The sequence below is a fragment of the Papaver somniferum genome, chromosome 6 (assembly GCF_003573695.1).
Source record: "Papaver somniferum cultivar HN1 chromosome 6, ASM357369v1, whole genome shotgun sequence".
Classification (NCBI taxonomy): Eukaryota; Viridiplantae; Streptophyta; class Magnoliopsida; order Ranunculales; family Papaveraceae; genus Papaver; species Papaver somniferum.
In genome coordinates, this window is record NC_039363.1 from 105,499,098 (window position 1) to 105,571,186 (window position 72,089).

The 72,089-nt window shown below is 39.0% G+C and overlaps 2 protein-coding genes across 2 annotated transcripts; one reads left to right on the plus strand and one right to left on the minus strand.

Annotated features, from left to right (window-relative positions):
• Positions 1-14,166: 14,166 nt before the first annotated feature.
• Positions 14,167-16,713, minus strand: LOC113291248. The gene is made up of 4 exons (XM_026540804.1): positions 16,231-16,713; positions 15,814-16,047; positions 15,323-15,398; positions 14,167-15,236 (listed from the first exon to the last, which is right to left on the minus strand). The coding sequence occupies exons 1-4, from the start codon at positions 16,711-16,713 to the stop codon at positions 14,167-14,169; spliced, it is 1,863 nt and encodes a 620-aa protein (XP_026396589.1).
• Positions 16,714-23,790: 7,077 nt separating this feature from the next.
• LOC113288720 (beta-galactosidase 3-like) lies at positions 23,791-29,313 on the plus strand. The gene is made up of 19 exons (XM_026537841.1): positions 23,791-24,281; positions 24,377-24,472; positions 24,574-24,686; positions 24,801-24,867; positions 24,964-25,056; positions 25,255-25,398; positions 25,599-25,684; positions 25,773-25,878; positions 25,997-26,084; positions 26,179-26,297; positions 26,386-26,547; positions 26,657-26,838; positions 27,073-27,182; positions 27,319-27,428; positions 27,534-27,644; positions 27,742-27,855; positions 27,950-28,152; positions 28,301-28,637; positions 28,788-29,313. The coding sequence occupies exons 1-19, from the start codon at positions 24,099-24,101 to the stop codon at positions 28,917-28,919; spliced, it is 2,556 nt and encodes an 851-aa protein (XP_026393626.1). The 5' UTR covers positions 23,791-24,098; the 3' UTR covers positions 28,920-29,313.
• The last annotated feature ends 42,776 nt before the right edge of the window (positions 29,314-72,089 follow it).

Genomic DNA, 72,089 nt, shown 5'->3' on the forward strand with positions numbered 1-72,089 from the left:
AAAGGAGATCCTTAGCATAAAAACTACAAAAAAAAAAAAACCCAGAGAGACGGGTTCGTACGAGATCTTAAAGAAAATCGTAAATCCGCGGATTAGAACAATAAATCTTATCGAAGATAAAAGGTGGGTTTTTGAATACAATACAGTTAACAAATGATATATACGGTCCGAGCTGATAAATCAGAGCAATCATATGCCAATTTAAAATGAAATCACAGGACAAGATAAATCTTTTACCGGGACGAAGTCCCTGTTTCTAGCGCCAAATTGTGAACACACAAACTACGAAGGGATCCGAATGCTCACAATCTATCATCATCATCTAAAGAGATTTGTGATGATGATATCCTAGTGTTGATTCCTTGGCTCAAAACCTTCGGGTTTATCATAGCCTCATCTAACAACTCCATGCGAGGCGTTTGCGCACGGGATATAAGTACAAACAAAGAGCAAAACGTATAAATAAAGATCCATGGGGTTAAATAAATATAAAGTGCTGAAATGTAAACAAGACCAAGGTTTACGTGGTTCAGCACTAAGGCCTACGTCCACGGGGTTTGTTGTTTTACTATATTCTTCACGGTTACACGAATAGTCGAATGACTTTTGGATTTACATGTTTCTCTCTTCTAAATGATTAACTTACACTTGCAATCTCTCTCTCTCTCCTTCCCTTCCTGATTTTCCCCCCCCCCCCCCCCCTTGTTTCTTGGTGGAGACGGGGTATTTATAAGGTTAGAATGTGGGGCCCATCTCTGATGCCCGTTGGGACCTTATCTTCTTGTGTCCTTGCGTCTATCACGCAGAGTTCTGCGTTTGCCCCTTGATCTCGCAGAGGCATCCTCGCTCGTTCCACGGGTTGATCGACACGTACACTGCTCAGAGTGTTTAATGCGGGTAGTTGAGGGGTCTGCTCGTGTCAGACAAGTGTCTTCTTCCCCTGTCACGTCCGTGTCAGCTAACTTTCTCTCCACCGTTGATCCTAGCTTCTCTTTTGGGGATGTGATAAAGTAACTCCTCGGGATTTATTTGGTGTTTCGTAGCGCATCATGTTTTGATGTTTTGGCCTGCATGCTTTCCATGTATCTTTTTATATACACGTGTCTGATAGTGAGATATATATGTACACAAACGGATTAATAATCCATGATCATAAGGTCCAGTTCTCTATCTTAATTTAGGCGCCACCTTAATAAAAAGGTCTAACGGTGCTCAAACACTCGTGCAGAATGTCGCGGATGGCTTCCTTAAGTTAAGATTTGGTCGTCGCATATCCCAAGCACGAAGTAGCTTAAAATGCACATCTTGTGCTACTCCTCCCCAGCACAGGGTAGCTTAAAATGCACTTCTTGTGCTAAAATTCATTAACGGTTATTAGAGATCAGATATCGGAGTTATGTGTTGGATTAGATTGGAATATGGTTCTTCCTCTGCTTTCACTTACGTTTATTTTCCAATAAAGCTGCGCCTTTTAGACAACGATTTTCGTAGTAACTTGCAACAAATAAAATCATTCGTCACTTCAACTGAAAGAGTGTCGCAGGGCATTAATTGACTTTCTTAGGTAGAAATGGAATGACTCACTGATGTAGTATAATATATAGGGAGAATCAAGTCGAATTAATCATGTAAAACCTTAAATTTTGGTGCCCATTGTGAGGTTTGACTAATGTCAGAGTTTCCGGAGGTCACGCTAAATGAGGAATAAACAAATGAAAAGGAACAGCAGCTTGAAACTGGCTACTCGTCCGCTCTTCCCGCCGTTGATTCTTGTGACCCTACGGCCATTAAATTCATATCCCATTCCTACTGATTAATGATGATGTAATTGCTCGACTCACCATCACATTCATAACCAACTGTCGTCCCATTATTCTACAGTACATAAAACACTTTCCATGTTGGCGGGTCGTTTGCTCCGCTTGATAATTTCGTTACAGCATGGACGCACGGCACAAAAGCAGTTGTTTCGTCATCACTATGGAGAAAGATTATTCATGGAGCAATTTCACGTAGTCATCCAAATATTTTTCACAAAATTGGTTAAAAAGATCAAAATCAACAATTTCTGAGTGAAAAAGATGTGTAAAATTTGATACTGTTTAAATGGACGAGAATGTAAAAATAGCCAGGATGTAAACAGTTTCCATTTTCAAATACTTTTTCATATTTTTAATTTATGTCAGGATGCATCCAGTTTCATCCTCGCTCTTTTTTAACTTTAAGCCATGATGAATCCAGTTTCATTCTTGCTATTTTTCTGGTGTCTATTTCACCCACATTAATTTTTACTTGTCCATTAGAACCATGTTTTAAAAATATTTGGGCAAATGACCCATTTTCCGAATATTTTTCTTCCCAATCCACGAGGAATTGGGTGAGTTGAATTTTGTGGATAGGAGTCATGAGAATAAAGAAGCATGTTCTGATGAACACTAAACTAAAAGTGGTAAGTGGTGATTGTGTTTTATTCTTAAAGAATCCTATCGGGGCTGCCAAGCTTTGGTTAAACATTTTATTCTTAAAAGTGCTAGGCTTTGTCGATATTATTGTAGTACAGTGATAAAGTTATTGGATGATGATACCAGTGACCTGAGTTTGAAACTCGCTAACACCAAATTCTCTACTGAACTGATCAAAAAATATGCAAAACTTTGGGTTTAGCGATTCAAATATCCAAAATGTGGATAGGGGCCTAACATATACCAGAAAATAAGAATACCCTTTCATTGTAATTCATCTCCGTCTTCTTTTCTTTCTTCCTCTTTTCTTCTTCTTCTCCATCACCCCTCTCCCTCTTCCTTTTTTTTCTTTAACTGAATCAAGTGAATTCCATATGCCTCTTTTAAAAAAAAAAACTGTCTATGGGATGTGCTCACATATTGTACTTAGTGGATCAAGAAATCTTTTCGCACATTAGGGTGGGCTCGGAGTTGTCTTCTTCAACCCTTCGTGCGGAAGCAAAAGCTCTTTTAAAGACGGTAAAATGGTTAGAAAATAATTTATTGTCAAGCATTTTTATTGTAACAGATTGTAAAACTTTAGCAGATTCTACATGCCAATCGACATGCCAAACTCGCCAAACGTGCATGCCAGACGCACATGCCAATCGACATGCCGAACATGCCAAGCAGCATGCCCAACTCGCCAAACGCGCATGCCAGACGCACATGCCAATCGGCATTCCTAACTTTCCAGACGCACATGCCAATCAGCATGCCATACATGCTAATTAGGATTTCAGCATGCTAAACCCGAATTTAGACAAAATTGTCAGGCGCTGGCGGAAGGTGGTCATATGATTAAAGAGAATATGATTGAAGAAACCATTGTTACTTTAGCAGAACTTTCTCAAGCTCAGGTTAGATATATAAGCAGATAACACAGTGCAACGGCGGACTCGATAGTAAAAGAAGCGAGGACCAAGAAAATTCAACACAGATCTACGCACATTCACCAAAGAGTTCAAAAAACAAGCATTATCTCTAATATTTTTTTTGACAAAAATTATATTGTAAACTTAATGTATTATATGGATTAATTAATATATTCTAACCTTTTCATCGAAAAAAAATCAAGTGGATTCAACTAATTAATTTTCAAATGTCGAAACTGAAAATTAAGACATTGGTGAACACATGAGTTGAAATAGATGACTGCTATAAGGTAGGAATCAAAAACCCATTATTTATTTCTGCTTTTGATTGACTAAGAGGTGAGATTCAATAAAGTTAGGTTTTTGAAACTGTTTACAGCTGAGAGCTTTTATTTATCCGTAAATCAGCTGTCATGGCTAAGAAAATATTTATGAAAAAAAGAACAAAGTTTGGTTTATGTCTAGGTATTCTCCAACCGTAATAGATAAAATTCATAACTGTAACACTTATATCCTATATTTATGACTAAGAATTCAAAATTTCTGGTCGTAAACTGGTTTACAGTTAGGTCTTATTCAATATCCCGACCGTAAGTTCTTGCTTATGGTTAGGAGTTCTTCATTTCGGAGTCGTAGACGGTTAATTACTGCTGGAATTTCACGATTTTCCAACCGTATATTGGTGTTATTTCGCTGTAATATATTGCAAAATACAAAAAAAATATTACGTTATTTAAGCGATTAGACACAACAAAATTGTAATGAGAGTTAAGTTAGAGGTATGTATGACTATTTTGAGCATATGTTTCTTCATATTCTTCTAAGGTTGCCGGAAAAAAAATACCCCCTCTTCTTCTACTTCTCCTTAAAAAATGATTTTCAAAAGTTGAATCAAATCATTTAGCTAATCCAAAACTAATACTTAATTAGTTTAGTTAATTAATTTCACTAATACAATTAATCAAGGAAATTTTAGCCGTTGAAAAAATTACCAGGTTAAGGGGTTTTTACGATTGCTATTTCATGACCTCCTTTTGTCCTTATTCAGGCCCAAATTATCTCCCTATGCATCTCCAATAATTGGATTCTTCTTGAAGGATATGGATTGTGAGCATACTTTATGCTCACGCTAGCTTTATATTTATTTGAAGTTAACATGGTTAGCTCGACAAAATGTGGCCACGACTTATGGTAGTTGGGATTTAAGTTTTTGCTGAAACTTATAAGAAGAGGCTGTCACCGTTAGGATTTAAGTTTTCGCTGAAACTTATAAGAAGAGGCTGTCACCGTACCTTATATCTTGCGCCAAAGAGGAATCTGTAATATCGTGATTTGACAAGTAGAGTTCGCCGAATAGGTACAAGTAATGGTTTGACTTTTACTAACACCAGACTCGACAGTTATACTTGGATAAGTTGTGAGAAAAAACGTCTAAGTTAAGCGTGCTCTGAAAAAGCGGGAGTACAACAACCACACCCAATATTTCATTCAGCAATTAGTATGGATATAATTCCAAGAGAATCAACTAAAAAGTCGGACTCGATTAAGGAAAATATATCCAAGAGTTATATCTCAATTTCTCAACACAATCTGCAATCGAACAAATAGAGATTTGTGAGCCTGATTGATATGAGAAATAACTTGAAGGGTACCAGTATCAATCAACAACCAAAGGCCGGATTTATCAATTGATTGAATTACGCACAGCCTGTGTTATTTCAATTATATAAATAAATATAATACGGAAAAGAAATAACACAGACACCAGAAGTTTTGTTAACGAGGAAACCGCAAATGCAGAAAAACCCCGGGACCTATTCCAGATTTGAACACCACACTGTATTAAGCCGCTATAGACACTAGCCTGCTAAAAGTTAACTTCGGACTGGATGTAATTGAGCCTTAACCAAGTATCACACCGATTAAGGTATAGTCGCGTTCATTACGCCTCTGAATCCCAGCAGGACTCTACGCACTTGATTCCCTTAGATGATCTCACCCACAACTAAGAGTTGCTACGACCCAAAGTCGAAGACTTTATAAACAAATCTGTCTCCCACAAAAAAGTATATTCTGATAGATAAATTTGTCTCTCACAAAAATACCTACGAATTTTTTGTTCAGTCTTTTGATAAATCAAGGTGAACAAGAACCAATTGATAATCCGGTCTTATATTCCCGAAGAACAACCTAGAAATATCAATCACCTTACAATAAATTAACTATATAGTAGTAGAACAAATTATTGTGGAATCACAAAGAATGAGACGGAGAGCTTTGTGGTTGATTTTTATATCTTACCCATCGGAGATAAATCTCGAGCCAATCTTAGAGAAGATAGTACTCAATATGATATAACAAGTAAGATCAGAACATGCAACTACATAGAAAATAGTTGGTTTTAGATTCAGAATCCATGAAGTCTTAAAGTCGTTAACCTATAATTATTTTAGGAAAAACCTAGGTTAAAGGAGAAACGACTCTAGTACGCAACTAGTATCATATAGAAGGTGCGGGATTAGGTTTTCCAGTTAATAGAGTTCTCCCTTATATAGTCTTTCCAATCAGGTTTCGCATTTTAAGTTAGCTTACTAACAAAGCAATCAAAATTCACCGTTAGATGAAAACCTGATTTAAGGTTCAAGCTAAGTTTGCCTAAAATCAAAGCAATATCTCTCCGCCGTTAGGTGGTCTTAGCTTGTTACACACAAAATAAATATACCTTCATTTGGATATGGGTAACCATACTAAACGTGTATATTGAGTTGGTTAACAATAGTTAACCGAAGTTAACCATATGAACACTTTTGTAGTAACCACATTCATCTAACACTTCTAGATCAAATGATAATCAAATGAATCTAATTGTGTTACTCATAGATTTGTTCAATTGTTTATATTCTCATAGAAGTATACAAGACACAATTGAAGCAAAATCAGATTTGATTCAAGAGAATCAATTCATGAACATTTAGCCACGGTTTGAAAAGATTACATTCCTTAATATATAAATATATCTGTTCATGAGTATGAAATCATACTTAACCTATTTTATAAATTAACCACCTAAGTTTGCAAACGGGTTAAGTTCCGGACTTTGGTTATGTTCGACAGTTCGCGAACGGGTACGCATACTATCGTCCTGGACCTAACTTGGGTGACACCGTTCGCAAACGGGTATGCAAACTTGGTTCCCCGACTTTGACAGTTAAAACCGTTCGAATACTGGTATGCAAATTTGGTTCCCGGACATGAATCATACCACAACAGTTTGCATACTGGTATGCATACTGTGCTATATCCAGACGATGGTAAATTGTTCTAAACTCCCATTTCAATCATTGAAACATCTTTAGAAGACGATAATAGCTGTCCACACAAACTATTAGCTTATAAGTAATTTTCAAGTCATTGAATGATTAATATGAAACATTCTGAGTCGACATCAAATGACTATCTCACACAAGTCATGTAAGATGTTTCAAGGCAATTTTCACATGATCATCTTTTGACTCATTATTTAGTTTCCAACAAATAAATTGTTTCCAACTAAACTCGTCAAGAATAATGATGAACGTATCTAAAGCAAAAAGATTTCCAACACATATTTTGAGAAAGACATAAGCGAGTTAAACTCAGCCCGAAATATCAAATGTGTATAATATAAAAATTTATATGGCTATACGACTTAGTCTCATTAGGAGATAGAATAGAATAGACTTCTGAGTGATAGATAAGTTTGAAGTTTCTCCAAGCTCTCTTCGGTAGATCTTCAGCTTCGTTCGATGAACGACGTGAAGTCTAAAGCTTGAGATAGTTTTGATCAAGACTAGAAATCAAGACTTATAATTTTGATCACCTAAAATTAACAAACAAGCTTGAGATAACAACACTAGTGAGTTCGACCGAGCAGTGCTCTAACACGCTCGGCCGAGACTAGTCATGAAACAAGTAACATCTCGGGAAGCTGTTGCCGGATAACCGCACTAGTTCCTATAAAAATCCATTGTTGCTGGATAACCGCAATAGGCAAGCGAGAACATTATTGGTGATGGTTGGGACCATTACAACAAGGGATAGATTGTTTGCACTAAGGGGGAACATATGCTAGGTCGTTGTGCTAGATGTTCGTCTTACAAGAGGCATAAAACGTTTATATTAAACATAGGTCTATTTAGCACAATTGGTTCCAGAGTTACAAAATGCTCTTTTTAGTCGTGCTCGGGCGAAAGTAATCTAGGGATGGGTAACCTCTTCGGAATCTACTGCTGGATAACCATAGTGATGCCCGTTAAAACCCCATACTGTCAGATACCCGCAGTGGATAAGTGAGGAAAATAACAATGGATGATCGGGTCATTACAAATGGTATCAGAGCCGATGATATGTTACTTGCTGAGGGTGAGAAGACATGTTTGACGGGTTATCTAGGTGCTTATCTGGAGAGGGGAAAGGAACATCAGAGATCTGAGTTATATATTTTGGAGCTGAGGATGGATCCAGTTTAAGGTGGTGGTATTGTAATGGGTTATAGAGAATAAGGTATCTTTGAAGGATGAACTGTGTATGCTAGAAAATCTCATTTATATGTATAATAATCTGGAGGAAATCAACACACTTAATAATGAGGATTTTGTTGTTAGGGAGGTACTAAGACAAATTAAAAATAAAAATATCTTTAAATCTTGCAACGATATGGTTTTCAAGATCGAATGGTTTAGTGGTCGGAAGATGGTGAAAGAAATTCATTTTTTTTACAAGAATGCATTCTATAATCAAAGGGTTAACTCTATAAATATCCTAATGACCAATAAATTAATTTTTCATGACAATGAGTTGATAAATGAAGAAGCAAAGACTTTTTATGTGAACCTTTTTCAAAGAAAAAAACTCATGTCCGATCTACATTTGATGACCTTAAATTTCATAACTTAAGAGTTCAACAGGGCATAATATCAGAGAGGAAAATAACTGAAGATGAAGTGAAGTCTATAATTAGGAGTTTTGGAAAGAACAAATCTCTTAGACTTGATGGGTACACCATGGAGTTTTTCAAGGCTGTGTGGGACATCATCAAACCTGAAATTATGGCAGTTATGAAAGAGTTTGAACAAAAACAAATATTGGCTGGAGATTAAATTGTACTGATATTATACTTATACCCCAAGTGTAATGGTACTTCAATTATGCACAATTTCATACCTATTATTGTCTGCTCGGTCGAACTCGCAAGCGTTGATATCTCAAGCTTGTTAGTCAATGTTAGTGATCAAAACTATAAGTCTTGATTTCTAATCTACTTATAGTGATGTCTCGCACTAGGATAGGTTGTGTAGTTGAGCATTAGACTTCACGGAGTTCATCAAATGAAGACGAAGAACTACTAAGGCGAGCTTGTGGAACTTCATCAACAAAAATTATGTGAGACTAAACCTCATTTATCACTTGGAAAGTCTATCTCTTCTCTATCTCCTATATTGAGACAAAATTCGTATTACGATAGTTTTCGATTATACACATTTGAGATTTCGAGCTGAGATTAACTCGCTTATATATTTCTCGAAATATGTGTTGGTAAGCTTTCGCTTCAACCAAGTTCATCTTATATTCTTGACGAAAGTCAAAAGATGATCATGTGAAATCGTTGAGTAACATCTTACATGGTTTGTGTGATACAATCATTTGGTGTGGACTTGGAATGTTTCGTTATGATTATTTCAATATCTAGAAAATTACTTTGATGCTAATAGTGTGTGAAAACGGCCGTTGTCATCCTCTAAGAAAGTTTCAATGATTTAAATAGAGTTTAGAATACTTAACCATCAGTGGATTATAAACATAGTGTGCATTCTTGCATGTATGTGATCCATGACCGGAACTTAAGTATGCATACCCGTATGCGTACTTGAAGTTGTGAAATTACGTCTACCAAGTAGACATACCGGTACGCATACTTGCGTAAGGTATAGGTCCGGGAATTTCTGCTGGGTTTTGGAAGTGTACTAAGTGTGCATACCTGTTTGCATACTGGCGAACCCAAACTCAGATCGGCTACTTAAGTATGCGTACCCGTTTGCATACTTGAGTGGTTAAAGTTCTAAATTTGGTTTGTTCATGAACTAATACATTTATATATTAAGGAATGCATTCTTTGCAAACCGTGGCTATAATGTTCATGAATTGATTCGAGTGAATCAAACCGATTTTGCTTCGATTATGTTCTTGTGTACCTTTATGAGAATATAGCAATTTAACAACTCATTAACTAGTTTCATTTGAGTCATTTAAACTAGTTATGGTTAAGATGAATAAGGTTGATATGAGAGTGTTCATATAGCTAACTTCGGTTGACTATGGTTGAGCTAACATGGTGTACACGTTTAGGTATGGTTACATAAACCTAAATGAGGGTACATTTCATTTATGCATAACAAGCTAAGTTCGATCTAACGGTTGAAAGATATTAGCTTGAATCTAATCAGGTTTTCATCCAACGGTAAATATATTGAATGCTTTGTTACTAAGGTAACTTATATTGCAAGCCCTGATTTGAAAATTATATAAAGGAGAACTCTAGCAACTGGGAAACCTAATCCCCACACCTCCTGTGTGATACTAGTTGTATAAGCTAGAGTTGATTCTCCTTTAACCTTAGGTTTTTCACGAAACCCTGTAGGTTAACGACTGAAAGACTTCATTGGGATTGTGAAGCCAGACCCAACTATTTTCTCTGTAGTTGTGTGATCTGATCTTGCTGTTTCTATCGTATTTGAGTACTATCTTCTCTAAGATTGTCTCGAGATTTATTCTCCGATAGGCAAGATAAAAAGTAGTCACAAACATCTTCGTTTCATCGTTTGTGATTCCACAATATCTTTTTTCGCTAACATACAATTAAGATTATTGTGAGGTGATTGATAATACTAGGTTTTTCTTCGGTAATATAAGTCCGGTTTATCAATTGGTTCATGTTCACCTTGATTTATCAAAAGATACAACAAAACTCGTAGGTATTTCTGTGGGAGACAGATTTATCTATTCCAATATACTTTTTTGTGTGAGACAGATTTGTTTATCAAGTCTTCGACCTTGGGTCGTAGAAACTCTTGGTTGTGGGTGAGATCAGCTAAGGGAATCAAGTGCGTAGTATCCTGCTGGGATCAGAGACGTAAGGAGCGCAACTGTACATTGAATCAGTGTGAGATTTGATTATGGTTCAACTACAGTCCAGTCCGAAGTTCATTGGTAGTAGGATAGTGTTTGTAGCGGCTTAAGACAGTGTGGTGTTTAAATCTGGACTAGGTCTCGGGGTTTTTATGCATTTGCGGTTTCCTCGTTAACAAAATTTCTGGTGTCTGTGTTATTTCTTTTCCGCATTATATTTTGTTATATAACTGAAATATCACAGGTTGTGCGTTGAATCGATCAATTGGGAAATCCAACCTTTGGTTGTTGATTGAAATTGATTGATCCTTGAACATTGGTCCTTGGTAACGTTCAAGTTATTTCTCTTATATTCAATCGGGCTCGCAAATTCCTATTTGCTGATTGCAGATTGAATTAAGAGATAGAGATATAAAACTCTTTGATATATTTTTCTCTAGATTGAGTCTGACTGTCTAGTTGATTCTCTTGAAAGTATATTGGAGTTTGTCTATTCAGGTTGCCAAACGAATTATTGGGTGTGGTTGTTATATGCTCGCTTTTTCAATTAGCTTAATTGGTGGTCTTTACAAAATTATATAAAAACTACTGTCCAAGAGATTGAAGCCTGTCAAGATTTCTGTCATTTATGAACTTCAAAGAGCTTTTGTGGACAATGGACAAATAACATATAATATTTTGATAGCTTCAAAAGATGATTGGTTTAGTGAGAGGGATGATATTCCTGGTTTACTGATAAAAATAGATATAAAAAATGCTTTTAATAATATAAGTTGGAGCTGCCTTGATTATACTCTTCTTGACTTGATTTCGTTTAAAAAAATTGGATCAAGTGGTGATTGTCTAATACTAGATTTGTTATGGAAATTAATGAGGAATAATCCAATAGTATTCAGAATTAGTAAAGGTACTAAGCAGAGGGATCCAATGCCCCCATTACTTTTCATTTTGGTAGTTGAGGTTTTATCTATCATGATCAAGAAATCCGTTTCTTTGTATTTGGGATATGGTTTGAAAGGTGGATCTGATGTTATGGAAATTATTTTACTTTCTTTTAGTTGAGGTTTTATCTATCATGATCAAGAAATCCCTTTAGTTTGTTGATGATCTCATTGTCTTTTAGATGATGACTGAGCAAGTCAGTAATCTTAAGAATATTTTACTTTCTTTTGAATTAATCTTTGTCTTGAAAGTGAATTTTCAAGAAGAATGCCTTAGTGGCAGTTAGTAAGCTAATATTGTTGTTGAAAGTGTTTTTATTTTTGGTTGTTATATAACTGCACTCTAATGAAATATTTGGGAATTCCATTGTGCAGTAAGTCAAATGTATCTCGTATATGAGAAGTGATTATTCAAAACATATCAAAAAATACTTAGTGAATGGAAGATGAATTACTTACCTAAAGGTGGGAGGTTTATGTTAATAAAATATGTGCTTTCTAGCAATGCCTATGTGATATTTATTTTTATTTCTGATGTCAATATTTATGGCTAAACAACTGGATAAGATAATGAGACATTTCCTGTGGGTACTCTTAATAATAACTAAGAAAGGTTGGGTGGGATGGGAGAGAGTATGTTTGCCAAAGGAAGGTGGTGGTGCTAGAAATATATTGTAAAAGTTATTTTGTTGGTAATTTTTTTTCCGCCTAATCCTACGAAGAAGACAGTGGAAAGAATCTTTGGACAAAAATCCTAAAATTCAGATATCACATTAAGCATAGCTCTGCAATTTAAGTGAATAGTAAGGATAATGCTTATTAAAAGGTGTTTGGTTAAACAATTAAGACATCAATCAACTTTTCCTGCTCTGTTCAAGGTAAGTAGATATCATGATGCAACAATTCAAGGCATGCATGACTCAGGTAAAGGGGGTAGCTACGATTCTGGTTTATGCAGTGTGTCGAATGATAATGAAGTGGAAGCTGTAGCTCTTCCGATTAACTTGATTTCAAACTTCTGTACATGCAATGGTGCAGATCAGGGAATTTGGTAACCAGGTAACAATCCGTAAATTTTATAATACATTAGAATAGGATGGTATGCTGGTTTTTTCTCATAAGTGCGTTTGGAACCCAAAAGAACTACATGAGTTTTTTTTTTTTGGTGTATAAAGCTTGTGTTATAATGTTGCACCAACCATTGATATCTTATAACAATGCAATGATCATCAGTGGATGTCTTCTCTGTAAAAAGGCAACAAAGACTAATCAATATATCTTCGTACATTGTGAGACTACAAGATATGTATAAATATTTTTCTTAGGATCGTATATACTGCAATAGGTCTTTCAAGGTTTTGACAAAAAACACAATTTGGAAATGGAAGAAGAAAAAGGGTCTAGTTCTTGCATTTAGAGAAACGTTCGGGACGTAACACGATTTGACGTTTGGTGGACTTTGTGGCTTGAAAGAAATTGAAGAGTGTTTAATAAAACATTTGGGACGTAATACGATTTGCCATTTTCCATTTGAAGACAATCATAGACAACGTGAAAATCTTAATTTTCAACTGATACGTGAGTACAAAATATTGGAGAGAATCACTTTAGACATTTTTTCGTAAAATGGTGAAGCTATACTGCAATATCTGCTTATCTTTTTGGTTTCATTTTAATGTTATACTGCCTAGTATATGTTCCCCTCCGTTATAATTGAGCTGGTTTTGTCGCAGTTATAACACTTTTATTTTTATTTTATTTTTATAGATAAAGGCCTTCAACAAGGCTAATGATTCCCCTCAACTGTTGGAGAGAGCCAAACAGGAGGAACAAACCAGTACATATAGGCATTGTTTGTTTTTGCCCATTGAGCTAACTCATGAGCAACATAATTACATAAGCGAGGTTGGAAACTGAAAATACAAGCTACTAGTTATGAAGAAAACAATTGAATGTCTTTGAAAATAGTATCTGTACGCGAATTACCATCAAACAGTCCAGTAGAAAATTGATCAATGAGAGCTTTAGCATCGCTTTCAACAATAACATGAGTTAGATTCTGCTCAATAGATTTTTTTCAGAACTTCCCAGATGGCCTTGGCTTCAGCTTCTTCAGCAGACAATACTTCAAAAGTGAAGGCAGCACAAAAGGAGACTTTGTTGGTGAAATCCCTCATCACATATACTGCACCATTTGTTCCCGAAATGACATCAAAAGCACCATCAGTACTACATTTAATCCATCCTACAGAGGAGGGTATCCATCCTAAGCAGGTAGAAGAGGGAACATGACATGACTTCCTAGTGAGAAGCATGGATTTAGCTCTAGCTAGGACTTCTACATGAAACTCTTTGAGATTTTGAAATGAAATTATTCCTACTAGTCCAGAGGGACCAAAGGATGATAATAAAAAGACATTGAGCTTCATCATACAGCTTAGTTAAAGGATCAATTAACCAGAAAGAGAGCCAATCAAGAAAAGATTTGTTTAAAAAGAAATGAAAATTTATACTAAACTCAGACTGGAACCACACTCTGCTAACAAAGGGGAAAAGGACCAGTGCATGCATAATAGTTTCTTGAGGATCTTGACATCTAGCACAGTCGACAGAGTGCATAGGCATTCTAGTGTACAAGACAATCCTTGAAAGCAGAGCATTTATAGCTGCTCTCCAAACAAAGACCTAAATTCTGTAAGGTACTCTAATTTTCCAAATACGCTTCCAAAGGTTTTTACAATGGGAAGGCCTCAGCCCTCTTAGTCCCGTGTAGGCAGATTTAGAGGAAAATTTGCCATTCTTTGAAAGATCCCATGCCCTCCCATCAGGAGTGCAAACCTGGCTTAAGGGAAGAGAGAAAATCTTATGAACAGAAGCATTATCAAAATGGGTGTTAAGTCTAGATAAATTCCAACTCTTAGTTTGAGTATCAATAAAATAAGAGACTTTAATAATGGGATCAGGTGGGACTAAGAGGTTGGGTGTGGCAGACCCCAAAGTGGGTATCCATTTATCACACCAGGGGTCAATAAATTGACCATACCCCACAATCCAAGAGATAAAAAGTTTGATGAGTTCTTTGATGGCATGTAAACACTTCCAGGTCCAAGAACTCTTGGAAGGACACTTAGCATTCAGAAAATCAGTATTAGGAAAATACTTAGCTTTTAGAACAATAGGTAGAAGGAAATCAGGATGTTCTAGAATCCTCCAAGCATTCCTAGCCATCATAGACAGGTTGTTCAGCTCAGCCTTTCTAAAGCCTAAACCACCTTCAGCCTTAGGGGAGCATAGGATGTCCCAGCCCAAAAGGTGTAGCTTTCTATCCTTGGGGTCTAAAGTTTCCCCCCACCAAAACTTGCATAGGTGAGAATCCATTAGCTTACAAAGGTGTTTAGGAATAAGAAAGGCCCCCATTTGAAAGAGAGGAATGGCTTGGCCACTGTGTTTAATCAAAGTAGTTATAGCAGCTTGAGATAGAAGTTTATGCAACCAGATGGAAATTATGGCATCAACAGCTTGGAGAATAACCATATGGGTTTCTACTTTTGAAGCTTGAAACACAGTAGGAGTGCGGTATATTTCTCCTAAATATCTGCTCTGAATGTCAAGAATATTGGCCAAAATGGCCTTCATATGCTCAGGTATTCTTCTACTAAATAAAATTCCATATTTTTCAAAATTTATTTCTTGACCAGAGGCCAGACAGTATTTTTGAAGATAACTTTTTATAACTTGAAAATTTTGAGTAGTAGCTTCGGAAAACAAAGAGAATCATCAGCAAAAAACAGATGTGTCATAACTGGAGCATCTTTACACACTTTGATGCCTTCCAGGATACCCTTACTCTGAAGGTAGTCAATGTAAGAAGAAAGAGCTTCAGAGCAACCCTGTCCCAGACCTCTTTCAGGCTGGGGCTACCATTTAGGAGAACAGAATAAGAAACAGTAGACACACACTATTTGATTAGCTTAATCCAATGGGTGGAAAGGCCCATTTTTTCAAAACACTCTCGAGAAAAGACCATTCCAATTTATCATAAGCCTTAGACATGTCTAATTTTATGGCAGCAATACCCTCAACTTTGTCATTATGGTTGACAACATATATAACTTCATTTTCCAGAAGGATATTATCAGAAATACTCCTCTTAGGAATGAAAGCACTTTGATTTTGAGATATAATTTTGTTCATAAAAGGGTCTAGTCTATTGGCTAAAGTTTTAGAAAGAATTTTATAGATAAAATAACAAAGACCTATAGGTCTATAATGGGAAACAAGCTCAACTATAGGAACTTTAGGAATCAGGGAAATATTAGTATGGTTAAAAACCTTAGCAATATTCCCTATTCTAAAGCAGGTTTGTGTCATATCAATGAAAGATTCACCTACGATGTCCCAGTTTTTTTGATATAAAAGGCCTGTAAAACCATCAGGACCTGGAGATCCCCCCCCACCACCCCATTTGGAAACCGCATTTTTGATCTCTTCAGCAGTAAGAGGAAGACTTAAAAGAGCATTATCTTCAGCAGTAAACTTTATGGGGAGGTCAGCCAGAATTTCATCCTGAAATTGTTGGGAAGAATACAAGTTTTTGAAGTAATTTATGAAGGAATTACCAATACTATCTCTATCAGTTAGAATAGTATTAGGGGCATCCTTTATCTAACTTATGGCATTTCTCTTTCTCCTAAAGAGGGTGAACCTATGGAAATAGAGTGAATTTATATCATCTTCCAAGAGCCAAACATCTCTGGACTTATCCTTCCAGTATAGTTCTTTTAGATTGTAGAGATATTCCAATCTATCTTTCAGTCTGGAAGTTAAAGTAGTTTCAGTTGGATTATTGCATTGGAGGTCAGCCAAATCCTTCCTGATGGTAGATATATTAGTTTGAATATTACCAAAGGAAGTTTTATTCCAATCTCTAAGACCTTTTTTTGTACTTAAAAGCTTAGATTTTAGTTTATAGGCAGGAGAGCCTACCACATTAACAGACCAAGAATTAACAATGATATCTCTACAAGTAGGATCTTCCATCCACATGGCCATAAAATAAAAGGGTCTAGGCATACAAATATCCTCATAATTGAAACCAATATGCATAGGACAATGGTCAGAAGAATCTCTAGGAAAATTATTGACACAGAAGTTGGGGCAAAGGTCTTCAGCAATTTGATTGAAAAAACATCTATCTAATCTCTCAAGAATCAAATCAGAACCTTGTCGCATGTTGGACCAAGTGAATCTAGGGAATGAGAAGCCAGGATCATGCAGATTAAACACAGAACAAAAAATTCAAAGATTAAAAAATCAGAATCATCAACCTCTAGACCTCCATTTTTATCTTCAGTACCTAAGAGAGCATTAAAGTCTCATATAAAGAACACATGTTCATCTAAAGGAACGATGGACTGTTGGCATTGTTGATCCCAAAAAGCCCGTCTTAAGCTACTATTTGGTTCACCATACATGAAATGAATGTGACAAGTTTTAGTGTGAATAATATCTGTAGATGTGACATGGATACCCCTCAAGCTAGATGAAATAATGCTAAGATTAATTTCTTTTTTCCAAGCCAAGACCAAACCACCACTCCTACCAATACTGGATACATTAAACGTGCATGGGAAACCCATATATTTAACTTTCTAGCATCCAGATCTTTGTTCATTTTTGTTTCATATAGAAAAATAATGCCAGGATTGATATTTTTGCATAACAAACTAAGTTCCTTGTTGGAAGAATTTTTTTCCTAAACCTCTTATGTTCCAGGCTATAAGATTAACATTGTTAACAAGGGATTGGTTTATTGGGTTAACAAAAACAGGATCAATTAAAGGGGGGGGGGTAGAATTTACCTGAGTGGTAGAGTCAGATCCACCACCAAGAGAGGCACTGGTATCATCACCACTTTGAGAATCAATTTGGGAGGATTCGAGACTAGAAGTAGCAGCATTGAGAAGAGAATTATTGCGGACACCATTGTTGTTTGGGGAATTGTCAGCAGGTATGTTGTACTTCCCAAAGGAATTAAACACTGGTTAGGTATTTAGGGAATATGTAGAAAGGTCAATGGATGGTAAATCCCCCAATTTGGTAATTGGATGACACAATTTGGCATAATCAGGTTCAGTAGTGATATGTTCTTCACGGATAACCACTATGCTAGCCAAACTAGAATTAGCTCTTGTACGTTTCCTCTAATCAGCCCTGGGATTAATCTTTCTTTTGAGGTTTGATAGAGCATCTTGTTCAGTTGAGTTAAATGCTCCTCTAGTGATGATTGGGTTGGTATTTGGGACAGCAGCGGTCTTGAACCTTCTTGAAGAATTGGTAGTACGAATCGGACCACTAGGGGTTGGCTCGGAACCAGAAATAGAAGCTTCAACAGTAACATTGTGAGTGGTGACCTATTTGAGAATGATTGGTAATCCATTCTCCATTTGAGTCGATTGTTGTTGAACATGACCGACACCAAAGATCTTCAGAGTAGTGGATCTGTTTACAAAAGGACCCATCTGAAAAGTGTTTGATAAGCCCTTTTGAATAGTATTTTCCATTCTCTGATCAATATCCTTAGCTTTTCCGTGGTTGCACATTTCAGGAGTAGGATAATCAATTTGTGTTTCTGGTACCGTCTCAGTTTGTCGCATGACGATATCTGTAGTGGCAGCAGAGGGAGCATCTACTTGCTTGGTTACCCTTTTAGGGGGCATCATTAGCCTTGAGACAGCTGGAGGAACATACTTGCTGCTAGAAGCATCAATTTCTTTGATCTTTTTCTGCTTTAATTTCCAAGCAGGACAGTTTTGATCTCTATGATCAAGGATGCGACAAGAGGTGCAGAAATATCTTGGAACTATGATGTGTCTACATTCAATCAGGAATGGTTGAGTTCTACCACTTGTGAAGAGAGGGATACCTGTTGATAAAGCTTTCTGTACTGGGATTCTAATGCACACTTTAACATTATTCATTAAAGGGTGTTTACCAAAAGGATTTTGAGCTTCGATGAGTTCCCCCATGCTGAGAGTAAGTTTCTGGAGATCCTCAAATTCTGTGCATTCGTTTGGGATGTTGCATAAAATGAACCACAAAATTTCTTCATCGAATAAGAGTTGATGGTTAACAGTCCATCCTTGATCCGGTACCACATTTAACACCATTAGGTAGCCACAAACGAACCAAGGTTTCTGGGAGTTGATTTTGTTGAAGTCCTCTTCTGATAGGTAACAAATAAGAACTTTGTTTAGCTGACCATTGAAGGTGGTGATAGTGGGATGTTGAGCTAAAGGACAATTATTGCATATGTAAAAATGGATTGAAGAAGTTGGAATCAAAGTTTCACAGCATACATATCCCGTCATACACCATTTCCAGTTGCTATCGTCTTCAGCTAGAACAACTTTTTCTTAATGAAAACTGGTTTGGCAAGTGTAGATGGTAAAGTTAATTTCTCAGCCATTTGAGCAGAAAGGGTTTGAATATCTTGGTCCAAGTTTTGAGTGTTTTCTGTTGAGTTTGGGATTTCCATCAGGTAAGAGATATGGGTATATACGAATGTAGTTTGATTGAGATCAGTACTCCACGTAACAATTATAAAATACAGTTGTAGAGAAAAGAATCTCTTGTTGGTAATGTACTGATGTTGATCACAGATAATATGAGTAAAAAAAAGGCATGAGGTGTTTATTTGTTTATGTATTTGAACCTTAAAAAAGGAATGAGAAGACTATTGACTATTATCTGGTAAGGTTTCAGGAGAAAATTGGTGTAAGGTAATTGTTGTTGTACTGCAAAGACTGTGTTGGGGTGGGGTTTATCATATGGTATGTCACTTTCATATCCCTGTTTTTTAGACGCCAACAGATTTGAGACGTTCACGTGAGTTCGATGATAAGAAATCCAAGTGAGGACAAACCCAATAATGCATTGTTGGATTTCCGGGGGTAGATGAGGATGGTGAGGTCTAATGTAGTCTGTGGTAGGTGGATAATTAATGGGTTTGTATTTTATTAGATGTACATAGGTATGGTAGTACAAACTTCCAAAGGTAATAATGGAAGTGGGGGAGTAAGATGGAGTAAAGATGGAAATGGAGGGGGGGGGGGAGAATTTTGCTTGAAGTTGATGGATTTGAAAGGTTTGTTGTGGTTCAATATATGTCATAGAATTGGTTTTAGAAATAGTAACCCATCTGGAAGACATGCCCCAGACCGCAATGGTGCCTCTCGACTGATGATGCATTCTTCTAGTCTGCATAAAACACAAAATTTTAATTAGACCCCAAAATAATTTGTAGAAGTTAGGCGACCTACCAATGCACCACTTGAAGGCAGTTCCATGGGAAATTATGAGTAATAAAGAGGTTAGTTGTTGAAAATAGGGGTTTATAGGGTAATTATGACGAGGAAGTTGTCTGGAGTACGCATGGCTTTGAAGGGGCGTGAGTAACCAAGCGACGGGACTGATAACCAAAGGACATAAATGGCAGTTAATGAATGCATTTTTGCCTGTAAAAGGGTAGTTTTGTGTGAGATTAGCATCGCCGTTAACAATTTCACCAAAAAAAAAGGAAAAATTAGATATATGATCTCTAAGTATGGCAAGTTCCAGTAACCCCGTTCCAGCCATTTCTGCACCTTCTGATTAATACCAATTAACCAAAGATCAAGTTTTTTCGCTTCAAATGGATGAATTACAGCAGTTGAGAGATGAAATTCATGGTGAGATAAACAGGCGTGCAAGTGAAGAGGCACAATTCCGGAGAGAGGAGGATGAGAGAAAGAGAAGAGAAGAAGAAGAAACGGAGTCACTCTATTGTGCATGGTTACCGCATCATTTTGCACGAGAAGATCGGAAGGAGGAGGAGCGATCTGAAAGGTATCAGAAAGGTCCCAAGTATGGTAGTGCAATTGAGAGTGATTCAGAGGGAGGATCTGATGCAGGATTTGAGCACCCCTTAGAAGAGATAAATACCAGTGAGGATGATTATGTTGCTGCTGAAGATAAGAGGAAGATGGAGAAATATCTTGATTGGAAGTTACGAAGGCTTTTGAGTTCGAGAGAGCCAATCCCAAGATATTTGCCAGGACCATGCAGGAAGGAGAACCCAGGGTTGAGAGGAGAGATCCAGTGATAATTCACCCTCGAGTTGCTCAATCCAGCGAATCTGACGAGGAACTTCCTGAAGCATCCAGCGATGAAGAAGATGATGAAAGTTAGGGGTAGTGATACATCCCCTGCTTCATCGGGTAGCAGCTGGAGTGAACAATATGAAAATGATGAGGAAGACTGGAGTTACAATGATGAGGACTATTAAAGTTCTCTTCTGGGGTATAGTTGGAAGCCAGATTTTCAGACTTTGAGAAAAGTTTGATTATGATTAACAAGTTTTTTCCAAAATGGCTGCCTCTATGCTTACTCATTTTCTTTTGAATTTTGTTACTGGTACTGGTAAGCTTCTTCTTCTCTTTTTTTGTGAATGTTGTTTCAGACGGTGTTGTTTTTGTTTCTGTGATAAATCGGTGAACAATTAATATGTTTCAGGGGAATTTTTTGGTTATGATGTACAAAGTTTCTGGTGGGTGTAGGAGTTTTAAGTTTATGAGGGTGTATTAAAATAACTGAAGTTTGGGTTATGGTACTCTGATGAACTTATTTAGTGAAGAAATGTTGGTGATTTATGGTTTTTTCTTGCTGTAAGATTGGGAAATGGGTGGGTTTATGGTACTGAAAGTGAAATTGGGAACTATTTTTGTAATGTTCGATGAGCTGTTTTCTATTTAAATCAAAGATGTTTAAGTAATGTTTGAAACCACTGTTATTCAATTTCGATTCAGTTTGAACTATTTTTGAAATTTTAGTGAGAAAGAATAAAAATCTTTAGATGATATAACTACTAAGAATAATCATAATGAAAGAAAGGAATTGTTGGGGATTAGTAAGATAGAAAGTAAAATTCAGGTATTCAGTGAGCTTGATCATGAACAAAGGTCTAAATGCAAATGTCAGGGGTGACGTTAAAGAGCAAGAGAAGAGAAGAAAATTCTTCAAGGAAATTCAGGAGAGAGTGGTAATCTATCAATTAGTTATAACACCTTGATGTTGGATTGTTTTTCTAATATATTGCATTTATTTTGAATAAAGAAAAGAAAACACAGTTAAATAAAGAGGACACCACTGTAAATACACAGTCAAATGGCTTCTAATCAGCACAACTAACAGTAAGTTGGTCGACTAAGATGGTTGAACTAAGGTACATTGGTTGAACGATGGTCCAGTTTCAACCGAGTAAAATAGAAAAAGAACAAATATATCAATAAAAGAGCACTTGGGTACTGATCAAATTCTTTACTCAACTTCTAAATTCGAAGATTCCGATTCGACAAACTACATCCGAAACCCAAATCTATTGAGAGAATTCCGTGCAGTAATGACCACAAACAGAGAAAAATTCCCCATGCTAACTCTTTTTCCGTCATCACGGTTGCTATTAATCAATCTCATCGTCATCGAATAGTAATTAACCTGTGTAATATGCAACACAACAGCATGGGACAAGCACCCATCTCATAGTTTATATGACACGAGATTTATTAACCAATTAAAGCACTGAGAGTGAGTTGTGAGGATGGTCTAGTTTTATTTCTATTGTTGATAGTCACTCGTCACTCACGAACCACATGTGGACGCTAGAAAGACACACACAAACAAAAAATGTCATAGCAAAGAACAAAAATCAGTATCAATATCATCCCCTCCAAAAGCACCAAAAGAAGCATAGCATGGCATCCCATTAACTCTTTTCTCATTCTACGGAAAAGAAAAAAAAAAAAAAAGGAAATGATAGCCAAAAACGAAAAGCAAGAAAGTATAGTCTTCAAAGCATCCTATATTGCCAAATCTCGCTTTTCTTTTCCTATAATGCAAAAGAAAAGCCACAGCTGCTATTAGGGAGTTATCATATTGATTGGGGTTGTACCAATACAAAGCCAACGAATGTTATGTTTCATACGAAATTTGGTATACCCCTTAGTAAATTGGAACCTCCTATTAGTGATGTAGAAAAAGAGTCCCCGTCTCCTCGTTTATCTGCATCTCAATCACCATATACACCAATTCTAGATTTTCTGCTTTAATGACCTAATTTTCTTGTTTCCACTCAATTTAGAATCAGTAGTTAGGAATTTTAATAAACATTTTTATAGCTACTACACCATTTTTCAACACAAGTACGTATTTGGCAATGAAAAGAAAGACATATTTAATGTCTTGTTACGTATAACAGCTGGGTAGATACTTTCACGTGTGTATCACCGACGAGATTGTCATATACTGGCTTTGGGTTGTAACTAACATGCATGAGTTCATTAAATATAAACACCCTTTTTTTATTTTTTTCCATTAGTCAGATTTTAATCTAGAAAATTGAAAAAAGAAAAAGAAAATTTCAGGTCTTAAAATCCTGAAACAATGCCTGCCATTATTTAGGATTAAGTGCAGATCATTGAAGTAGTCATTATTAACATTTGACTATTTTTTATTTAAATCAAAAAATTCCTCAAATCAAATCTCTAGTATATATATTCACCTCTAACCCAATGAAAAGTAATTTAGATCATCATCACCACAGTAACTATTTTTTCTGTTTTTTTACTTTAGCTTAAATTATGGACAATAGACAATATTAGTTGAACTAAAACTGCCATTTGCCACAAAAAGTTTCCAGTCCAAATTAATTTTCTTTCTATTTATTTCCCAAATCATCATGACAATTACCAAGTGGCAAAAGAGAAACGGTTGGTATATTAATCAATGCACAAAACGCTTTTATACCTGCCGTTCCAATCTAGTGGGAAATCACACATGCCGGCAAGAGGAAGATTAGACCCATCTAAAACCGGCAAGCATGAAGATTGGATCAATTGAATTCCTCCATTGGATTCTATCTTTTAGGCAGTCTTTCTAAACCACCTGTCTTAAGTTTGTTACGCACTTTTTGTGGGAAAAGAAACAAGAAAAAGTAAACCTCATAGATTTAACATAATTACAAAACAGTGCATCCTACTCTGGTATAGTGGTAAAATTACTGAGTGATAACATGAGTGACCTGAGGCGAGCATCAAAATTCTTTACCGATAAAAAAAAAAGTTGTAGTCGCTAAACAGTAGCTAGTTACCAATAGTAGTGGTAATGATAGTGATTTGCTACCACACCTAAACTAGGCTTAAATTGACAACTTTAATGAATAATTAATGGTTTAGCAAAAAGAAAGAAATAGTAGTAAAAAATGAAGGTTGAGTTCACACATAACAGTCAAAAAAGAACCAAACGGGGGCACACTAATCGCAGTAATTACAGAGATTTGAGTTGTATTTATTTAAGCAGAGGGAGGGAGGAAGCCAATATGAAGAGTTCAAGAAATTTTGTGGCTGCAGACCTGTAAGAAACCCACAGTGTCCTTCACTAGAATCCACTACTGATTTTCTCTTTCAAAACCCATTTTTGATTTTTTAATCTCTCTTTCTCTCTCTTATTTATTTCCTCTGTGTTCAGTTTCGTCACAGAGAGATCCAGTGAGTGAGTGAGAGAGAGATCTGTTTGTGGAGAAAATGAAGAGAATGGAAACTAACTCAGTTTCCAAGTCTTTGTTTTTAGTATCACTAGTGTTGTTACTACAGTGTTTTCAGTTGATTCAATGTTCGGTTTCTTATGATAAGAAAGCTCTTGTTATTGATGGAAAAAGAAGGTTTTTGTTTTCTGGATCCATACATTATCCAAGAAGCACTCCTGAAGTAAGTAACAAATTTCTTTGTAGTCTCTTTCTTTGTTTTACTTGCATTTTGATTTTTATGAGATTTAATGAAATGGGTTTTGATTCTTTGTTCAGATGTGGGAAGATCTAATACAGAAATCCAAAGCTGGAGGAATTGATGTTATTGAGACCTATGTTTTCTGGAATGGCCATGAACCTTCTCCTGGCAATGTACTATACTATCTTGCTTCATTGTTTTGATTTTTACTTCTGTTACTGGATTTCACTCTTCATTGTTCTTTAATTCTAATTCTTTCTGGGATTTTCTTCAGTATTATTTTCAAGGGAGATACGATCTGGTTAGATTCATTAAGACAATACAGAATGCTGGGCTCTATGCTGTTCTTCGGATTGGACCTTATGTTTGTGCTGAATGGAATTTTGGGTAATCTATCTCAAGATTTTTCAAGATTCATTTACAGTTTTTAACCTAGTGGAGTGTTCTTGATTTTTTTTTGCTGCAATTGACTCAGTTGAATGCATGTTTGGTATTATGCAGAGGGTTTCCAGTTTGGTTGAAGTATGTACCAGGCATCAGTTTCAGGACTGATAATGAGCCTTTCAAGGTCTATTTCTCACAGTTTAATTTTGTTTATTGGATAGCTGCTGTTATTATTTTTGAGTGTGTCGGTTTAGTCTTACTGAATTCTTTTGTGTTGTAGAATGCAATGCAAGGGTTTACTGAGAAGATTGTGCAGATGATGAAGGCTGAAAAGCTGTTTGAATCTCAGGGTGGTCCAATTATACTCTCCCAGGTCCGTTTTTTCCCGTTGTACAACGGTTGATTTCATACGATGGCGTATGTTTTCCGCAAATACTAGTTCTAGGGAACACTAAATTACTCTTGAATTTTCATTGGTTTTGTTTGATCATTAGTATAATAAAGAAGAATTGGATTAAAATGAATTGAATAACAACAATGTTTGATCTAATTTTTCTTTTTGTTTATGTAGATCGAAAACGAGTATGGACCAACTGGTATGGCACTTGGAGCTGCTGGACATTCATACATGACATGGGCTGCAAAAATGGCTGTTGATTTAGATACTGGTGTCCCTTGGGTGATGTGCAAGGAACAGGATGCCCCAGATCCAGTGGTAATTTATTTTTTAATTCATGGGGTCTTCGTTACTGTCTTGTGTTCATAAATTTTCATCATACTTAATGACCTTGGAGTTTTTCTAGCTTACCCAAGTTGCTTTCTGTATGTTTATGGCCAAATTGTTGAGATCGTTGAAATGATTTAAGAATCAAGTGGGAAAATTCTGATTTTTTTTTTTCTGGATATCTTCAATAGATAAGCACATGCAATGGATTTTACTGCGACGCTTTCACAGCCAACGGAAACAAACCAAAAATATGGACTGAGGCTTGGAGTGGCTGGTAAATTTGAATTTACAATTCTTATTAGCGAATTTTATGTTGATTTTTTTTTTCTGACTATCATTTCTTACCAAAAAAAACTTTAAAGGTTCTCGGAGTTTGGGGGTTCAATCAAACAACGTCCGGTTCAAGATTTGGCATTTGCAGTTGCACGATTTGTACAAAAGGGTGGTACTTTTGTTAATTACTACATGGTAAGAATCTCTTGTTTCTCAGTTATGTGCACTTTTAAGTGTTATGTCTTGGTATCATTATGTGGATTCTTGATTTTTAAGCCAAGAGAGTGAAAGTTTGTGTTACTTGTTGCTGTAGTATCATGGAGGAACCAATTTCGGTCGAACTGCAGGGGGACCTTTCATTACCACCAGCTACGACTATGATGCCCCACTTGATGAATATGGTGAGTGAACTTGACCCAGGCACACTCTATGATCACTTGTTTCTGATGAAAAAAGCCCATAGTTTTAATGCTTCATCTCTGATGAAAATTTCAGGTTTGATCAGGGAACCTAAATATGGACATCTGAAAGAGCTCCATAAAGCTATTAAGCTGTGTGAGCCTGCTATAGTTTCTTCAGATCCAGCTATAACCTTTTTGGGAGAGAACCAACAGGTAGCTGGCTTAATTTATTTGATTTGGAAACTTCCCCTGCTCGTTATATCTTAAACAACCACGTTAACGTGACAATTACATCTTGCAGGCTAGTGTCTTTTCCTCGGATGGAAAGTGTGCAGCTTTCCTCTCTAACTTCAATTCAAGGTCTGCCGTCAGGGTTATGTTTAATAACAGGCATTACACGCTCCCACCTTGGTCAAGTAGCATCCTTCCCGATTGTGAAAATGTGGTCTTCAATACAGCCAAAGTAAGTCTATTCTTATGAGCTTAGTAAAAGAAGCTGGGGTAAATGGAACTACTGTATCTGATTTCATTGAAGCTAGCTAATTTTTTTTTATTTCTCGTATTCATCACAGGTTGGTGTCCAAACATCGAAAATGCAAATGTTGCCTGCTTACAATAAACTGGTTTCTTGGGAGGCGTACAATGAAGAAATTTCTTCGCTGGGTGACGATAATAAGATGATCACAGCTGTGGGTCTCTTAGAGCAAATTAATGTTACAAGGGATGCAAGTGACTATCTGTGGTACATGACTAGGTGAGTTAGGATTATTATTAAATTAAACCTTTACTAAAAAAAATCTGAACTTGAGTAAAAATAAGATGCAAACTATCTGTGGTACATGACTTGGTACCTATCTGCGAACTTAAGTAAGCAGTATATAGAATATAAATGATCAAATGTTTTAGGACCAGTAATACTGGATGATAATATTCATCAAAAGATTGAAAGATTTCCATATCTCTATAACTCGTTATATCATATTTCCAGTGTTGAAGTCAACCCATCTGAGTCATTTCTAAATGGAGGAGAATGGCCCACTCTCATTGTGCAAACATCAGGCCATGCTCTTCACGTGTATATCAATGGACAACTGTCGGGTATGTTGCTGATTGTAGCTTCTTTCACAAAGATGACAATTTTCTCTAGATTCTGTTTTGCTGATAAATAAGCAGATAACACTTGTCTGAAAAGAAGTCGAGCTGACTCGACTTTTGGTTTCTGTTGCAAATTTAGGGTCAGCATACGGGACAAGGTCGAATAGGAAATTCGCATTTACCGGAAAAGTCAACCTGCGGGCTGGAACAAATAGAATTGCACTGCTCAGCATAGCAGTAGGACTACCGGTTAGTTCTTTTCCTTTCTAATCTTGGTAAAATGTATGTACGTGCTGGCACTGATTTGCGCTATCTAGCATCGTCCTTAAATATTTCCTTTTGTTACGATTTCAGAACATCGGAACCCACTTTGAGAATTGGAATACTGGGGTCCTTGGTCCTGTTGCGCTCCATGGTTTTAAAAATGGTAAAATAGACTTGACCTGGGCAAAATGGTTTTACCAGGTGAGAGATTTTTCATTTTTGTGATTGCTTCTTATCTGCCTCCTTATGCAACATTTTAACTTTAACTGTCCTTCCATTTTGGATCTGCTTTGTACAGGTTGGTTTGAAAGGAGAAACTATGAATCTTAGATCTGTGCATGGAGTTTCATCTGTGGATTGGATACGAGGTTCTTTGGTTGCAGAAAGACAGCAGCCACTAACATGGTATAAGGTAAAGCTCACAGTATATATCATGTCTTCCCCAGTGAATGATTGGATTATGTTTTTCCACTTCTTCCATTCATCTAATTCTCGTGAATTTGCAGGCTACTTTCGATGCGCCTGGAGGAGATGAGCCATTAGCTTTGGACATGAGTACTATGGGGAAAGGTCAAGTTTGGATTAATGGAGAAAGCATTGGAAGATATTGGAGTACTCCTGCAATTGGTAATTGCGGCCACTGCAGCTACGCTGGTACATTCCGACCGCCCAAGTGTCAATCTGGTTGTGGGAAGCCGACTCAAAGATGGTAAGACTATGTGTTGGTATTTTGTGAATAGTTCTTCTTTCACTAAGGAGGCTAGACCACAAACACATTTCCAATGGAAGATGATAAAATATCATCATTGTCTAAGTTTCTTACCTGATGTGTTCAATATTATTTTACGATATTTCAGGTACCATGTACCCCGTTCGTGGTTAAAGCCAACCCAGAATCTTTTGGTACTTTTCGAGGAAATTGGAGGGGATACATCAGGAATTTCTCTTGCGAAAAGATCAGTTACTAGCGTTTGTGCTCAAGTATCTGAGTATCACCCTACTACAAAAACCTTTGAACTTCAGAGCATTGGCAAACATGATGAGGTTCCCAGACCCAAGGTTCACCTTCAGTGCCCACGCGGACAATCTATCTCCACCATTAAGTTTGCAAGTTTTGGTACCCCCGCAGGAACTTGTGGAAGTTACCAAAAAGGAAGTTGTCACTCTTCAAGCTCATATGACATCTTAAAACAGGTACTCAAAACTCTTCCTTGTTTTTAAAGTCCATCTTACGTCTTACAGTTTGTTTGCTCACAATTGAACGCGGACTTGCAATTCTACTATATTTCTGATAATTGCCATTTTGGTCATAACTCATTGATCATCTGGTTTATCTCTTTGCAGCAATGCATAGGCAAGCGAAAATGCACAGTAATCGTATCAAACAATAACTTCAAGGGAGACCCATGTCCATATGTCCTGAAAAGAGTTGCAGTGGAAGCTGTCTGTGGCCCTAAAATTACTAATAGGGGATAAGATACCAAGAAGAAGGGAGGGATCCAAAATACTATCTCTGGGATTTAATTACCGTTAACTGTGGTAGTCCACCAACACATCAGAGAAGATGGATAGGTATTCCATTTAAAGTATCTGGGACGTTAGTATCCAGTTTCATACAATGAGCAAAATTGCTTCTGTAATATAGAGAGTCAGTAGCTAGAAGAGAGTGGATAGGTAAAGGGTCATATAGTGGGTATTGACTAAAGGAGATGGCAGAATTTGCTTTTCTTCAATGTCTAGGATAATTCATTAAGGAAACATTTATTCTTCTGATTGTATTGTGTTACAGGGGAAATTTAAACCCCGAAAAATCTGTTTTGGGATAAGTTATCTTTAGTGAATTTATTCAATTCATTCATTTTGCACACTACTTGTGGAACACACGACAGGAAGTACATGCTTTCTCCGTAATTTCTTATGTTAAGAGTTCTTTTTTGCAAGGATACATCAGGAATTTCTCTTGTGAAAAGAGCAGTTACTAGTGTGTGTGCTCAAGTGTCCGAGTATCACCCTACTACAAAAACCTCTGAACTTCAGAGCATTGGCAAACATGATGAGGTTCCCAGACCCAAGGTTCACCTTCAGTGCCCACGTGGACAATCTATCTTCACCGTTAAGTTTGCAAGTTTTGGTACCCCCGCAGGAACTTGTGGAAGTACCAAGAAGGAAGTTGTCACTCTTCAACTTTCGGTACCCCTACAGGTTGTTTGCCCACATTTGAACGCTGACTTGCAATACTACCATTTTTCTGACATTTCCATGGCAAAATGCTATCTCTGGGATTATTCAATAACTGCTAACTGTGGTAGTCCACCAACGCGAAGATGAATGACCACAACACCTTCGTGCTATATCAGTTACTCCGTTGTGCTCTGATTTGTAACGATCTACGTTACAAATTAGCACAGAAACAGCTTTTGGGAGAAGAATTCAGACAAGGGAGGAGAAGAAGAAGCTAAGCTCTAATTTTCATTCATTAAACTAGGAGAATACAATGACTGGGTATTAATAGACCGATCCTTACAACTGAATCGGACGGCTATTAACTGATCCAACTAAACTCAGTAAATGAGATGACCTAATAACGACCGGGCCAAGCCCAAAAGACTTCTACTAAAAACAGAAGCGTAAAAACATTAGCCCAACATGAAAGAACAAGTCTTTTATGACAAGGGGAAATTAGGGGGAGACCCAAAAAAAATAATATTCTCATTTTCAGGTCCACAATTAATTTTTTATACCGTGACACCCATAATTATATGAGATTATTATATAAATCAATACATAACTGATTATGCATACTATCTTTTCAGGCATAACTCGTTATGCAGCCTAATTTTTCAGGGGTATAATTGGCAGCGCAACTTGGACATAACATATCTAAAAATCCGAGCCTTAGAATTTTACAAATTCTATATCGTTGGAAATCTTTTTAAAATAGCTACGCAGCGAGTACAAATAAGAATATCAAATTTTTGTTTTTAACGAAAAAATCGGAGGTGATCCTCATTTTAGGGATTTTTTTTGAAAACTTGATACTTAACCATTATGCAGTCACCAAAAACGATGCATAACACATTCTGCAGACGCATAACGAATTATGCAACCATTTTCTCCACTGCATAACAAATTATGCATTTGGATAACAAAATTATGCATCTATAACAAGTTATATTACCATTTTTTTGGTTGATTTTAGCCGTACATATAAAAAATTGATGCATAATGCAGTATGCATCCATATTTACGGATGCATATCAGGTTATGCATCTATTTTCTCGATGCATAATGCATTATGTAGCCATATTTTTGGACGCATAACGGGTTATGCAGGTTTTCTGGACTGCATAACAAGTTATGCAACAAATTTTGTAGATGCATAACAGGTTATGCATCCATTTTCACGAATGTATAACATGTTATGCAGACAGTTTATCGACTGAATGAAATGTTATGCATTCATAACCACATCATCATCTTCTTTCATGTTTCATTAACTCCCACGCAAACCATTATCTTTCAGTTATTCGGGGTCTTTTGGTCAAAATCATGTATTTACACCATCATCTTCTTTCATGTATTTACACCATCATCTGCAATTAAACCTTCTTCACAACTCATCCAGTATTGCTTACTCCAACTCAATTCACGGCTGAGAGTTTCATAAAAATCTGAAATTCATTTCAAAATCTTCATTGAAAACAAGTTTTGATCATAAATCTATGATGACCAAACCGTGTTCTACAAACCCATTTAGGGATTTTTGCTGCTACCATTAATAACAGTAGTGAATTGAAATTGTAATGAAGAGAATCGGTAGTAAGAGGGTTTGTCGTTAATTCGAAGAAGAAGACGATTTGGTGCTGCTGTTGAGATCAATCGAATTTAGGCATGAATTTGTTCTCGAAATCAATCGAATCTCTCCTTTTTTTCTGAGATCTAGGTATAGTGGAGAAGAAGAAGAAGAAGAAAAAGACGAAGAAGAAGAAAAAAAAAAGACAGAAACAGAATTTTATATATTTTGGGTTTGAGAATAATTTTCTTCCAGAATTTGGGTGCGCGCCTATAGTTTTGGAAGCGTGGGTTTCACAGTAGAAACATCAGGGAGAATGGGTCTCCCTGTAGTTTTCACTTATGACAAATCCCTCTCCTTCACTCAATCCTTGTCCTCAAGGATGAATTTTGGAAATTAATTGTATCTTCATGAATTGTTTATCCTCCCATGTGGGTTCATCAGCTGACAATCCCTCCTATTGAATGAGAACTTGAGCAACACTCTGGTTGTTCTTCTTAGTTAGCCTGGTACCCAGCATCTGTAATTGATTGACCTTTAGCTCTCCTTCCTTAGTGACAGAAGGTAACTTAGTTTGAGGTAACAACCCCACTCCTAGCGTTGGCTTAAGTTGAGAGACATGGAAGGTGGGATGTATTTTTGACCCAGCTGGTAATTGTAGTTTGTAAGCAACCTTGCCAAACTTCTCCAATACCTGATAAGGACCATAGAATTTAGCAGCTAATTTGAGGTTTCTTCTTAGTTGAACAGAAGTCTACCTGTATGGCTGCAACCTGAGATAAACCCAGTCTCCAACCTCAAAGGCCATCTCACTCCTTTTCTTGTCAGCCTGCTGTTTGATCCTATGCTGTGTTGCTTCTAATGCTTCTTTGAGTAAATGTCCCATATGTTGTCCCTGCTGAATATAATCATCAGCATCTGCATTTACACCTTGAGATGCTGATGTAATACCAAATTGGGGAGGTGGGTAGCCATAGATTGCTTCAAATGGGGTAAGCTTGAGGCTAGTATGGTAACTAGTATTGTACCACCATTCAGCCAAGGATAGCCAAGAAACCCGCTTACTTGGTTTGAAGATGGTCATGCATCTGAGGTATGTCTCTACACAAGCATTCACCCTCTTAGTTTGACCATCAGTTTGAGGGTGATAGGCTGTGTTTAGGTGTAGTGCAGTACCTAATTTTGCAAAAAGAGCTTGCCAGAAGTTGCTTACAAAGACGTTGTCCCTGTCAGATACAATACTCTTTGAGAGACCATGTAACTCAATGATTGAATCAAGAAATACCTTTGCTACTGATGCAGTTGTATAGGGGTGGTTCAGAGCCATAAAGTGGTTGTACTTGGAGAATCTATCCACCCCTACTAGAATGATTTATCTCCCTTCAAACTTGGGTAAACCTGTGATTAAATCCATACTGATATGCTCCCAGGCCTGTTCAGATATAGGAAGTGGTTGTAAGAGCCCTCCTGGAAGTGAAGTAAAGCCTTTGTGTTGCTTGCACACATCACATTCTTGCACATATTACACAATCTGTTTGTGCATCCAGTTCAGAAGAAGTACAATTTGTCCTTCTGGTAACTTGCTTGAGCTCCAGAGTGTCCACTGTTTTGGGGTAAAAACCGATTCTGCTGTTTTTGGTAAATTTGGGTGTGTTGATGAGAAACGAATTCAAACCCTAAACAAATGCACTGCACAGGAGTACTTTTAGATTCTAGAGATCAATCTGTAAGACTCTGGCCTAAACCAAGAAATGGCCGTTCCAGATTCAATTCGGTCACAAAGTGAAGGAGAAGGGTTGATCTTAGGGAGTGAAGCGAAGAAGGTGTTTGAGATCAGAATGTTGAATTATGAAGGTGTGGTTGTTTTATGAATTGAATCAGAAAATGGTTTTTGGCTACTTGTGTTAATAACACTTGTGTCCTTTTTGAAATAGGTTGAAAACCTATTTATACAAGTCATTGAGCGCACCCTGATCTCATAGGAAGTGGAGGAAGTTAAGTAGTGGAGAAGTGGGGTTGTACGGAAGGTGGTGATCATCGTGTTTCCGTTATGAGGGAAGAATGGTCAGACTTTCATCCACTACTCTCATTACTGTTAACCGTCCGTCCTTCCCGATACTTTCTCGTAATGAGCGCGTTGCACGCCGCACGCTGTAAACCACCATACCAATACCCTAGTGAGCATCCCCCAGTTTGCGACATGTTTGATGTCTCGAGTAAATAGGTCAAATCGTGAGACTTGTCGTTGAAAGCAACACATGGTGCTTTTAGGTCAAAATTATTTGTAGAAACAATATTTATAAAACATCGTTTACAACCGATGCATATAAAGCATCATTGTTTCTAATCTTGTCTAAGTCATCCGCGGAGCTCAATGTCTTAAAATGAGCATGACCGCCCTCTTTCAGGGAGTTGGTAGGTGCTACGCACGCATCCCGGGAAGTGGACGATCAGTCCCTATAGGAGAGTGGCAACTGGTATCCATTCTAAAATCCTATCGGTCGATCCAGGTAGATCTGAACCGTTTAAATCGACTATCCAAGTTGAGTGGATGAGACGATTTGCGCCAGTTAATGACTGCTGTTGCATTACATGCAAGCAGCGCAACTAGTTACCTTTGGGCGATCGCTTGGGATCCTTATGGGCTAGTTGTTGCTTGGACGATCGTTCCTCATGAAAGAGGAGTGGATGGTGATCACGACAACATCTTGTTGGTCACCTGAAATCAAACCTAGGCCGGTCGACTCGTCTGGCGAAGTTGGACGACCGAGATGATTTGCGGCAGTTGCATACTGTCGTTGATTCAATTTTAGGGTTTAAAGAGCGCGCAATCGCGCTACTTTGGGCAAACGGTTTGACGCGCTCTTGGATAGCTATGTGTAGTTCGATCAACCAGGTATGAAGCTGGGTCACCAGTGAACGCGCTAGCACCTCGTTGGTCGCCTGAAACTGGATCTAGGTCATCCGACTAGGCCGGCGAAGATGATCGGACACGATTGATTTGCGGCAGTTGTATAACGCCGCTTGTTCAATTTAGGGTTTTAAAAGTCACGCGATCACCCTTCTTTGGGCGCGTGATTCAACGCGTTTCTGGTTTGCCGCGGGCAAGTCGATTGGCCAAGAATATAGTTGGGCCGCCGGTGATCACGCTAGTACCCTCTTGATCATTCGAGGGAAGATCTAAGCCGTCCAACTAGGCTAGCTAAGTTGTACGTTCGTGATATTTTTGAGACTGTTTTTTCCGGTCTTAGTTCGTTTGAGCTATCTTTCAACAACGCGATCACCCTAACTTATGGATAACGACCAAGGATGCTGCGGGTGAACTAAAAGTATCCCGATCGGCTGTGGTAATAGTAGGCTCGTCAGTGGACACTATGGAGATTTCCTAGTTGCGCTAGGAAAAGGCTAAGCTTGTTGAATCGACTGGCCAAATCATATGGCCGTGATTTCTTTTAAGACTGACATGGACAGTCTAGGTTTTCCTTAAGGAATTCAAATGCGTTCGATCGCGCTAAATTTTAATTAAAAGGTGTGTAAACACGCTGATCTATTTATCAGAGAGTGGTGTAGCCTACGCGAGTATTTTCATGCAGATTTCAATATTGACACTCGGGAGATTCGTGCTACTCTGCTACGAGTGAACATTAACCGTCATGTCATGCCAACATTGAAAGTTCAGCCTGGTACATAACATAGGAAAATAATAGGTGGGCTCTGGCATTAGTGAGTAATGCAGCTAGGAGCTTAAATACTCATTAGGCTCTATACTAGTGCACAATTCATCTAAGAGCTTGAGTTTCAATGTAATACGAGACATATGCGATCATCAGATTCTGATATATTCTCCAAATTCCCTACGGAATATAGATATATCGAGGTCTACTACTTCTGATGCTGGGTCAGGTAGACATACTTTTACAGTTTTCGCCTTAAGCTAAAAACCACCATCAACATTAAGTCCCTTCTTAGCACGTAACAGTGACATTATTACCAGGGGTAAGCACTAGACGGTGACAAACGAAAAATAAAATTGAAAAGACGAAGCAGGTAGATATTACCAGGGAAATTCAAATCTTCCTTCAGCAGCGGATCGCGTGGCCAGTGGCTTTCGTAGTAGCGTGTTGCTAGCTCAACTACGGGGTATGAGTGCGGTGCGCCCAAACATCTATTCCCGTTCATGGAGCAAGAAGGAATCCTTATTCTGTTCAAACTCTGGAAACTCTGTTCATATGAAAAGGGGTATCGACCCTCTTTTGTTGTTCGTCCGACCCCGTCCTTTCGTTTGCAGCGATCGGCTCCTCTTCGTCACTATAAGCAGCTCGATCATAAACATGTCAATCGTCAGTGGCAAGGTAAGTTCATCTTGTCTTCGTATTTTAGCCGTGAGTGTAATATCCATGAGTAGTTGAACAAACTCGGATATTTATCTCGGTGTGAATGACTCTCTTTGTTAGTGGCGGTAGAGCGAGCGTCAACGACACAAAGCAATCTCCAATAGTTATAATCAGTATCAAGGCAGAAGAACCCAAAGTAGGTGTTGTTTTCAAACTCTCAATTGCAAGAGGCCTTGACTTTAAGTTGTTTAGTGTATGGACTGCTGAGTTGCAATTGAAATGTTCTTTAAACTCTTGAGCATTGACTTCCAAGAAATTGTATTTATTCTGACTCTTTAGCTCATAGGCTTATTCTTTCCTTTCTGATTGCGATGATGATATATTTGGAAGGCTTGTATGGGAAAGATCTTCAAGAGCCGTTGAGTGAAGTAGACGAGCTGAGAGGCGTTCCGTTTCCGACGTGCAGCCATCAAGTCTTCAAGGAATTTGTTCCAAGAGACATCTTTTGAATCTTGGATTGTTGTATATAATGGGGTGCGATGAGCAGTCCACAGTTACACTTATGTCTGGTCACTAGAGATGTATTTTTTGAGTCGGGTTGGGAATACAATGCGTTCTTACAAGGAATTGTAGATGCATGCTAAATCCGATGGCATGGACGGATATGTGAATATCTCTGCGGCGTACTTTTGGAGTATTCGATGCACGTGTACGACTTCATGTTAAGAAATTCCTACGGTTCGTAAAGCTTTGACAGTGATGATACTGATATCACCAATAAAATGGTTGAGAGACGTGAAGGCATCCCGCGCTGGCAGTCCCCATGTGTAATTATTCTGATCATATTTTCTCCTGAAAGATGTACTTCCATTATATTTTATGGTAAGGTGGTTGACGAATTGATGAAGGAGGTAATATTTTGGATTCGTCACTTGTTGATCAGAGTTGTGTTTGATAGATCTGTATTGTACCCATACTTTTGGCAGCTCATGCACCCCTTCTGTAGGAAATTGGAAATCTAGAAACACCGATTCTGATTTTGTTGATGTGGCAGACATGATGCAGTTGGTCTGTGTGGCTTGCTGAGGTATTGAAGCGGCTTCGGGAGAGAGCGTTGAAGCGGCTTCGGGAGAGAGAGCGTTGAAGTTGCTTCTTCTGGAGAGAGAGTTGAAGTGGCTTCAAGAGAGAGCGTGCGTTGAAGCGGCTTCTGGAGAAGAGCGTTGAGTGGCTTCTTCTGGAGATAGCGTTTAAGCAGCTTCATAAGAGAGTGTTGAAGTGGCTTCAGGAGAGAGCGTGTGTTGAAGCGTCTTCTGGAGAGAGAGCGTTGAAGCAGATTCTGGATAGAGAGCGTTGAAGTGGCTTCAGGAGAGAGTGTACGTTGAAGCTGCTTCTGGATAGAGAGCGTTGAAGTGACTTCTGGATAAAGAGCGTTGAAGCGGCTTCTGGAGAGAGAGCGTTGAAGCGGCTTATTCTGGAGAGAGCGTTGAAGCAGCTTCAGGAGAGAGCGTTGAAGCGACGGCTTCAGGAGAGAGAGAGTTGAAGCGGCTGCTTCAGGAGAGAGAGAGTTGAAGCGGCTTCAGGAGAGAACGTTCAAGCGTCTTTAGGAGATAGCGTGCGTTGAAGAGGCTTCTAGAGAGAACTCCAGTGAGGGCGCCCTTAACCCTTGATTTCGAAGAATGAGCTCTTCCCATTCTTCTGAGGAAATACGATATGGCAGATGGGAAGATGGCACACAAATAGTGCTGGCCGACAAGTCATGTTTTCTTCTCATGGGAAAGAATAAAGTTTCTATTGTAACATCTCAATGCATGCAACGCTCTCTCCGGTGATTCGAAATAGGGGAGATAACAATAATGGTTAAGGATTCGACCAACCTTCAGTTTGATTTTCCCTTGCAAATTACATGCTTCTTGATTGACCGTCTCTCTTGAAGAAGTCCTTGACTGACGGCGAAGGAATTCCATGCTGAGCCTCGGTCCCCAGTTTACGTGGTTCTATCCTGTATGGTCGATGGGTTGACCATGATGAGGGTATCACCCTATTGCATCCATGTTGATGACTACGTACAAAACAAGTTGGCTGGAGCTTGGATGGCTACGATCACGATCCTTGACAGGGACGAATTATGACCACATGAACAAGCCTTGGCATTGACGAGTGGTGGTTATGGCCATGTATCTTGAAAGGAAGGAGCGACAGTTACGAGCACGAACCTTGGTTGGCCACGACCGTGAACATTGACGGGCTTTGATAAATCACGTATGTAAGTTTGCTCCCCCTTCTTTATTTTTGGTGAAGCAGATCCTCCTTGATTCCATGTGTGCGGAAACTCGCCTATCATTACTTGCATAAATGCTCCATCATGGTCTGTACGGTTTTTTGGACAGAGTCCTCAGAACAAATCCTGACCGGAAGAGGATCTCTGTGCACTCATTCAATTCCTAATTTGATTTCTCCTGCATCCCCCTCTCCTTGGAATTCGTTGCAGTCATTGGTTGGGTGATTAACGAACCTCAAGTTTCGAGAGACTCTTCTGTCTCTTGTTGATGAACAAGAGTCTTAGTCACGGATTTTCGAGGTTGAGCTGTCTACTGTGCTGGTATCACACGTTTGGGTTGTTGTTCTGAAACTGGAGCTTTTATCTTTCCTCCTACACTCACCACGCTTATCGAGGGTTGAGTGTTGTATTGTTTGTTGATGAGACGTCTGTTTCCTCGAGTCTCACGTGTATCTTCATTCCTGGCGGGCCCGATTCCTTCCAGCAAGGCTGGTGCTGTTGTAGCCAACTCTTTAGCAGCTTCATGAAGTTCAGAGAACATCTGGAAGCACAGGTTCTCCAGTAAAGCGCGATAGACATGTACCATGCCATTAATGCACAACTCCAACAATTTATGTTCAGTCACATTTGGATCATAGTGCTTGAATCCAATTGGCTATGTTGTTTGGTGTAATATTGTTATACTAGGTGTATGCTCTTCCGGTGAGATACTTCGAGAAATCTTTCAGCGGAGGACATGATTATATTCATGCTCCCATAAGGATTCCAGAAAACGAGAGATGTGTTCATGAGCATTACCAGTTCCGTCATAAAGGAAAGATTGAGGACAGGAGTACCCACTTTGGAGAGGAACTCTTTGCACATCAGGAGGCTGATGCTGGTGTACACCTGCCGGATTTTCTTTTCCTCGATTCTGGAGAAGTCGTTCCAGGTCCTTGCGTGTGATGAAATTGGATTGTTTATTCCTTTCTAAAGTGTGTTCAGGAGCAGCGGGAACCTCCTCACCTACAAAGGAGCGCGCTGTCGAGGTGCTTACGCCAGGAGTGTTAAAAGTGTTCCTTGTCGGCTCCATCTGGTGTTGGCGTGACTCCTATGGTAACCACTCCGTTATGGTTTTGAGGAAAGTAAGTACCTCCTCCTGAGTTGTAGCCATGTCTGTCTTAGCTTTAGCAAGAACTTCTTATCTTTACATCAAATCAACAATGGTAATAAGGGTTTGGCCTCCTCTGGCTCCTCCAGTCTCTCGTCCTGATGGGGAGTGGAAGAAGCTCTATTGACGACCAGGACGTTACGCTTGAAGAAATATTTTGGGTGGCAGCAACGACTCTGGTGATTGGATGTGTCACACCTAAGGGAATGTTTCCCGCGCCGATGGTGTTGGTGGTTTAGGATTGTGGATGGGGGAAAACGGTTTGCTGGTTTTTTAGGGAAGTGGAGAATTGAGCATACGATCGAGATTCCTCAACCGAGCAAACTGCTGAACCTCACACAGATGCACTGCAAAGGGAGTGCTTAGATTCGAGAGATCAATCTGTAGGACTCCAGCCTAAACCAAGTCAATGGACGTTCCAGAGTCAATTCGGTCGCAAAGAGGGATATGGGTTGATCTGTAAGAGGGAAGCTGAGAATTGTGCGGGGTCAAGGATTGTGGATGTGTTGAAGGTTTCTGCAATAATGGTGAACTACTGAAGTTGAGTTCTGTGAATAAGTTTTGATCAAGTTTTTGATGAATGGTGATTGATGATAATGATGATAATCGGTTGTCCTCGATTTGGACTTATTTATATTGCAAGAATGATGAACACCCTGATCCCTGTAAGTGCGACGGTTTCTTGAGTGAAAGAGTGGGAAAGTGGGAGATCGTGGTGAAACCAGTTCCAAGTCGTGCGGAGTCTTGGTTGATCACTCACCCACTACTTTGTTAACTCCTTCAAACCATTTGCACGACTTACTAACATTCTCATCGTGGATGTATCCACGTGCCGTAGGCCGCCAGACCAAAACCCTAAGTGACATCCCCCATTTGTGACGTGATTGATGTCTCACGAATCGTGGAGTCTGCATGACAGACGTGTATTTAATTAGTCACGTTGACTGATTTAGACAATGAGTCTAGGTTTTGTTGAATTGAGCATGAATGACGAATTGCTCAGTGGAACATTGAGCAAGTATTGCTCGACAAATTACTGGATATCGATGGTTGGATTAATATTCGAGCAATTGAGCAAGTATCGCGAATTACTAAATATTGATAGTTGGATCAACAATTGAGCAATTGCTCAATTCGACGGATTACTGATAAATTTCCGAATATTGATAGTGGATCAATATTCAATCAACTGAGCAAGTATTGTTCATTTTAGAAAATTATTGATAATTTACTGAATTTTGATGGATTGAGCAAGTATTGCTCAATTCAGCAAATTATTTAGGGATGCCGTGACCTAGTAAAAATATTAATTAAAATATTGGTAGATTACCAAATATTATATAATTAATCCGCGTGTTTTTTGCTGGATCAACATAAATTTATTCAGTGTGTGAACATGCTCAGAATGATAATTTGTTGAGTGATTGTTCGAAACCCTAAATTTTGATCGATTGCTCATTAATTGACGGATTGCTGAAAATAGGTCATGAGCGAAGGAGGGACCGACCAAATGGGACTATGGACGTCCATGTGATGCCCAATTGCTCGAATGAGCGTACACCAGGATCCTGAGTTGACCGGTTGATGAAGGAATGATGATTAAATGTTGGTTTCATCATTTATTGAAATAGTGCTCGATTGGGCATTAGGTGATAAAACCTAATTATGGAAAAGTGAGGGACCGGCCAAGAAGGTATGGAACCGGCCCTTGAGGGTGCGGGACCAGCTGATAGTCGATTGAGAAAATACCAAGTTGTTTTGAAAGATCTTGGACCCAATATGAGTAATTGCGCAAATTAGGTCAAAATTAGGAAAACGTGTGGGACCGGCTTTGTGCAAGCCCTAGGGACGACCCTGGTCGGTCAAGAGGGCATGCACATGTTACCATGGTGTCCGTGTTTCTGTACCGAGAGTTTCAACATTTTCTGATGTGCGTTCGAGCAACATTGTGAATTTTTCAGAAGAGTTTCATCTTGACTGAAATTCTTGATTTTTGCTGGAATGAGCATGTATGCTCAATTGATCAATATTTTATAAATATCAAAATATAAATATTTTAATATTCTTTTCGTGAATAGCCTAGTCGTTCATGGGACCATGTTGACTTTTGGCTTTTTCATGGTTTGAGCAATATTTTGAGAAAATATGGAGAAACCATGATTTTTGCTGAAACAGGGAAGTTTCACAAGATGAGAGAAGTAATAGTTTATGAAAGATTAGGGATTGCAAGGTGTGGGACCAGCCATGGCTAGGGCATGGCCAGCCGGCTAAGTTTCCCTGTCACGTGACTCCATTCTCTATTTTATATTATTATTTTTCATGAAACCACGAAAATATGGAGAAACCATGAAAATATAGAGAAACCATGAGTTTTGCTCAAACAAGGAAAGTTGTTAGAATGGAGGAGTCTTCATGGGTTCATGAAAACAACAAAAATAAGGAAAATAATGGAGGAAGCATGGGATCGGCCACGACTAAGGCATGGCCGGCCGGCCGGTAGGCCCGGCCCATGGGCGTTTCTCCATTACTTTTATTATTTTCTCTCTCTTGTTTTTTGCGGGATTCCTCATTTGTCCATATTTTGGATACGCTCGTTCTCGCACTTGGGTGCTCGTTCGTGCATCATGGTTGAGTACACTTGAATCATTTTATGGGACTCACTCAAGAATAACCTAGATGCCCGATTACTGAGTATTTATTACTAATTTATGAAATTCAGTGGAGAATGATTCATGAAATTGAGCAATAAAAGTGAGTAGTTTATTATTATCAATTCATATGATCAGTCGTGGATTCGACCATGAATTCAGAATAATAATAAAATAGGTATTACCATCCCATGGGATCGTGGATTCGACCGTAAAATCAGAGTAATAAGATAGGTGGTGATATTACCATTTCATGAGATCAGCCGTGGATTCGACCATGAAATAGGAGTAATATCTATTATCATTTCATGAGATCAAGCCGTGGATTCGATCATGAAATCGGAGCAATACATTTATCTATTACCGTTCCATAGAACCAGTCGTGAGTTTGACCATGGAATAGAAGTAATAAGATAAGATGGATTATTTTTTAGGAATCCAGTGGTGAATGTCATGGTAGAATTAATCTATTGCAGAAGGGATATTATCCAGTTAAAGAGTCATACCCATTCTGAGGTGTATAGTCAGGAAACAACGGATGTTTGACGAAGTCCGAAGACGTTATTGCTCTCAATCGGAGAACCGCCTGGGTCTATACACGTTCTCTCTACATAGTCAGGGAACAGTGAGTGTCAACGACGTCCTGAAGGCGTTATTGCACTCAATCTTACGAAGAACTGCCCAATCATTCTTCTATGTAGAGGGGGGATCTCTCTCATGTAGTCAGGGAACAGTGAGTGTCACCGACGTCCTGAAGGTGTTATTGCTCTCAATCTTACGGAGAACCTCCCAATCATGTTATTCTACATAGAGGGCATGATGAAATGCGAGGTATCGAACGCTCAGCTAGTGGAGGCCTTCCGAAATGCATAATCATCATGGCTTCGCAAAATATTAATCGTCACATGCCTAAAAGCCGTGTCAGAAACATGTATCATGATTTTACGGTTTTGAACTTTGTTGAAAATCCACCATCTACATTAAGTCCCCTGCTTAGTCGGGGACAGTCATGTTCCGCAGTAAGCATTAAATGGTGATTTTCATCCGCCGAGATCAGTGTTGAGATCAATTGCACAAAGGTATTCTCAGAATCCTCAATTTACTCCAATGTTGTCATGTACGAGTAAATGTTCGGGTGAGGACCCTGACAGTGTGATAGAGTGTGATTCCGTGAGCACGGAGAGATGAAGCACCGCTGATTTGGTCGGTCAAAAGTTCAATTTTGGTCGATTTAGAATTTATGGACTCAAGCCCAAAAATGGAAACCCATGTTTTATTAGGTTTTGGAAATAAAATTGATATAAAAGGGAGGAAGCCCTAAAATACTTTTTTTTTGGTCGACCAAGCATTTCATCTCTTCACCATCTTCACGTGAGTAGCAGCAGGAGGGTAAGGTTTTCCGCCGGACTCAGCGTCGTCGACCGTCACCGACTGCCGTCCGATCAAGTTCCGACCGACGCCGACAGGTAAGTCCGATTTTTTTATTTTTTATTTTTTTGTGTGATCTTGGTGTTTTCATGGGTTTTTCATGACACAAAATTTTCATGCAAGTATGTATACGTAGATTTCATGAATTTTTTTGCTTTTGAGATACGTATGCACGTTTGCTCAATATTTTAAGAAACGAGCAAAAATCCTTAATATGAAAGAGATACATATATTATTGAATAGACATGGTCTAGTTGCAGTAGAGAAAATTTTGTTTATGAGATTTCATGAAAACCCAAATTTATTTTCAAAGCATGAACTTTCACAAATACTTTTAGGAACATAGGTTCAGTCGTAGTAAAAGCAATAAATAATAATCTTTAGAATTAAAGGAATTCTGAAAAGAGCTGTAGTTCATGACGAAAATTTGTTGGTGAACCTTCCAAACTTTGTTTGAAATATGTAGGTCTTTACAAAATTGAAAAAACCTGCATTTCATAGGCGAACGCTCATATGAGCAAAAAAGTTTGTTTATTTTTTTTTTATAAAAGTTACGTGAGTTATTAGCTCACGAATATTTTTCTTTTTTAAAGTTACGCGACATGTTCACTTTTTTGTTTAAAAGAAAATCAAACTTTGATTTACGGAAAATTGTTGAAAGCAAACAATATCTGGTTAGTTTGTTAATTCGTAGTGTATGCATGAGTTTGTTGATTTTATAGTGTATATACACATAAAAATCAGCGAATCTTCATATTGAAGGTTACATGAATCATTCATGATTTAGTAAAGAGTCAGGTGTTTGACTCTTGAATGATAGGTTCTGCTCATCTTCGCAGGTTTGAAGGAGTAAGCAAGTTTTCAGAGTTTTACATTGTTATCACTAAATTCGTGAAATCTTAAAAAGGTAAGAATTTAGGATTACCATTTTTGACGTGAATTCGATATTAGCATATCTATAATTTTGTGCTTCTGGTTTCAGATAATGGCGGCTTCCAGCAGCAACGATTATGATTCTGATTATTCCTCTAGCTCTTCTGAAGAGGATTCCAAGATTTTTGTGGCCAAGGCATGTGCCGATGCGGATCATGCTAAGGAGATAATAAACAATATGTCCCTCAATGAGCTGAAAGCGGCTCGTGATGAAATCTTGAAGAGAAAAGAGAGGGATGAGATAATAGCTGATTATCGGGAGAATAGACGTAGAAACCAAAAAAAAAAATACTAAAAGCTGAGGAGAAACTTCGATCTCGTCCTGATGGTGTAGCTTCAAACTCAGATGCTTCAGATGCCGAAGAAGAATTCGTTTGGGATCTGACATAACGCAAAAGTAGGTCGTATCCACCGCACATGGAGAGTGAACGACTGGGTAAGGCCGATCTTCAGGCTGATTATGATGAAGAAGACTATTGGGACGCGATAAATGGTGGTCTCGTCGAAGAAGAAGAATTCCCTAGCTCGGACAGTGATTCTGAAAAAGAGTTTGATAAGGATTCCACGGAGGACGATGATGATGCTGATGACGATGAATCCGATGATTAGTCTTGCTTGCGAATATTTCTTAGATTATTTATTTTATGTTAAAGTAGATACTTTATTTGAGCAGTTGGCTGTAGAGATGTTTCTTTAGAGATTATTTTTTGAAACATAATGCCTTGTTGTATCTTTTTTCCAAATCTTCTTCATATCTCCAATGACGGACCAATGTCCACGTAGACGATAATTGTCCACGGAGTGCAATTACATGTGGCCTACCATACAATCAATTCATAATCATAATGTTGATTACTCCCAAAATGTCAGTCCCCAGTATTGTTACGCTTCTCCCACTCGTCATATATCTGATTCGAGATTTAGGGTTTCAGTAGATACCGCAACAGACTTGTTTACCGTTATGGGATAAGCATCCACGTTTTGACTTGCAATGCTTAGGGTTTTATTTAAATAGTCGACCATCTTCCGCCTTTGTGTATTATCAGAATATTTTTTGATCACCATCCTACCTCTCATCACCATGTCCAGAAGCAGTGTTTCTTCCAGAAGTGAATCTCGCACCGAACATGCTGTGGCAGTATCCATCTCAGTGAGTTATACGTTTTTTTTATCTTTGTTCAATCAAGATGATTGATTAAAAGGAAACAATTTGTCACAGGATAATCATAAGAATCAGCATTCTTCTTGTAGCTTGAGACCCAAACAGACCGTTAAAGCTCCTGTCCGGTACAGGTCGGCTCATGGTGATGCCGGAGCATCTGTAAGTAATTCAATAACTTCTCGACTGAAGTTTTACCATGCTCAATGGTCAATAAAATTAAATACTCCTTCGTTTCATCGCAGGTTGATGTTCCTGTTGTTGTTGATGCTAGAAAAAAGAAGAACGGGAAATCCGTGGTTGTGGTTGATGATATCAGCGACCGTGTTGACGAAAACTCTATTGATTCCGTGGAGACTGGGGTTAGGGTTCATGCTCCTGAGTATCCAGCAGATGGACTCCCGTTTGAGGCTCCCATGATCAGCAATTGCCCGAATAATGAAGTGGTTGGTGGATTCGTCATTACCAAGTGTCACGTGCCCCTGTACACCAAAATTTGGAGAAGGTACGGGCATATTGATATGACCGAAGTATGGAAAGGCTTTCTACCAACCCTCATGACTACAGTTGCAGGGTTGTTACCGATCATTGAAGAGATGAACCGGATGCATCTGCGAGATGTCAAGAATCATGAACTGCACAAATGGGACGAGATGATTTCAAACTGTGAAACCCTGCAGTTCAACATAGGCTGGCTTCGTCATAGGCTCGAGATGATCAAAATTCACAAGGCGGCTGCTGCTGCTGATGCGATTTCTACGACCACTTCCATATTGGAGGAGGAGAAGATGCTTGCGTTGGAGTCAACAAGAGTTGAGAAGGCGGTCCAGGACTTGAAAATGAAAACCAAAAATTTCCGGAAGAAGATTGGCAGGTTTTTCTATAGAGATTATCCTCTGTTGGATGGTTTGCTCTGAGTGAGCTTTTGAGAGAGATTTTTTTTTATGTAGGTTTGAGGTTTTGTTTTGAATAAAGTAGATGATTGAAAGATTCTTTTGAGATTCATAAAATACTTTGAATTTTGAATGGATGAGCATACTGTATACTCTTTTTGAGAAAACATAAATTACATTTAGAAATTTAATACTTTGAGGATCATTCAAGCATAATACGCTTGAGCCACCTGCCATTGATGATGTTTCCTTCGACTCCTCCATTAACATCTAAGATTTTGTAATATCCGCTAGATACTGCCTTGATAACTACGTAAGTCCCTTCCCATTTAGGAGAGAACTTGGGGGCGGACATGTCTTGCTGCATATGTTTTGTTGTTTTCAAAACCAAATCTCCTACTTGAAATGTTCGGGGTCTTACCATTTTGTTGTATTCCTTGGAAATTCTTTGTTTGTAGGTTTCCACATATTTTTCTACCTTGGTCCTTCTCTATTCAAGCATGTCTAACTCAGTAATCCTCGAATTAGATACTTCGGCTTCATCCCATTGCACTCTACTGGCCGCCGCGATTCTTGCAGAGGGAATCTTGATCTCATATGGGAGGATAGCATCAGCGCCATAGACAAGAGCATACGGTGAAGTCCCAATTGAACTCCTTGGTGCAGTACGGTAGGCCCATAAAGCCATGGGTAATTCCTCACGCCACGTTCGTGGATTGTCATGAACTGTTCGACTGAGAATCTGGATCAAGGTTTTGTTGGTACTCTTCGCTTGTCCGTTTCCTTGGGTATAGTATGGTGTGGAGAAAATCTGTTTGATTCCATATTCCTCAAGCAATTCTGCAACATGTTTGTTGGCGAAGGGAGTTCCATTATCTGTGATAATGTGTTTAGGAACACCGAATCTGCATATAGTATATTCTTTGATGAAAGCTGCAATTGTGACTCCAGTGGTGCTTCGAAGAGGGATAGCTTCAACCCACTTGGTAAAATACTCGGTTGCTGTAATGATGTATTCATGTTGCTTCGAAGATGCTGGATTGATTTTCCCGATAATATCTAGTCCCCAGCTGTAGAAGGGCCATGGACTGCTCACAGAATTTAATGGGAGACAAGGAGTGTGAATGAGGTTACCGTGAACTTGGCATTGATGACATCTCCGAACATAGGAGGTTGCATCATCTTCCATGGTTGGCCAATAATATTTCTCATGGATTTGGAGAAATAATTTAATTTATTCTTTCCTTGGTGTTCACCTTCGTGCATCTCTTTCAAGATTGTAGGAATTTCGTGTTCATCCAAGCATCTCAGGAGGTTCCCACCAAAGCTTTTGAGATACAAAATCCCTTCCAAGTAGACAAAACGTTTGGCTCTCTGAATGAGTTTGATTGCTCCCTTCTTCTCTGATGGAAGATCGTTTTCGTGAAGATACTTTATGTAAGGTTCTCTCCAGTCCCCAGTGTGATGGATTGTTAGAATCTCCAAATGATGAGGCGGTGTATGACAATTGGGATAGGATCCTTGCAGCATCTTCGACTGAGCTTCCATAGAGGGTCAATAGTAACCAAGCCTTTGAAGCCTTCTGTAGAGTGTGACCACTAGGGTTTCCCACATATTTCCTCATGTATGCGTTTGAGTTGTTCACTGGCTTCTTCATCTCCAAGGCATCGTGACAGGGATCCATCAAGATTGCGATAATATAACGCTCCGTGCAGCACGAAAAAGTTTCTCAACTCCTTGAGACTAATTTTCCCCTCCGTAAGAAAACTGCTCAATTCATGAATGATGGGCGCCCGCCAATCGTTCGATTGAGCATCTTCAACTTGATTAGTCCAGGTAGATGATACAGAGCGCCTTTGTACAGTGATGGATTTCTCGGACCCTTCAAATTGAAGTTTGGATGCTAGAGTTGCTAGAAAATCAGCATGTATATTGTTGGTACGGCCGGTATGGACAATTGTTGCATCAGAAAAATGAGTTAACAGTCGTTGCGCCTCGGTTCTGAATGGAGCAAGTGTTATTTATTTGAGAGAGTATACGCCATTCATTTGATTGACCAACAACTTTGAGTCTCCTATGATTTCTAAGTGCTTTGCTCCGGCTTTCTTGGCTAAAGATAACCCTAGAAGAAAAGATTCATATTCTGCTGAATTGTTGGTGCAGTGAAAATCCAGCTTGAATGAATGTGAGAAGACTTCATCGGATGGAGATACCAGCACAATACCCGCTCCACCAGTATCATTGCTCGGAGTGGCAGATCCATCAAAATATAGTAGCCATGTTTCTTCCTGAATGATTGAAATTTCTGGAAACTCACCGGGCACTTCTTCACGCAACATCGTGATATCTTCTCCAGGGAAAGCAACAAGTAAGTCTGTGATAGACGCATTTATGTGTCTAATATAGCTCATTTGTATATATTGTTAGTACTCGATATTGTACTTATTTGATTATTTTATGTATTTGTAGGTGTTTTTGGAAAATAATCACTTGCGGCGAATTTGGCTAAAAATGTGGCATTTGGACCTCCGTTGATAACGTACCGGAAGCGCCTCAGAAGTGTACCGGAAGTATCCCAGAAATACCCCGGGGGAACCCCGAAAAAAGTGCGGAAAATGCCCCAGAGGACACTTGCTATACGGACCCTTGATTTTGGATAAGGGGTAACCTAATTACTAAGGGGTGACCCATTTCCAGGCAGCTGCTAAAGGGACACCAGAACTGGATAGGGGGAGGTCTTCTTCAAATTTCAAATACTGGTTTTGGCGGGAAAAGCCATGCATTTCGCTGTTGATTTTTGATCCGATTGTTGGAGCTGTTTTAGGGAGATTAAACACCGGAAATTGATTGGGCTGGACGTGATATGGATATAAAATTCTAGTATGGATGATTTCATGGGCTTAATTGGGCTAGAATATCCGGGAGAAGCAATCAAAGTTAAAACAGAGAGACGTGTCCTGTTGTGCACTTTCAAAGATTTTTGAGAGATTTCTGGAGGAATTTGACGATGGATTAACATGTACATGGTCTTATTCAAGTCTAGGGAAGAGTTTTGTAGCTATTTTATAGCTAACAACACGTGAAAAAGCTCAACAGAAGGGATTATTCTCTCAACAGCGCAGAGAAGAAAAAGTCGGAATTTTTACGAGTTATTTGGGATTTGAGGGCTATATAAGAGTGGTTTCAAGTCATAGAAAAGTTTAGAAACCCTGAGGAGAGAGTTTAGAGTCCAGGAGAGCCGAGGAGAAGCGATTACAGAGAGTTATTGCTGCTGCTGCTGCCATTAAAGCTTCTGAAGAACACGAAGAACAGACTGCTCAGAGCAGTCTTATTTTCTGCAGCGTCAACAGCAGCAGCGGGGTGTCGTTGTTTTACAGCAACAGAAAAGTATCGTTTAATTTTCAGCACTTACCTCTTTGTAACAGTGACGCTGTAACACTTTTACAGCGTTGCTAATTCCTATTTCATCATATAATCATCAATAAAAACACCTATTAAGCCATGAATACATCTTATGATCATGTTTTTGGGATGAGGAGCTAAACCCATTAGCCAAGGCGACGGAGGAAGCCATTGGTCCTTATTTATGGTATAATTCTAACTTTATTATTTATTTGCAATATTATTACATGATTATTTGCATGGAATTTTAATTGAAAAATTGATTTTTATTGAATAATTGTGATTCATTTTGATGGAGCATGCTTAGTTTAAGACTCTTGATGTTTCATGCTTGGTGTTTACATTTATTACTTCAAAAATCTACAAAAGGCATAATATTAGAATCACTCTAAAAGAAAAATTGCATGAATATTAATTATTAGAATTTATCAAATAATGGGTCAATGGTGGAATCCAAGTCTTGGTGTTTTTCTCTAAAGGTTTGAACTATTTTATTTATTTGTGTGTTTAATTTAAATCTAAAAAAAAATTGTTTTCTTCACAAGTCTGAAAAGACCCTTTTTACCACTACTACTACAATCACTATTTGAAAACCATCAAATTTTTGGCGCCGCCGACGCGGATTTGTGTTTAGGTAGCATTTTTTTTTTTAGATTTTTTTATTTTATTCTTGTTCTTCTTTACGTTTTTGGTTTTTTTTGTTTCCTTGCAGATTTTTGAAGTTGGAGCGGAGATAAATTTGCCAAAGCTTGTGGTGATTTACTTAAAGTTTGGGAGCGAAAAGCAAAGCTAAAGGAGCGAAAGAAGAAGATTTTCTTTATTTTGATAAAAAGAGAGAAAAAAAAAAGAGAGACATTTTTATTTTGTATTTTTTTTTAGACTTTCTTTTCTTTTGTATTTTTTTTTATGGACTTTGGACATTAATTTTGGGACATTTTTATTTTTATTTTTTAACCCTACGGAAGGGTACCCTTAAATATAAACTGTTTGCAGGGAAGGACGACGATTACGATATCGTCTCGGCCCCTCGGGTTCGCACACGGCATAGGAGTCGTGGCCCGAGTCGACTTCAGCGGTTCTTCGCCCGTCTGGTACGGGAGGTAAAATTCTAAACACCCGCGAATCTCCTGCAAGCGGGTTACTGGACTCCTTAAGGTGAATATATGCTGAGGACTTGAATTGGACTGTTTTTAATTCCTAGTAAAGGGCAAGGCCTGGCCAAATCAAGATAAGGGTTCGGATTTCATCACCGCTCCTTCTTGCCCGCCTTAGGAAAACGAAACCTAAAGCGAACCTAAGCCTAAAATTTGGACTAGAAAGAGACCTATAGGGTATCGAGCTTAACAGGACAATCATTCGAAAAATATTGGTTACTCTTTTAAGCACACTCGAAGTTCTTGACGGTTACTGCGAGTTGAATGCGTGACTGCGCCGCATTGGATCGGTGAGGTTTTGGGTATCAAAGCTCCACTGAGCTTCCCTCGCCTCGATTCAACTTGCTTTAACTCGGATTGATTCCAGGGGTTTGCTCAAATTGTAACGAATTCCCTTTCGAAGGATTAGAAGCTGGTCTAGAAACAATCTAAGTGGAGCCATCATGCTTGTTGTTTGCTAGAAATCTTTAGGTTTGCTGTGGTAAAGTCGAGTCAGCCTGCTGTGTGATTGCTAGAACCTTCCTGTTAGGATTTTTATTTCTTTTTGAATTCTTTTTAGTGTATGCCCGATTTTGTTAATAGGGCTTGGAAAAGAGATACTCTAGGTCGATTGATTAGCGAAAAACCTAGTAGTTCTTCTGATTTAAGCAGGGAGCTCGAAGACTCTTCTTTGGAAGCCCTGTTTTTGGAAACTTCAGTTTTGAGAATTTATCTCTGAGTGACAAAAGTACCCCTAGTACTCCAGTTGTGCCAACGATGGCAACTTTGAAAGATTACATGTTCCCAACTAGGACCAACCGAGCTTCATGCATTAAATTGCCAGCCACTACGGCTAATTTCGAGATAAAACCTAGTATTCTTCAGATGATCCCTATATTCTTAGGAAAAGATGATGAGAACCCTTATTTCCATATTAGGGACTTTGAGGAAATCTGTGGGACAATTAGAATAAAAGACCTTACTGATGAAGTCTTGAAACTTAAGATGTTTCCCTTTTCTTGAGAGACAAAGCCAAGACCTGGCTTAACAACCTACCGTCTGAATCCATAGAAACATGGCAGGAACTTATCGCTGCCTTCTATATGAAATTCTACCCTAAGCATAAAACTGCAGCTGTTAGGCAGAAAATTAGTGCTAGTGTGCAACAAGAGGGAGAGTCTCTTTATAGGTTTTTAGAGCGATTCAATGATCTCCTATCTCAGTGTCCTCACCATGGATTTGATAATATGAAACTTGTACAGATTATTTATGATGGTTTAGACTATTCGACCAAAGCCATGGTTGAGTCTATGTGCGCTGGTGAGTTCACTAGTAAAAATGCTGATGATGCTTTTGCCTTCTTAGGAGCTATCGCTGAAAAATCCCAACAGTGGGAATCTTGTGTTGAACCCCCTAAAAGACTCTTGGTCAATAGAAGTAGCACCATATGGTAGATACGAGTTTTGCGTCAGATGCTAAGTTTGCTGCTTTCCAGAAGGTTAGAAGCTTTAGAAATGGGTCAGTCTAAAAATAGGTCCCTTGTTGAACCTAATAGAGCCTCTCAAGTCTCTAGTTGTGGAATAGAGCCCGATAATTCATTTTGGGAAGGTCAGGTTAGTGAAGAGCAAGCCCATGCTGTCTATAACAACTCTAGGTTTGAGAACCGTCAGAAGTTTGACCCATACTCAGAAACCTACAACCCTGGTTGGAGAAACCATCCTAATTTCTCTTGGTCTAAAGGCCAGAGTCAAGGCCAGTCTAGCAATTCTCAGCCTCCCCCAGGTTTTGGTTTTAAGAACTCTTCAGGTCAAACCCAGTTTCAGAACACTTCCGAGAAAAAGATCTCTACCTTAGAGGATACTCTCACTATGTTAGCAAATAACCATGAAATGCTAACAAAGAACCACATGAGCTTTCAACAGAAACTAGGCAAGAATTGAAGAATAATTCCCAGAGTCTTGCCAAATTAGAACTTCAAGTAGGACAAATAGCTAAGTTCATAAGTGAGAGAGAAGATGGAAGGTTCCCTAGTCGTACTGATCCCAACCCAAAAGGAGAGAAATCGTACAATCATGTGAATGCTGTCACAACCCTAAGTGGAAAGAAAGTTGACAACAAGGTCGCCATGCCTGATAGTGAACATGCTGTAGTTCACCCTGCTGAGCCAGAAAATGAGGAGACTGATAGAGTCTCCAAAGAGACCAATGAGGGTCCTGTTGAGCCCGGCTTTGTTCCCAGAGCCCCATTCCCACAGCTGCTAGTTCCGACTAAGAGGGAGTCCAACTTTAATGATATATTGGAGGTTTTTAAGCAGGTTAATATCAACCTTCCATTATTAGATGCAATTAGGCAGATTCCCTCTTATGCCAAGTTCCTTAAGGACTTGTGTACGCGAAAGCGTAAGCTCAGTGTGCAGAAGAAAGCCTTCATAGCTAGTCATGTGAGTTCTATTATTCAGAATACCACTACTCCTAAGTATAAAGACCCAGGGTCCCCTACCATTGCTTGTACAATAGGTAAGTACCGTGTTGAGAAAGCTTTGCTTGACTTAGGAGCCAGTGTAAATTTACTTCCATATCATGTGTACCTTAAGCTAGGACTTGGTGAGATGAAACCTACCCAGATAACACTTCAGTTAGCTGATAGGTCCGTTAAAGTTCCTCGTGGTGTGATCGAGGATGTTCTCATAGAGGTTGACAAGTTTATTTATCCAGTGGATTTTGTTATCCTAGATACCCAACCTGTCCCTGACCCAGAGAACCAAATACCAGTGATTTTAGGTCGCCCGTTTTTAGCTACATCCAATGCGATCATTAACTGTCGAAATGGTATTATGAATTTGTCTTTTGGTAATATGACTATTGAGCTGAATATTTTTAATATTAGTAAGCTACCCTCTGAACTAGATGACTCGAATGTAGAAGAGGTGAACATGATAGGAACACTAGTCGAGGAGTCATTACCAAACACTTTGTTAGAAGATCCATTAGAAAAATGCCTAGCTCACTTTGGGATTGATTTTGATGATGATAATGTAATTAATGAGGTGAATGCTTTGTTAGATTCAACCCCTTTGTTAGATACTAGTAATGGATGGAAACCTAAGTTCGAACCACTACCAGTTTCTAAGTCTACCCTAGTTCCTTCTTTAGAAGAGCCTCCTAAGTTGGACCTAAAACCATTGCCAGATACCCTGAAGTATGTGTTTTTAGGCCCGTCTGAGACTTTACCTGTGATTGTTTCTTCCGACTTGGATATAGATCAGGAAAGTAGGCTAGTAACCGTCATTCAAAACAACAAAGAAGCTTTAGGGTGGACCATAGAAGACATTAAGGGTATAAGTCCTACTGTTTGTATGCATCAGATCTATTTAGAGGAAGACACCAAACCTTCTAGGGAGATGCAACGTCGACTAAACCCCAATATGAAAGAAGTAGTTCGAACTGAGGTTCTTAAGCTATTAGATGCAGGAATTATCTACCCTATTTCAGACAGTAAGTGGGTCAGCCCCGTTCAGGTTGTTCCCAAGAAATCTGGTATTACTGTAGTCCAGAATAATAACAATGAGTTAATCCCGACCCGAATGACCACGGGTTGGCGTGTTTGTATTGACTATAGGAAATTGAACAAGGTCACTAGGAAGGACCACTTTCCCCTTCCCTTCATTGACCAGATGCTAGAGAGATTAGCTGGACATAGTCACTATTGCTTTTTAGATGGCTACTCTGGATATAATCAGATCGTTATTTCCCCAGAAGATCAGAAGAAAACCACTTTTACCTGTCCCTTTGGTACCTTTGCGTATAGACGCATGCCTTTCGGGCTATGCAATGCCCCTGCGACTTTTCAGCGCTGCATGATGAGTATATTTTCTGACATGGTAGAACGGTTTTTGGAGGTCTTTATGGATGATTTTTCAGTGTTTGGTTCGTCTTTCGATGAGTGCTTGCATCATTTGTCATTAGTTTTGACTAGGTGTAAGGAAAAGAATTTAGTGCTTAATTGGGAGAAATGTCACTTTATGGTTCGTTCAGGAATTGTTCTAGGGCATATTGTATCTTCAAAGGGTATAGAAGTGGATAGAGCCAAAGTTGACCTTATTAAAACTTTACCGGTCCCAAAAACCGTAAGAGATATTAGGTCATTCTTAGGACATGCTGGTTTTTATCGTCGTTTGATTAAGGATTTTAGCTTGATGTCTAGACCTCTTTGCAATTTGCTTGCAAAAGATGTTAAGTTTGTTTTTGATGATGCTTGTTTAGAGGCTTTTGAGAAGCTTAAGTCATTACTTACTACCGCCCCCATAGTCCAGGCACCCAACTGGAACCTACCCTTTGAGATCATGTGTGATGCTTCAGATTATGCTATTGGTGTTGTGCTAGGTCAGCGAGAAAATAAGTTACTTCATGTGATTTACTATGCTAGCAAAACTCTGAATGATGCCCAGTTGAACTATACCACTACCGAGAAGGAACTATTAGCCATTGTGTTTGCCTTAGACAAGTTTAGACCCTATCTCTTAGGTTCTAAGATCATCATATATACTGATCATGCTGCTTTAAAATATCTTTTGTCTAAGAAGGATACTAAACCTAGATTGATTAGGTGGATTCTGTTGTTGCAAGAGTTTTCTCCAGACATTAGGTGAATCATCCAAAAAGGAGCTACAAAGTGCTGAAAATAGCTAAGAAGATAAGTATTCCAAGTATCCAAGTGCTCAAGTCCAAGAGAAGTTGAAGAAGTGCGACGAAAAGGAGCAAAACGCTCAAAATAAAGACTCAGGTCATTTCTCATATCCATCTTGAATATAATTTAAAGATAAAAAGAATGCAAAAAGAATTAGGTCATTTCGAGTTCGGATGAAGAAGTTGTGTCCAAAACAAGATTTTATTGAATATCGAAGACAATAAAGTTCGCGGATGGGTTTCATACTTTAATTCCGAAAATATCTGCTGGAATTTGAAGTTCGCGGACTGGGTTCGTGAACTTAGCAAGTGGAAAACGTGTATTAGCACCTTGGAAGGCCTAAAGGAACATTTGGGGTCTCTAGTTCGTGTTTTCGCGTCGGGTTCTTAAAACGAACTAAATACTTGGAGACCAAGAAATATAAACCTATAAAAAGGTATTAGGTTATGTAAAAAGATATCACCGAGACTCATATCACAAGTTCTACATCAAAACCCAGGGTTTACCCCTTTAGGGGGAAACCACCATTATTCATATTCTTTGTAATATGAGTAGCTAAATCCTTTGTTGATTAAGGATGAATTCAATATTCTAAGCGTGAAGCTTTATTATTAATACAAACCTATTGAGAGTTTTAATTATCATCGTTTGTTTTCACTATATATAGGGTTTATGATTGATTTATTAGATTGTTTGGAGTGCACGCTAGATTAATCTATTGATCATTCTAATGCTAATAATGGGTTAGGATATCCGTGTAATTGTTGAATAACCCTTACACAAGTAGAGAACGTGAGACCTCGCAGAGGGATTTTGTGGAGCAATCATGTGTGAAGACAACACTAGTAAGTGGACCTTGCGCTAAGAGTCTAACTGCTAGGATTAACCTAAGTTCACATAACTTAAGGCTTCCGACTGGGTTACACCTTGAGTGCGCTACTACTTGGTGGTTCGGTTGGATAGAACTTGATATACAAGCGCTTTGGTATCAAGTTACACAAGGAGATTTGGGGATAACACTTCTCTAGCTGTTATTCTACGGTTGGTGATGAATGGTTCTTACGAGCGATAGATAAGTATTCTAATCCTGTTAACACTTGGTAACAGCGAAGGATTCCTTGATCATCCCTTTCTTCTTATTGTTTTTATATTTATCTTACAACCAAAATCCCCCTTTGTTATTTACTATATCTTGCTGATCAAATAACATATCAATTACACAACTTTCTGTGAGAACGATCTCTTACTACCGCTATATTACCAGTTAATTAGTGGGAAATATATTTATTAATTTGTTGAGCCTACGACAGCCCATACAAGTCTTTGGGAACAATCGAACACAAACTTATTAGGTTTATTGTGTTTGCCAGCTCTGATACCAATTGAAAAAGCGGGGGTCTAACAACCACACCCAATATTTCGTTTAGGCAATCTGTATGGAATAACTCCAATATAATTCTAAGAGCACCAACTAATATACCGATCTCAATCAAGAAATATATCCAAGAGTTATATCTTTGTTTCTTGATGTAATCAGCAAATCAAACAGATAAAAATTCGTGCGCCTGATTATTATAAGAAACAACTTGAACGGTACCAAAGACCAATGTTCAAGTGTCAATCAATTTATATCAACAACCAAAGGTTGGATTATCTAATTGATTGAACTACGCACAACCTGTGATATTTCAATTATATAAACAAATATAATGCGGAAAAGAAATAACACATACACCACAAATTTTGTTAACGAGAAATCCGCAAATGCAGTAAAAACCCCGGACCTAGTCCAGATTTGAAAACCATACTGTATTAAGCCGCTACAGACACTAGCCTACTCCTAGTTAACTTCGGACTGGAATGTAGTTGATCCCTAACCAATATCACACTGATCAAGGTACAGTCGCGTTCCTTACGCCTATGAATCTCAGCAGGACTTTGCGCACTTGATTCCCTTAGCTGATTTCACCCACAACTAAGAGTTGCGACGACCCAAAGTCAAATAATTGATAAATAAATCTGTCTCACACAGAAAAGTCTATTGAATAGATAAATATGTCTCCTAAAGAAACAGATTGATACACCGGACATATATTCCCGAAGAACAGCCTAGTAATATCAATCACCACACAATAATATTAATCGTATGGTAGGGAAACAAGATATTGTGGAATCATAAACGATGAGACGAAGATGTTTGTGACTACTTTTTATCTTACCTATCGGAGATTAAATCTCGAGAAAATATTATAGAAGATAGTACTCAAAACGATAGAACAAAGTAAGATCAGAACACATAACTACATAGAAAATAGTTGGGTATGGCTTCAGAATCCCAATGAAGTCTTTAAGTCGTTAACCTATAATGGTTTTAGGAAAAACCTAGGTTAAAGGATAATCGACTCTAGTCGTAACTAGTATCACACAGGAGGTGTGGGATCAGGTTTCCCAGTTGCTAGAGTTTTCCCTTATATAGTATTCAAATCAGGATTTGCAATCAATGCTACCTTGTTAAAAACAGCATTCAAAATTCACCGTTAAATGAAAATCTCATTAGAGTCAATATAATATCTTTTAATTGTTAGATCGAACTTAGCTTGTTATACACAAATGAAATGCGACTTCATTTAGATATGAGTAACCGTACCTAAACGTGTACACATGGTTGGCTCAACAATAGTTAACCGAAGTTAGCCATATGTACACTTTCATATCAACCTTGTTCATCGTAATCACAACTAGTTCAAATGACTCAAATGAAACTAGTTCTAGAGTTGTTCAATTGTTTATATTCTCATAGAAGTATACAAGACACAATTTAAGCAAAATCGATTTTGATTCACTCGAATCGATTCATGAACATTATAGCCACGGTTTGCAAAAGATTGCATTTCTTATTATATAAAATGTATTTGTTCATGAACAAACTCATTTTAGAACTTAACCCACTCAATTATGAAAACGGGTACGCATACCTAAGTAGCCAGACTTGGTCCGGACTATGTGAAATCATCGAAACAAAGTTGATATGTTCTCTTTTAGTCATGAAGTATCTTTTTGAAAATTTCATTCTGATCTCGTAGTTTTCATACCTTTGCCAATTTATATTAACAAAAAGGGGGATAATTATTTGGTAGTTCACACTACATACATATGGTTTACGGATAATTATGTAAGGGGGAGTGGTTTTCATTGTAAGATGAAGTATTGACTAAGGGGGAGTAATACATATCACCATAGTATTATTTAAAAGGTGTGATATAATTGGACTTTGATCATCTATAATAATACTATGACACTGTATAAAAATGATTGACAACATATGTTTTCTTATTGTTATGGCTATGGATCTTCAACAACAATGATGCTGAGTTAAACACTTTCAGAATCGCTGAAGTACTTGAAGTAGCGAAGAATTCAAGGAATGTTCAAGAGCCAAGGAAATCAAGTATGATGGATGAGAATCTACAAAGTTTATTTATTTTGTAATCCATATGTATTGATAGTTTTGTCACTAAAATTGATAAAAGGGGAGATTGTTAGAGCACTGATCGGTCGATCTCGCAAGCGTTGCTATCTAAATCTTGTTTGTCATGTCTAGTTGACCAAAACTATATACTTGATCTGTAATCTACTTATAGCTATGTCTCAGATTAGGATAGAATGTGTAGTTGAACTTTAGACTTCACGGCGTTCGCCAATTGAAGATGAAGATTTACTGAGGAGCATGGAGGAACTTCATCAACAAGAGGTATGTGGAGTCTAAAACTTATCTATCACTCAGAAGTCTATTCCATTCTATCTTATATATGAGACTAAGTCGTATATCTATAGTGTAAGAACCTTTGGCATATTCTTTAGTTCAGGCCTGAAGTGTTAGTTGTCTGACTGAACAGATTCAGTCTGATGTAGTCTTTTTTCTATGTGACTCAGATCATCTGACTGAGTCGAGTTAACCTTGTAACCTGAGTTGAATCGGTTTAACTCAGACTTGACCATTTGACCAGGACCTTGACTTGACTTGGACGCTGACTGTTAGTTGATCTTTGACCGTTAGTTCAACCGTTAGTGACTGTTAGTTGACTCATATGGAATGGACCTTAGTTAATGGGATTGTTTAGTTAACTTGGGCTTATAGCTAGTTTTTCTGATGAATATGAAATGGAACCTTAAATCTCGAGAAAATCTTAGAGAAGATAGTATATGATATAATACAACAAGATCAGAACACGCAACTACAGAGAAAATAGTTGGGTCTGGCTTCACAATCCCAATGAAGTCTTCAAGTCGTTAACCTAAAAGGTTTTGGAAAAACCTAAGGTTAAAGGAGAATCGACTCTAGTCGCAACTAGTATCACGCAGGAGGTGCGGGGATTAGGTTTCCCAGGTTCTAGATTTATCCCTTATATAGTCTTCAAATCAGGATTTGCAATCAATGTTACCTTGGTAACAAAGCATTCAATATTCACCGTTAGATGAAAACCTAATTAGACTCAAGCTAATATCTTTCAACCGTTAGATAGAACTTAGCTTGTTACACACAAATGAAAAGTGACTTCATTTAGATATGAGTAACCGTACCTGGACGTGTACACCTTGTTGGCTCAACAATAGTTAACCGAAGTTAGCCATATGAACACTTTCATATAAACCTTATTCATCTTAACCATAACTAGTTCAAATGACTCAAATGAAACTAGTTCTAGAGTTGTTCAATTGTTTATATTTTCATAGAAGTATACAAGACACAATTGAAGCAAAATCGATTTTGATCACTCGAATCAATTCATGAACATTATAGACACGGTTTGCAAAAGATTGCATTCCTTAATATATAAATGTATTCGTTTATGAACAAACCGATTTTAGAACATAACCTACTCAAGTATGCAAACGGGTATGCATATCTAAGTGGCCGAACTTAGTTTAGGTTCGCTAGTATGCGAACGGGTGCGCATACCTCCAAGCTCAGTTGAATTTCCGGACATGAACTTTACGCCAGTATGCATATGGGTATGCATACTAAGTTCCCGGACTTTCATTAAACCAAGTAGTACGCACACGGGTATGCATACTATGGTTCCCGGACTTGGAATAACTTGCAACAGTTAGCATACAAGTACATATATTATGCTATATCCAATCATGGTTAGTTGTTCTAAACTCCCATTTCAATCATTGAACATTCTTAGAAGATGACAATAGCTGTCTCACAAACTATTAGCTTCAAAGAAATTTTCAAGTGATCGAATGGTCAATACGAAACATTCCGAGTCTACATCGAATAACTGTCTGACACAAATCATGTAAGATGTTACCAAGAAATTTTTACATGATCATCTTTTGAATTTCGTCAAGAATATAAGATGAACTTGGTTAAAGCGAAAGCTTACTAACACATATTTCAAGAAATATGTAGGCGAGTTAAACTCAGCTCGAAATATCAAATGTGTATAATCGAAGTCTATATAACTATACGACTTTTGTCTAAAATAGGATATGTGAGGTAAATTACCCGATGTCCACGTGTTAACGGTGTCAACATCCTAAGGGATGAATACATGATAAGATAATGGGATAGGAACACCGAATCCTACTCTAAAAAGGTGAGTTCGCCTGAATCGAGACGCTTGCTACAACGCCACATGAATGACGCGTTTGAGGAGTAGTCTAATCCGTTCAGACGGTCAAGTATAAAAAGAAGGACTGCATTTAATGAAGGATAAGAAAAAACGTGGATGAATATGCATCACAGTAGAAGGCTCGGGCGATCTATACTATGACCTAGAGGTGATAGATCACGAGGTTCTCCAGAGAAGGGCTACACGATGACGATCAAGGAGAGATGACTCGGATGGAGAACCAAGCAAGCCATCACGAGGGATAGTATATAACCAGTCTGAAGCGGTGAAGGTGATGTACGGCAATTCTACCAAGTCAGCAAGACCAGGCCTTCACGAGTCTAATTTGCCTATAAATACCAGTCCATGTATAAGGATATGGAAAACTTATGCAATATTTTTAGATGTTCTTTCTACAGAGAATTCCTGAGAGAGATCTAGAGAGAGAATAAGAAGTCTAAGTGACATTTGTAGTTCTTTCAAGGGTAAGACTTTATAATCAATAAAGAAAACATCTTCTTTCTCGTGGACGTATGTCTTCATGGCCGAACCACTTTATATGCTTGTGTAAATCTTTACTTCTCATGTTCTTTACATCTTGTTTATCTGGAATCTTGAATGTTTGAGTAGTTTATAGCCTTTATATTTACATGGATGTAGTCATCAGAAAAGATGCAACTACATTTTGGCGCTATAAACGGGGAGGTATGAAGATATATTCTACCTCCCTAATAACATCTCTATATCATTTTCATAATCTCCATGAGAGAGGTGGATTTCATACCACCGTGTAGAGTTCTGTTAGAATTTACGAGTAGAGCTCGGGCTCAATCACGATCCATGCGATCTGTGGAGCCTTGAAGACCCTCAAAATCAATAGATCTACATCTTTTTCATTGATTTCCTTTAAGATTTTTGTTTCTTCTAAGATTTCTATGTCTTCCTCAAGATGCTCAGAATAGTTGTAGATCGGAGTAAAAATGGAGTTTCAAACACTTCGGTGCTCAAACGATCTCCTCCATGAAAGAGATGGGAAGAAATACTAGTCAGTAAACTTCATAAGAGAAATATCACCCTATGAAAGTTGAAAAGACAGATTTTTCATGATGTTCATCATCAAACTCACAATAATCCAAGATCTTCTTCTTAGAAACCTAACTCTAAGTCAAGAGGAAGGATTAATGAGTACATAATCAATCATCAAACTCAAATTTTGTCCAAAATTAAAAGTCTAAAGATGATGGGAAATATTTCCTAGAATGGGAAGATATGCTCAATCGTCATGATTTGGTTTTTTTCCTAATAGAGGTATAACGTGTGGGAGGAGGTATTTTTCTCAAAAATAGAGACAAATAAAACACCTATTCTCCGTCATTAACGCCCCATGCAAGTAGGGAATGTTTTGACATTTTCACATGTCTCCAAAACGTACTAAAAAGTATTCCTGTGCAAAAGCTGCCTATCCTGAACTCTGACTTAGTAATTGCACTTGACCTGCAAACTTAGGGTCCCATTTCTCTGGAAGAATATACAAATTAAGCATTATTGCATATATCGCAGGTAAGGCGATGGTGACGAGAAGATCTACTCGTGCGAGCCAAGGAGAAACCGGTGGAAGCCACCACAAAGGTCTAGACGATATGGAGCTAGGCGATACGATGCACAACGGTGCACTCCCTGGAGAGGGACAACCCGATAATCCATATCGGGAGGGGTTAACCGATAACTCCAGTTCCGACGAAGAGGGAAACCCCTTTGTCAGACAAGATGATATCCATCTAAATCAACCAGGAGGGTTGAACGGTTTGCCAAGGCAAACGGTGAACTATGAAATAAAGAAGGACGAACCTTCTAACCATGGTGATACCACTGCGACCATCACAACCATCCTCAAAGCGCAGGAGGCGCAGGATGAGAGAATGAAAAAAAATAGAAAGACGTAACAGCAGGTTAGAACAGAGAAACCGCAGGCTAAAACGCAAAGCGAAGAAAAAGGTGCCACTTGCTACCATAGAGGAGACCCCCGAGGAGGAGAATCCTTTTGAGCACTTGCAAGATGATGAGCGAGTCAATATCCCTGACACCTCAAACGAGGAAACAACGGATCGCTTTCCTAATGGAAGCAGAGGCATCCTAGACGAGGAGGATAATCCGAGGGATCATCCGATGTTGATCCCAAGCATAGGCGATAAAGTAATAGAAATGACGAGACCAAATACGTAGTCGATAATCTCGCTACCGCTAATTCCAAACGAGGAGAGACCTCGAAGTCAACTCGTTCTAAGATTGTATCGTACTCCGAACAATCGGATGAGGACTCAGGCGATCTAGACATCGCCATAGAGAAATCTCTTTCTCACCCGAGAAAGCACGGGGAAGGAAGAAGAAGGCCGAAACAAGGCACATATACGATCAGTTACAGGCCCGACTCTGCCACTTAGAGGCTATGTGTAGAGAAGCCACAGGAAAACAATAAAGCAAGAAGTTGGCAGAGGTAATGCAGGAGGCAGGACAATCCCCTTTGTCCGAGAACCTATTAACACAACCATTTCCAAAGAAATGTTCCCTACCGACGTTCACAACCCCATTCACTGGAATCGGGGACGCAATTGAACTTCTTTGAACTTATCGTATGACGCTAACCCAGTAGGATCAATACGATGCGGTGTTGTGTAAGTTTTTCCCAGCTAATCTAAGAGACGAGTCCTTAATGTGGTTCAATAATTTGCCAAAAGGATCAGTTAGATCATTCGCTCACCTATCCAAGTTATTCTTAGAAACATACATTCACAATAGCAGAGTCAATCCTGAAGTTGACGCACTGTTCCAGTTGGCCCGAGGACCAAATGAGTCACTGCACTCTCTGGTAACACGTTGGTGAAAACTATGCGCCGAGATCGGAGGAGTCCCAGAGGCCTACGCGATCTTGGGTTTCAAAAATAGTCTGAGAAAGACAAACCCTATATTCGTCCGCATGTATGAAACCATGCCAAAGAATCTGAGAAAGTTGAGATAAATCCAGGAGGACTATGTGGCTCTTGAAGACCTTCAAGACGGTACTTACGATAAACTGGCAAAAGGAACTAGTAGAAGAGAAAATGTGGTAGAGCCACAGAACCCCCAGGTGTCATCCCAAGGAACAGAGCGACCAAAAAATGGGTCAACCCAGTTCGATAAACATCGGAGTTGAGGATGGAAAGGGAGAGACCAAGACCAACAAAACAAAGGAAAATTTGTATACCCAGTCTACACAAAACTAAACACCCCCACATCCGAGATCCTCAAGAAGATCGACGGACAATACAAAATCACTTACCCATGGAACAGAGTCAGCAGCCCGAGCGGGCCAAAAATAGAACTGACTTCTGGGAGTTCCATCAATTCCATAGTCATGAAGGCAAGATGGTACATGATCTAATCGACGAAGGCAAGCTCCAGGAGTACATCGCGCGAACATCGATCGAACCATCCACTGGAGAACCCATACATCGTGTGAAAATCTCTCGTAAGGAAAAATATTTAGGATGTAATATGATATCGCACTCATCTATCATTGCTCCCACGCCTGAAGGAAATATTACAAGACGAATCCATAAACCAAACTTCGAAGGTGACGAAGTCTTCAGTGTAGCAAGAGAGCCCCCCCCCCCCCCCCCATTGAGGAGTGGATGAAATTTCCTATGAGTGTTTCAGGCTCAGGGGCACCTGATGAAGGTAGGAACCACAATGACCCACTAGTGGTCACGATGGACATCGCACTTCCTGAACACAAAGGCGAGGGAGAAAGATCTAAGGCATTACCATGGGCCATGCCTAAGATCCTAATCGATGGAGGAAGCTCTGTCGAAATCTTATTTTACGAAACATTCAAACAGATGGGTCTTAGAGACGATTGCATAATACTATCCACCTACAACATATTTGGCTTCAATGGCTCACCGACCCTCCTAAGGGGAGAGGTGACATTGAAAATTCAGGTAGGAAAGATCCTCACCTTAACCACTTTCTGTGTAGTGGACGTGCTTTCACCCTACACAGCTATCGTCAGGCGATCCTGGGTCCATGGGATCAAAGGAGTTGCCTCGGCTTACCATCAGAGGCTAAAGTTCCCTACACCTGATGGAGTTGCAGAAATCATCGGAGACTCTGGTGAGGCAAAATATTGCTACAATATGGATGTTCAGAACGACAAAAACAAAGTAAACTCCCCAAAGGCGCAGGCAAGGAGGGCCAGAAATGCCAACAACTTGGCTGAAATTCATGACTACACAACAATAACCAATGAGCCAAAGCGCTCGGACGATGCTCCAGCCTCATGCAACACCATAACCTCGGGGTCGCCTACATGGCCATTAGAGCAATCACATACCCTCTCCGATGAAGGAGAGCATGAATCCAACTTCCACTCAGAGGTTGATATCCCCATTGCTTTAAAGGAAGAAAATAAACCACAAGCATGGCATATGAAGGACACAATCATAAGCAATTCGGAGATGTGTCATCAATTGCGAATTGATCCAGAGTGCAAGCCTAGGAGGCAGAAGACACACCTAACGATACCAACGCACCATCAGGCGATCCACGAAGGATCATACCGAACACAAGCACTACAAGTCTCTCGAAAAATACCGCATCCGATGTGGGTGTCTGACATGGTCAAAATTCCAAAGAAAACGGAGGCGTACGAGTCAATATTGACACCTGCGAACTTGAAAAGACATGTCCAAAAAACATTCTTCCACTCCTTAATATTAACCGGCTCACAGATGAAACACCTGCATGTGAACTGCTATCCCTAATGGATAAATACTCGGGTTATGATACCTTGATTAACAAAGACAGAATACAAAAGCATCTTTGGCCCTACGAAGATAAATACTTGGAAAAAATGATGAAGCCAGGCCTAGAGCGATACAAGTTGGGCATACGAAGGCGCACCCCCTCAGGAGTTCCAAAACTCATAATAAACCTATGACCATTAACCAAGAGAGGAACCGACATTGTCGGACCCATTCAAACGAGTACAAGGCATCAAATTGTTGTACAAGATTACTTTGCAGAATGATCTGAAAATGCAACCCTCAGACACACCCAAGACCACGATGTCTCTAAAACTCTCTTAAGCCAAGAATACATATCATCATGATATCCTAACCACCTCCACAACAGATGGTGAAGGTAACATTCAAGAGGACGCTAACCAGACGATCGATGATACGATCATCATGAACTTAGACAAACATAAAACCAGTCGACGCAATCAGCTATGCAGCACATTATGGGCCGGTCGGACCACCCATAGAACGGTGGCAAAAATGACCCCGCTCGCTCTCACTTTTGATACAGAAGCGATCACAATGGCCGAAACGCTAATCCCAACGGCCAAGGTCGAAACTCGAGGAAAGAACCTCACCTCGGATCCGGAAACCTCGAAGCCATCCTATCCCGAGGAGAACCAATATTTGGTCTCTCAGAGAAATAATAACTATCATGAGAAATCTACCCGAGGATACGACGAGTATGCCCATTGGAGACAACTTGACTCAGGCGACGAAACTTGGTACAAGATGCTGCTATGCCACCACGATCCGGAGAAACCTATCCCGACTCGACAAGAAACCCATGCGATCATCACCAAGGCAGATGATGGAGCACACATGCTGCCCAAATCCAAGGGAGAAGCAATAATGCACCCATAACAAATTAAGTACCCAGAGCAGCATAATTACCATGCAGGCTGGCGCTTAGAAGGTAAAATTACGATAATGAGGCTTAATCCCTACTTGTAAAAGGTCATGAAACCTTCCTCAGATGTACTAAAGGTTTATAAACCCTCTTTTGAGATTAACAAAAATACCCCTTTTGTGCACATTCCTCCATTTGCCTTGATTTTTTTTTTTGTTATTATCCTTTTTCTTTATTTTTTGATTTTTTGTTTTATATTTGCATATAGAATAATCACATCATACTTTCATTATAACAAAATCCCATCAAAACTATGGCACGGTGCTAGCCACACCTTCCATTCTACAACGAATGATGCGAGTAAAATACCTAAGCTACCTAAGACGGACACAAGACCTAAGGTAATGCCATCACGATCATGAAATCGGATGATGTTCTTCCATAACAGGAGATATCCAGAATCAAGTTACTTACCTTTGGCTAAGGCAAGAATCACTTGACCGAGATATCGCCCTTCAAAACATAGTTAAAAAGAAAGTGACTCAAATATCTGGTCACTCAACCAAGGGGCAAGTAGAACCTAAACTGGACACTATTAAAAAGCCTAAGAAGGCACAAAATGAAAAGGGAAATTTGTTATATTCAAAATCCAACACCGTAAGAGATGACCTATCCAATTAAGGAACTGATCACTCCTTGGCTTTGTCACCCATGGTTGGACCAAAAATATACACCAAAGTCCCTTAAGACCAACAATTTGTGACCATTGCACGACAGATATAAAGAAGCAAGAAGTCACCACGCATACTGCTAGTTAAGTTAATAGAAACTATCAAAGCGCCTCCCACAGACGAGGACTTATCAAAGTATAGGTGCCAAAATAACGCCTCCCACATTTGAGGAATTTCCAAAAAATAAATAAGTATTTTTGTCTCACAAGGGACACGAGAACATACTAAAAAGTGTTTAATACATACAACCTCGGATACAACACGAGGCCCAAATGCTAAAAGCAGAAAGTCAGAAGTCCTTAAAAGGCATCAACACTTACATGAACGAGAAGAGCAGACAAATTCAAGTCTTTCCATCGCCAGGAACACCTTGATCAGTGTCCATCTGATCCTCGCCCTCAGCGGTGTCAGGAGCAACTTGCTCAGGCTCGGACTCAGCAAGCGGTGGTGGGATCGCAATGCTAGCAGCAGCATCCGCAGCGACTTGTTGACGCTCACGAAGGACGGCGGCTCTACAGGCCTTTGTAATCATAGCCTTGTACTCCACGTGAAGATTGCTCAAGTTTTCATTCTTGTCAGCACGTTCAACCACTAGATCATCCTCATGTTGGTTCACCAATTCATTGAGCTCCTCATCAAGGCTAACTGCGCCCCTCTCTCCTCCTCCATCTGCCTCTCCAACTCTGCATTGCGCTTACGATCCTCTGCAAGATAAATGGAGACAGTCAGTTTGTAAGAAGCATACCAATAAAGGAGTGCTAACATTGCTAACTAGCAACTTTCGTGCTCAATTGAAACAACAGCTAAGTTCTGTTCTAAATGGGTCTTTTCAGTATCTAAGGCACTAATTTGTACTTCCGCAGGAGTTACGGCCGCATCACCGGTCGGACATGATAGCATATGTCTATCACGTTCCCTTTACAACGCGATAAACTCTCGCTTAAGTTGTCTCAATGCTTCCCTATCATCCTCAGCCTGTGCTAGCAAGGGCATGTGATCAGACTGCCACTCAATGAGCCCATCCTTTTGAGCTCGGAGCATCTTTATCTCATCCGAGCGAGTTACAGCTACTCGATTAGCTTTATCCAACATCGCATGAAGCTCTGCAATGCGATCCCTGTGAACATCCACATCGGTCTGCAATTTAACTTGCCCTTGTTCCAAGGAATCAATCTTCTATTGGCGAGAACTCACATCGAGCTTCAAATTGTAAAGTTCTATGCCATGCTTATGACCAATATTATCTAGCCTCTCCTCCAACTTTTTGACGGTGGATACCAATAGAGGGACTAATTCAGAAATCTAAACCTATCATGGAGACGCAAAACCTAGACAAAGGAGGAAATAAATACCTTCCAATTCTTTCTTATCCCGACGAAAGGACAAAGCTTCCTGCTTATCCGTCTCAAAAACATCACGAAGTTGTTGGACCTCTTGCTCAGCAGCCCTGGCTCGCTTCCTAGCAACACGAGTTTCAGATAGAATTCCAGTTCTCAAATTGTTTCTCTAGTGAATCAGACAACGAAACCAGTCAAAACTGGGGCACTTAGAAACTAAAACCTAATAAACCAAGGTTAGGCGTTCAATACATACCACATGCACAAGCTTCTGCTCAGCGACCTTGGGAAAAGAAGTTATGATACGAGCTTTCTCATCCTCGCTCAGCCGAGCATATTGACCCGAGTATAGTATCTTCATCGCCTCGGATCCACCACTGAATAAATACACAGTGGAAGAAGAACTAGACGGAACCGTCGGACCAGGAGGAAACCCACCAGAAAAAGTACTTGGTACACCAGGAGCACCAACACTCGGAACCATAGGAAGAATACCACTAATATTAACACCACCAACCCGAGCACTCGTATCGGAAACAACACCCTTGTCAGCGATATTAGTCGCATGGGGCAGGCTCGCATCCGATACAATATTGGCGCCATCGGGATTAACGGGATCATTCAAAAAGGCTTGGTCAAGATCATCAAAGAATGCATCACCAAGGTCCACCACCTCATTATTACCAAGCAATGCACCAATATCTACCTCCATGGCATGCTCTGCCACAACCCAGGAGCATTAGATGGCCCAAAACCATCATCAACCCTTTTCTTCTGCCAAACACAAAATAATATATATCGAATGCTAAGGAATCAAACAGGGGCAAGGTATATATACGTCAAAACAGTAAGAAAGTATTTTCTACCTTAGCATCTTCAGTAACTCGGGGAGACGGTGAATGACGCCTACGAGGTGGAACCCATCTAAGATCCCATGGATTATAAGGAGACAGATGACTATGCATATCAGAAATCCCAGGAAGAACATTACCAAGTTCATCCCAACCAAAAATATAACGCCCCACGATGCGAAGACGAACCAAAAACCATTTGAGATCATGAGTCTTGCGGAGCATGATGTTACTTGGAGTAGAAGGATCCAAATTGGTCATGGGCCGAGGACCTCTGGGAGACTTATAAGACCTAGAAATCCCAACTCCAAAACCCTCAAACGCATCGGACACCTGGTGACACCAATAGTTCTCAAAAAAAATATTCTCGGATGAGTATAATTTAATCTGAGAAGGATCAAACTCATTCTTCTCATGAACAGTAACTTTACCCTTACATCGCCGATTATATTCGCGCATAATCCTATAGAAATTTTCATTAGGTTGAAAAATACCTCGTTGAGGAGTAAGCCCAGAAAGCACCTCGTACTGGATGGATCTAGCGGGAAACATAGAGGAAGACGAACCCCGCCTCTAGATGGCATACATCTACAATGATTTTGTTGGGGTCACAAGGGTTATCCATCAGGATCTTCTTGGTCAAGATGCCGGTTTGACCCGCCGGACTAGCAAATGAAACTTGAAATCACGACCGGCACTAGAAGACTCCATAGGTCTCTTATCAGCACTAAGAAAAACAAATCAAAGACACATCAGTATTTATACTGGTGAGAAACCGACGTAAACAATAACAAAGACGGAGATAATAACGGTGATTATCAGAAACTTCACAGTGAAGAACAATGGAGAAAATCATCGATTGAAGTAATCATGATGATCATAGAACCCAAAAAGAATAAAACAATAGCAAGAACCATTGATCCAAACAAATATAACGGCGTAAACTACCGGAGAAAGAAAAAGGAAAAACAAAGAAATGGGACCACACCGTCTTGAATGTCGAGATGGATAGTTTCTCCCAGACATAATGAACTTCTTTATAGGAGACAAGAAGTTAAGTAGAAACATCAAGAGACAAAGGAGAGAAAGAATGAAAAAGTTATGAATTCTGAAAACGGATAATAAAGGCGTTATTCTCTTCTCCCAAAAGATTTTATAAGAAACCAACGGATAACCAACCGGCGCCTCAAGTCCAACAGGTAAAAGCGAACTAAAAGTGCAGACGTGGTGGAAATATCGGACGTGGCGATAAAGACGGGATGGTTACAAAGTTTTCTTCCCAACATGCCCTTGGAAAGTTGCAAAGAAAAGGAGCAAAATGTGAGGGTAAATTACCCGATGGACACGTGTCAACATCCTAAGGGATGAATACATGATAAGATAATGGGATAGGAACACCGTATCCTACTCTAAAAAAGTGAGTTCGTCTGGATCGAGACGCCTGCTACAACGACACATGAATGACGCGTGTGAGGAGTAGTCTAATCCAATCAGACGGTCAAGTCTAAAAAGAAGGACTGCATTTAATGAAGGATAAGAACAGACGTGGATGAATCTGCATCGCAGTAGAAGGCTCGTGCGATCTATACTATGACATAGAGGCGATAGAGCACGAGGTTCTTCAGAGAAGGGATACACGATGACGAGCAAGGCGAGACGACTCGGAGGGAGAACCAAGCAAGCCATCACGAGGGATAGTATAGAACCAGTCCGAAGCGGTGAAGGCGATGTACGAAAATTCCACCAACTCGGCAAGACCAGGCCTTCACGAGTCTAATTTGCCTATAAATACCAGTTCATGTAGAAGGAGATGGATAACTTATGTAACATTTTTATATGGTATTTCTACAGAGAATTCCTGAGAGAGATCTAGAGAGAGAGAATAAGAAGTCTAAGTGACATTTGTAGTTCTTTCAAAAGTAAGACCTTATAATCAATAAAGAAAACATCTTATTTCCCGTGGACGTAGGTATTCATGGCCGAACCACTTTATATGCTTGTGTCAATATTTACTTCTCATGTTCTTTACATCTTATTTATCTTGAATCTTGAATGTTTGAGTAGTTTATAGCCTTTATATTTACATGGGTGTATTCATCAGAAAAGATGCAACTACAAGAGATAGAGTAGATAGACTTTTGAGTGATAGATAAGTTCAAGTCTTCACATAAATTTTGTTGATGAAGTTCCACAAGATCCCCTTAGTAGTTCTTCGTCTTCAATCGATGAACGCCGTGAAGTCTAATGCTCAACTACACTTACTATCCTAATCCGAGACTTAGCTATAAGTAGAATAGAAATCAAGACTTACAGTTTTGGCAAATAAACTTGACAACAAGCTTGAGATAGCAACGCTTCCGAGTTTGACCAAGAAGTGCTCTAACACTAACCAAACGAGATCAAATCAAGTGCTTGATTAACGTACAAGTTTATTTACTTTTATAATTTAGAGATGATTGTGGCATACTGGCCTCTCATATCGTCTGGCTCGGTAGCTAGATGCAAGAGATGAGTGTGGCCAAACTTGATGAGGAAAGTTGCATTTCATTCCTTGGATGCTCATACTTCCCATCAAGGCGTTCGA

Excerpts from the sequence above, each read along its gene's own strand:
- LOC113288720 (XM_026537841.1), top strand. The coding sequence starts at position 24,099 with ATGAAGAGAATGGAAACTAACTCAGTTTCCAAGTCTTTGTTTTTAGTA. Across the intron at positions 24,687-24,800 it reads TGTGCTGAATGGAATTTTGG|AGGGTTTCCAGTTTGGTTGA; the intron begins GTAATCTATCTC and ends GGTATTATGCAG. Across the intron at positions 25,399-25,598 it reads AGGATGCCCCAGATCCAGTG|ATAAGCACATGCAATGGATT; the intron begins GTAATTTATTTT and ends TATCTTCAATAG.
- LOC113291248 (XM_026540804.1), bottom strand. The coding sequence starts at position 16,713 with ATGCGACAAGGTTCTGATTTGATTCTTGAGAGATTAGATAGATGTTTT. Across the intron at positions 16,048-16,230 it reads GGAAGGATAAGTCCAGAGAT|GATGAAATTCTGGCTGACCT; the intron begins GTTTGGCTCTTG and ends CAACAATTTCAG. Across the intron at positions 15,237-15,322 it reads TGACTACCTTCAGAGTAAGG|CTACTACTCAAAATTTTCAA; the intron begins GTATCCTGGAAG and ends TGTTTTCCGAAG.